At 48.3% G+C, this 71,278-nt stretch overlaps 1 protein-coding gene across 1 annotated transcript; it reads right to left on the bottom strand.

The window, feature by feature from the left end:
* Nucleotides 1–11,062: 11,062 nt before the first annotated feature.
* MUC4 (mucin 4, cell surface associated) lies at nucleotides 11,063–63,608 on the bottom strand (the record flags this gene model as incomplete). The annotated part of the gene is made up of 23 exons (XM_079766305.1): nucleotides 11,063–11,328; nucleotides 12,337–12,499; nucleotides 14,103–14,332; nucleotides 14,418–14,482; nucleotides 16,189–16,262; nucleotides 16,672–16,851; nucleotides 17,702–17,861; nucleotides 19,063–19,244; nucleotides 20,666–20,806; nucleotides 21,862–22,095; nucleotides 22,468–22,569; nucleotides 23,142–23,309; nucleotides 23,965–24,034; nucleotides 24,351–24,559; nucleotides 24,957–25,076; nucleotides 25,896–26,021; nucleotides 26,209–26,385; nucleotides 28,606–28,694; nucleotides 30,281–30,411; nucleotides 31,487–31,645; nucleotides 32,413–32,577; nucleotides 33,670–33,803; nucleotides 63,527–63,608. 23 exons carry the CDS (start codon nucleotides 63,606–63,608, stop codon nucleotides 11,136–11,138), a joined length of 3,354 nt encoding a protein of 1,117 aa, XP_079622431.1. The 3' UTR covers nucleotides 11,063–11,135.
* Nucleotides 63,609–71,278: the final 7,670 nt, after the last annotated feature.

Below are 71,278 nucleotides of genomic sequence, written 5' to 3'. Positions count from 1 at the left end.
ACCGTGGACTTCCTGAACACGTTTCTTCCCTTCAGCTCTTCCAGCCGCAGGTTTCCCCTCCTGCCCAGGGACAGAGGAGCCTGGGGGAGAGACAGCCCTGGGCTCTGATTGGGTGAGCCCCACTCATATTTCCAGAGCCTGAGCTCTCCCTTCCTTGCTAGGAAGAGTTTTTTTCAGGTGAGACTCAATGAGACGTGGCCTCTCTGCTTGGGATGCATCATCCTATGGGCGTCCTAGAGAGCCGCAACATGCGGATTTGTGGGCTCCTTGTTCTCTCTTGACTTAATGCTCATTCTCCTTCCAATGCTCAGATATCCTATCTCCTCTTCCTCCTGTCCCTGCTCTGTCATCCGTCTACCCCAGCCTGGGTCCCAGTTTATCCCCCAGTTCTGAGATGTTCCAGTCCCCACGTAGCTTCCTCTGTAGTGGAGTGTGCCCATCCTTCTCCCTCCCTGTGTCCTCCAAATACCTTCCCTGTGAAAGGCAATTCCCTGGCAGCAGCGTACCACCTGGGGAAACAGAGGGCTCCCTGCAATGCAAGTTAAATCCAGTGAGAAACACACATCCCCAGGACTGTCTACGGTGAAAAGGACCACTGATGCCAATTGTTGAGACTGTGGAGCGTCTGGAACTTTCATACTTTGCTGGTGTGGTATAAGCTGGCACAATCAGTTTGGAAAACTGTTTGATGCTGTATGTTAAAGGGAACACGTGTCCACCTACAGACCCAGCAATTCTACTCCTGGATATATGTGCTCAAGATGTGTACAAGAATGTTCATAGCAGCTTTATTTAGATTACTGAAACACTGGACACAGTCCAAATGTCCATCCGAAGGAAAATTCATAAATAAGTTGTGGCATATTTATTCAATGGAATCCTACACAACAACAAAAGAATGAAGTACTGCCCTACCCGTGGTCAGCAAACTGAGGCTCGTGAGCCACATGCGACTCTTTGGCCCCTTGAGTGTGGCTCTTCCACAAAATACCACGGCCTGGGCGAGTCTATTTTGAAGAAGTGGCGTTAAAAGAAGTTTAAGTTTAAAAAATTTGGCTCTCAAAAGAAATTTCAATCATTGTACTGTTGATATTTGGCTCTGTTGACTAATGAGTTTGCCGACCACTGCCCTAACCGATTTGGCTCAGTGGATAGAGCATCAGCTGCGGACTCAAGGGTCCAAGGTTCAATTCTGGTCAAGGTCATATACCTTGGTTGCGGGCACATACCCAGTAGGGAGTGTGCAGGAGGCAGCTGATCAATGTTTCTCTCTCATTGATGTTTCTAACTCTCTATCCCTCTCCCTTCCTCTCTGTAAAAAATCAATAAAATATATTTTAAAAAGAAATTAAGTACTGTTACACACAACAACATGGGTGAGTCTTGCAGACATAGTGTGAAGAGAAAGAACCCAGACACAAAAGAATATAAATGCATAATTCTATTTATATGAAGTTCAAAAATAGGTTAGCTAATCTACGGTGATATAGGTAAGAATGGTGTTTTTTTGGGGGGGTGGGGGAAGATGACTGGAAGGAAACGCAGGGAAGCCTGTTGAGGCACTGAAAATGTCTTATTATTGTGATTTGAGTGTTGGATACATCCTGGGTGTATACATTAGTAAAAATTCATCAGGCTATATACCACTTAAGGTTGGTATAGTTTACTGGATGCAGGTTACACCTGAGTAAAAGAAATGAATGGACAAAGGAACAGAGGGCTCGCTGGAGTTTCCTGTGCTACCACCCAAGGAAACGGGTTGGGGGCCCACTCTCAGGGCCTTGCACTCTTAGATGATTCTCACCACTTCTCCTGTGTCTCACCTACACAGTCTGTGCACACTCAACGTTTTGAGCCTGTGGAGACCTCCTCATACCCCCAGAGGTGGTATAAAGGTTATTTTAAAGTGGAAACATTAAAGAAGATACAGAAAGCAATGTTATCTCAACTTCCTTTATCTGACGAAAGCAGCACCTTCCAAAAATGCAGCTGCCATTATTCCCCTTCAGAGGGATTTTCCAGCCAATCCACCTCTCAAGGAGACAGACAGACAGCCAACAGAACCTCCCAAACTTCCCCATGGAAGCCGCAGAGCCCCCGCCTCCCCACTCCCCTCCCCTTGTTAAATTTGGTAAATACACCTTTATTTAGTGAGTGAGTTACTGAGCAACTTCCTGGTGTACATGTAAATAAACTGTCTTTGTTCTTGTTAATCTGTTCTCAGTTGCTTTGCAGGTCTCCAACCACTGGACCCAAGTTTTTTTTGTGTGTTTTTTTCCATAGTATTCTTCCCTATATAATTCACTTATTTATTGTGTTTATTGTTTGCCATTTCCTCCTAGGAAATTAGTTCCATGTGGCAGGGATCTGTCTTACTAAGCGATATATTCCAAGTGCCTAGAACAAAGTGTGGCATACAGTAGGTGTTCCAAATATGTTTGTAAAGTTAATGAAATAGCCTCCTATGTTGAGTCTGGGTGAGAACTGAGTTTGGCTGCAAAGGGGGTCTAGGAACTGTCTGATTATTATGGCCCTGAAGCTAAGAGTCATGTGCCCAGGCTTGGAAATTCCCCCAGAAACAGAGGAAGATGGACCAGACAAATTCAGCAAACCCAGGGAAGCATTCATCCAGCTTCGCTCCTGGAGGATTCCTCACCTCCTTACCTGCCATGGCTGAGCCGGGCTGTGGATCATTGATATGATGAAGAAGAAGAATTGTTGAGTGAAGGTGTGTGGTGGGGGTGAAAAGGCACTGGAATTCCTCTGTTTGTAGATTAAGCCACTGGCTGCTGGAATGAGGAAGTCCCTTTCCTGGCTGGGGTGGGACAGAGGCAGCCCAGCAGGGAAGGGAGGTGGCAGAAAGGAGTTGCATTCTTGCTGGATTTCTCTTGTCTTTGCTAAGAGGAAATCTCACACTAGATCACACACTACTGGGCAGGGTCCAGCTGAATTCAGTCACTACTGTGGCCCTGGGCCCCTTCTTCTCACCTGAAACCCGAGAAGGGGAAATGGACCCTCCCATTTTATAAAGCCATGCACTGGGGTTGAATAAGAGGCTTAGCCTGCCAGGAGTAGTCTACAGATTAATGGTGTAGTTGGACCTGGGTCTAAGATCCTTGACCCCAAGTGCTGGGTTGTACCCCAGATGGAGCCCCTCAGCTTCTCCCAATACAGTATCCCCTCACCACATGCCCTGGAGCAGTGGTCGGCAAACTCATTAGTCAACAGAGCCAAATATCAACAGTACAACGATTGAAATTTCTTTTGAGAGCCAAATTTTTTAAACTTAAACTTCTTCTAACGCCACTTCTTCAAAATAGACTCGCCCAGGCTGTGGTATTTTGTGGCAGAGCCACACTCAAGGGGCCAAAGAGCCTCATGTGGCTCGCGAGCCGCAGTTTGCCGACCACTGTCCTGGAGTGACTCTCCAGCAGCAGAGCCCTTTATCCAGGGCAGGGTTAGGTTCTGGAAGACAGTCACAGACCCAGTGCAGAACCTCAGACCGCATGGCCAAGAGGATTGCGGAGCTGTTGTGGACCAGAGCCCAGAGAAGACAAATAACTGGTCCAAGATCACACAGCTCCTGGGCCACCGTGAAGGAAGAAGCAGAAAATAGAACCCAGACCTTTAGATCCACTTTAAAGTTCCTTCTAGTCCTGAGAGCTTGTGATTTCTTGTTGCTGATCCAACATTTTTCCTCCTTTCTAGAGCTGCTTTCATCATAAAACCCTTGTCCTGAAAGCTCCAAGGTACCTTGTTCGACCAGCTCATTGGCCCATGTGGGGATAGGGTCATCTCCAGGCACTTGGATATATGTTCAGCAGCTTCATTCCCTTCTTTGTGGCCAAATCCCCCAAGTTTCCCTAAGTCATCACCCTCACATCTCCCTCCTCCCAGACCCTGTGACTGCGACTAGACACGTACCCTTTCCCTTCTCCCAGCTAGTGCCTTCTCCACCCTGAACCTCCAGGCTGGCAGCAGGACGTGGTCCTGGCTCTGGCTGGGATGCGGAGTCACAGGATGTGACAACGGAATGTTAGAATCAAGAGTCCTGCCTGCCGCACACTGGAGAGCTGTCTCCTCCAGACCTCAGGGGCTGCACCTTCTCTCTACTGCTTGAGGGTCAGGGCAGACATCAGGGCTCTCGCTCATTTATTGGGCACCCGAGAGACATGTTTGTGGTGAGCACCACGTGTGTGGCAGCAGGCACTGTACAAGAGTTTACTCTCTTATGTAACCTCACACAACAGTGCAGCGAGGTAGCAATTATTCCCATTTAACAGCCAGAAAGTTGAGGTTCAGAAAATTTCTCAAAAAATAAAATTTCTCTAATTTTCCCTAGATGACTAGTATACTAATGAAGTCTAGGATTAGGAATGAGATCCAAATCTAAGTAAAAACCCAAGCCCAAGGCATAAGGAGTGGGGGAGGGGTGAAGGGGAGGAGACAGAGGGAAAGGTGTGTGAAGCACCATCTTCCATGACCTCCTGGGCTGCAGGACCCAAGGCTGAGTATCACTGTGAAAATGATTCCATGTTTTCAAATGAAAGTCCAGAGAGGAGAGGTCGCTGGGCAAGGGGGCAGGAGCGTTATCTTGCCCGTGCTCAGGCTGTGCATGGATGATCAGCTGGCCGCAGCCTGGAAACTACCAGGTCACACCTAGGCAGGTGGCCGGCCCCTCCTCTCTGGGTAGAGGAAGCAGGAACAGGTGGCTGAGAGGCAGTGGGAAGACCTGCTGAGCAGCGGTGGCTGGAGTCCCAGCTAGGATGGGCTCTCTGTGGGCCCTGGCTCTGCCCCTTCTCTTGTGCTGCTGGGAGGCTGGGGCCCCTGGGAGCTCTGCAGGTAAGAGGGCAGGAGGGTCCTGTGGGCTTCTCTCCTGGCAGCGCTCTGGGTGTGCGTTTCTGTCCCGGCAGCCTTTGTGGGTGAGGGTAGCTCTCTTGGGCTAATTAAAATTAGCCATAAAGCTAAATGTGAGGTATTACTTTTGTTATAGAAAGACTTGACCACCCAGTGCTAGCCGAGCCAAACACTAGAATCTCAGTGCAGAAAGATATTATTGATGAATGGCGCCATCCAGGGGAACTGGAAGCTATGCTCCAAGTCCGAACTCTCTGATGGCAAGTAGGTTACAGAATATATGGGGCAAAATCTCAAGACTTCGTGGGTTAGGGGGCTCAGGGCATGCTGCTAGCTGATTGGTCAGAGGTGAGGGTAATAAATTATTTCTTCAGGTCTTGAGGACAGCTCTGCAGTCTGTTCTGTTGTCCCTCTGTCTGGTCTCATGGGAAAACAGCCAGGGGGTGGTTCCTTCTTAGGGCTCAGGAACTGAGACATAACTTAGACCAAGATGTTATCTTTAGGAGAAACCAAGATGGTGGCATAGGTATACACCTGAACTTGTCGCCTCGCACAACAACTTCAAAACTACAACTAAAAGACAAAACGGACATCATCCAGAACCACAGGAAGGCTGGCTGTGTGGAAATTCTACAACTAGAAGGAAAGAGAAAAGCACACTGAGAGTCAGAGGAGGTGCGGAAGTAAAGGCTGAGGTACAGAGGTGCACGTGGAGAGGGCTGGCAACGGAGTACGCGGCTGGCTTTTTCAAGCTGGAGGGAGACACAAGCTCCCGAATGCTCTGAACTCCAGTTCCAAGTGAGACTCTGGGGACCCAGACTCATACGGGGAGAAACTGGACTGTCTGGAAGCGAACGGAACTTAAAGGCAGCTTTCTCTCAGAGGTGCTTGCAGCGATTACTATGGGACACTGAGACCCGGGGGCATCTTAGGGCAGGGCTGACAGGAAGCCATTGCTGTTTGCTGTGCCCTGAGACTCCGCCCCATCCAAGCTGTGCACAGAGGCTTTTGCATATGAATGGCCTGGTCCTTTGAAATCTAAACTTACCTATCAAACTACAGCTGAGTCAGAGAGACCCAGAACATCCAAAAGAAGGCCCAAGGCCCCACAGCATCTTGCATTGTTTCACAGCTGGGCCTCATCTGGGCACCTCCAAAACCCAAACAAAGAAGAGGAATCTGCAGATCTCTCCATAGCTCCTGCTGGGTGGCCTCAGGCAGAGGCTAAATTAGCACCTCCTTGGAGATCCAAGAGCCAGTGTACCCAGGGTTCAGAGTGGGACAATCCAGATTACAACTCTTCAGATCCATAAGGGACACACTCAGGGGGCAGACTCAGTGAGTACCAAAGCCCCACTGAAGCAAGTCTTGCCTCATAAGGGTGTCTCCAGCACAGAAGGTCTCCCATCGTAGACACAGCTGATCCTCACAGCCAATTGGCCTGGAGGTCATGGAGTGATCTCAATTTGCACATTCCCTCCTTATTGGCCATTGGTGTTGTCATCTTTATTTCGGAGTGACAGTCAATTTGCATATTCCCTCTTTATTAGCTAGGATATTTTAAATGGACTTTATTTTTTGGAGCAGTTTTAGATCCACAGCAAAACTGAGCAGAAAGTACAGAGATTCCCCCATTCCCCATCCCCAAACACACACACAGTGTCTGCCACTAGCCACATCCTGCAACACTGTGGTCCCTGTGTTATAAGCAATAAGCCTCCGTTGACACATCCTTATCATGCATTATCTTTTTTTTCCAGCTTAAGTAATAAAAAATAGAGCGTCAGCCTGCAGGCTGAAGGGTCCCAGGTTCGACTCCAGTCAGGGGCACAATTCTGAGTTGCAGGCTCCATCCCCAGTAGGGGACGTGCAGGAGGCAGCCGATTTATGATTCTCTGTCATCATTGATGTTTCTAGCTCTCTCCCACATCCTTCCTCTCTGCAATCAATAAAAGCATATTTAAAAAGAATAATTCCTTGTTTATCTGACATTTAAATTCAAATTTAACTGAGCATCCTGTATTTTTATTTGCTACCTCTGGCAACCCTCCCCAGGAGGCTCCTTGGTCCACCAACAGAGAGCCCTTCCCCTTTGACAGACAGGAGAGGCCCCTTTGTCAGCCTATGAAAGAGCCTGCTGTAGCCCCTCCTGGGCAATGAGCACCTGCTGGCCCTCCACTCACACAACTTCAGAGGGCTGGTCAAGTGAACAGAGACATTGTGCCCTGTGGAGAAACGCTGGAAGCATCTCTATACAAACTGAAATTTTGCCTCAGCTGGCTCCCTGTTACCTGTAAAAAAAACCCCAAAAAAACCTGGTACATCATTTCTGGAGTTCTGGGGTTCCATCCCCATCATCTCAGGTCCATGTTAAGGAGAGGTTTGAGCGGGGATGGGAAGCTGGCCCCTTTATCCTTGCTAGAGCCCCAAGGACTCTGCCTGCTCCCCTCCCCTTTGCAGTAGCCAATACCCACATTGTCTCTGGAGGTTCCTCTCTCCTAATCCCCCCAACCACCTCTAAACACAAAACCACAGATGCTTCTTATATTTGATGTGTTTTTACTTCCATGGGGAAACATTTACGGAATGAGAAGAGTATTGATGGGAAAGTGACAAGGATTATTTTAGAAACTTTTGAGAGTTGTGGTCCCTGCTCTGCAGTTCTTGGCTCACATGGACTTCTGCCTTCTTGCTCCTCCTTGAGGCTGGATTCTGTCCCTACATATTCCCTCTGAAGTCTTCAGACCAATAATCAACTAGATTCTGGGGCTGGCTTGCCTCAAGTGGCCATCAGAGGACATCAGTTAGGGCCATCCCAGTTTTGTGGCTGCCACACGGGACTGGTCTTCCCATTACTATCTCCTTCTTCCTTGTAGATGTAGATGACAAATGGGGTAAAAGCACCTTCCCCTCTCATGCTCCTCCAAGCAGTGCCCAGGGCATAAGCGTGAGAGCTCCTTCGAAGTCAGTCCACTTGGACTCATGGCTCACAAAGTTGTCTTACCCAACACAGGCTCCAGCACCCATGGACCAAGCCCTTTGGTGACAATGAATCACACCGAAGTGTGTGGGGGTGGGGATTGAACCTCCAACCCAGTTGGGTGCCTGTGACCGAATCAAACCAAGGACCCTTCCGTGCATGGGCCAATGCTCTAACCACTTGGCATACTGGCCAGGGCTATTATTTTAAAAGTAAAATTAGATGATCATGTCATCTGTGAAAAAATGGCAGTTTTATTTCTCCCTTCCCAATATGCCAATCTGTATTTTTAATTTCCTTTTTGTTTTTGTTTTTGTATTTGCATTAGCTAGGACTTCCAGTATGATGTTGGAAAGCAGTGGTGAGTGGGGACATCCTTGCTTTGTTCCTGATCTTAGCTGAAAAGCTTTAAGTTTCTCTCCACTCAATATGATAATAGCTGTACGTTTTTGTAGATTAAAACATTTCAAAAAATGTTCAATTACAGTTGACATACAATATATTAGCTTCAGGTGTACAACATAATAATTAGACATTTATATGACTTACCAAGTGATCACCCCATCAGTCTGGGACCCATCTGACACCATACAGATTTTTTCTTTATCAACCTGAGGAAGATCCTTTTGATTCCTAATTTTCTGAGAGTTTTGATCACAAATGGGTATTTGATTTTGTTAAATGATTTTTTTGTTTGTTTTTTCTTTTGTTAATCCTCACATGAGGATATTTTTTTCATTGATATTTAGGGAGAGTGGAAGAGAGAGGGAAAAACAGAGCGAGACATTGATGTGAGAGAAAGACATCAATTGGTTGCCTCCTGGATGATTCCTGACCAGGGCCTGGGCCGGGGAGGAGCCTGCAACCAAGCTATGTGCCCTTGACCAGAATCGAACCCAGAACCCTTTGGTCCACAGGCCGATGCTCTAGCCACTGAGCCAAACCGGCTAGGGCTGTTAAATGCTATTTTTGCATCTACTGAAATGATCATGTGATTTTTCTTCTTTAGACTGTTGATTTGATAGATTGCATTAGTTGATTTTGCATGTTGAACCAGGCTTGCATACCTGTGTCAGGAGCCAAGAGTCAATCACAAATTAATTCTAACATTGTTTCAGTGAGCTAATGAAGCAGAATCTCACGGAAACTTGGTCCTCACCATAGGCTTACTTCCTCATGCCTGAGGACAAAGCATTCTTTGCATAGCTGCCCTTCAACCGCCACACCCTTTATCTATAGTCAGCACCCTTTACGACTTTAGCCGATTATCTAAGTCCACATGACCCGCTCAGCCCCCACCCCTCCTAGGCATCTCCCCTTCTAGAAACCACATATAAGGAACACTGTAAGAATAAAATTTCGAGGCTTGATCAGAAACCCATTTGTCTTGCCTCCATTCTTTGCGCCCCTTGTCTGTCTCTCATTCTCTTAGGTGCGCTGCCTCGGTACCCCCGTTAGAAGACCCCGCTGGCCGGGGCGTACCTGGGATAAATACTACTTGGTTGCGATGTATAATTCTTTCTATTCATTGTTGGATTCGATTTGCCAATATTTTGTTGAGGATTTTTTGCACCTATCTTCATGAGAGCTATTGGTGAATAGTTTCCTTTTCTTATGGTGTCTTATTCTGGTTTAGTATTAGGGTAATGTTGGCTTTATAAAATGAGTTAGGAAATATTCCCTCTGCTTCAATCTTATAAAAGAGATTATAGAGAATTCTTAGAATTGATTCCTGAAATGTTTGATAGAACTCACCAGGGAACCCATTTGGACTACGTGCTTAATTTTTCTTTTAATCCTCACCCGAGGATATTTTTACATTGATTTTTAGAGAAAGCGGAAGAGAGAGGGAAAGACATAGAGAAATATCAATGTGAAAGAAACACATTGATTGGTTGCCTCCTGCATGAGCCTGGACCAGGGCCTTGGCCAGGGAGGAGCCTGCAACCAAGGTACGTGCCCTTGACTGGAATCAAACCCGGGACCCTTCAGTCTGCAGGCCAATGCTCTATCCACTGAACAAAACTGAGTAGGGCTGTGCTTAATTCTTGATAAATGAACACTGGAATGAAATGAATATGGCTTTAGATGGATACATGATTACATTTTGGGGTATTTGGGGTATTTGAGTGTACACATGAGAAGGTCTTCACCTGCTGGGAGATGTTTCTCTATGTAAAGCAGACAGTTCGGAATCTCTGCTCAGATGAAAGTTCATGTTTCCATGGGAACGTCCTCTAACACCACTACTCACTCACTCACAATGAGCCTGAGCCCCAGGTTTGTATCATGTGAACTCCTTTCCTACCCTGCAGCCACACTTGATTGGACCAGAGATGAACAACGACCAATCGTATTATCTTTTTAGGGCTTTGGCATTTAGGACCAAGAAGCCGTTACCCAGTTTCTGCAGAGAGCTGGAATTGAGGTGCCCAGGACACAGGAGTTGTGGACCAGTTGTGGCAGCTGTTACACGAGAGAGGCGCAACGTTCTGCCTCCTGAGAGAGAAGGATAAGGTGGAAACTGGTCTGGTTGCTGGGAACAAGTAGAGAGAGTGGGGCTGAAGAACGGTAGGCTGGAGACGCTCAGAAGACACTGCCTGGGACCCAGGAAAGGACAGAGAAAGTGTGGGAGGTAGCTCTACCCTTCTCCTAAGAGGGCCAGGCCTTGGCTTATGTTGGGGTGAGGGCGAGAAAGTGAAGTGGAGGCAGAAGCAAGGATCCAAGTCTGAGCTGGAGCAGCTGAGCTTCCCAACATGGAGTCCTGAGGGCTGAAACAGGACTGTGGCTAACGCACCTCTGCTCCTCCACCCCGTGCCTAGCCCTTTAGCCAACAGAGAAAAATAGCAAATGGAACCCACGGCTTTGCAAACACACCAAGTCAGAGAGATTTTATCTAAATAGACTTTAATTAGAAGTAAACTGGAGAGTTTTACGTACAAATGCATTTTGGTTTTTAAGTTAGAACCATCATCCCACTATTAAATCTGGTGTGTGTGTGTGTGTGTGTGTGTGTGTACATGTGGGTGTCCTCCTTGTGGGTGCGTCTGTGTGGGAATCCATCCTTTTCCGTAGTAGATCTTTAAGGTCTCTTCCAGTACCTCTGTGTAAACGGATAAGCTGTGCTCTTATCTTGATCATTATTCATTCCTGTTAGTCATTCTCCTTGAAGAATCCCAAGTCACTGTCAGCCCTCTTCCTTTTCCCAATCTCCCCAAAGGCGCCTGGACGGAAGTGGGTGTGTGGGGGGTGGGTCTTGAGGTATCTTAGGCCACAGCTCCCGCCTGGGGTGGAGGCTTCAGCTTTCTGAGTCCAGGGGGTAGGAGTACCGTGTCCTGGTGCACCAGAAGCGATGGACCACAAACACCGCGGCCCCGAGCAGCAAGAGGGCGCCCAGGGCCCCAAAGAGAATCCCGAAGAAGGCGCCGAGTTTCATGCTCAGATGCTCACAGTGCTCGCCCCAGGGCGTGTAGATGGAGAAGGGCTTACAGCTGGGGACAAAGAGGGGGAACGCGTCAGTAGAGGGGAGGCGGGGTGGGGGTAGTGGAGGCCGGCGCTCAGCCTCTCCATTCTCCATCCCCTCCAGCGCCGGGGCCAGAGGACGTTTTCTTCAGACAGGTGGGGCTTCCCTTTAGGGAACGAGGTCGAGTCAGCCCTGTGGGGATGCTGGAGGGAGGCCACGTGTGTGAGAGGTCAGCTTCCCCGGAGCAGCGGGGGGTGGGGTTGGGGGTGGGAAAGGCGGGGCTGGCCTCAGGTGAGCCTGCGCACTCACAACCCAACCCCTTGCCCGGAGCTGGGCCCCGCCCTCAGCTCCACCCACCTCGTCCTCGGCCCTGGCAAGGGAGGGCTAGGCGGGTCTGGAGCTGCTTGGGGGAGGAGGGTGGTCGGAGGGCACTGAGGGGCCCAGGGGGCCCAGAGGGCGCGGCCCTTCTCCTCCTTGGCAGGCACGCAGCCTTAGTGCACTCCCCGCCCGGAGCCCCTCGGACTGTTGATGAACCAAGGGGACATAAGGTGCCAGTTTGAGAGGGCCTCCCCTGCCTGGTGCTCTTAAGAAGGGGCAAGGGCCGGCCTAGACTCGAGACAAAGGGCTCCTGTTTTCCACAGTGAGACAGCAGGGTGTCCACCCGAGAAGCAAAAGCAGGTGCAAGAGTTTGACTTTGGAACCCAGATCCTACTCCTTAACGTGCTGGGTACCTTGGGCAGGGTCCTTATCATCTCTGAGCTGCAGTTTTCTCATCTTAAGAAAAAAAAAATAAAATACCTATCTAGTAGTTAGTTTGAGGTAATATAGCACCTTTATTCTCCACACGGAGTGGGCACTCACACGTTTTATTTTCCATTATCCATTTTTTTTCTCTGATCCCAGTTCTCTCAATTACACAGGGAACCGTCGCTAATTTGCAGACATCCATTCTGGACCCCCTTGCAGTATCTTTTCCCAGCTTGGATTTCCCAGCACCGCCCTCCGCCTCCTGCCGCCTGTCCCCTATCCCACTCACCTGCAGCGGGGCCCATCCGGCCAGTGCTGACACTGGCCTCCGTGCTCACAGTAGCCCTCACTGCAAGGGGACACACAAGTGAAGCCGCCCTGCGGGCTGTAGGCCAGTTTGTAGCCCTTGTAGCCATTGCATTTTAAGTGAGTCTGCAGCGTGTCCACGTTGACTGTAAGGCAGGAGAGAGATGAACAGCAAGAACAATTGATTAACACCAAAATCTATTCCTTTTCGATCAAGAATTCAATGTTAGGCATTTATCCTTAGAAATAATTGGAAGAGTGTACAAATACACATGTTCGTGGAAGTCCAGAGCAGCATGGTTTAAATAGTAACAATGTTTAACAGAAGTTTTATTAAGTAAGGAATATTGTGCAACCAGTAAGCACAATGGTATGGAAAATGCATTGAGTAAGAGAATGTGCTTTGAGGTCAGCCAGACCTGTGTTGAAATTCAAACTCTACTGCTAACTAGTTGTGTGATTTGGGGAAACTTCTTAATTCTTCCAGCCTCAGTTTTTTTTATCTTTAAAAGAAAATGATAATAGCACCTACCTTGCGATGAAGTTTAAATGAGATAACACATATGAGTATTCAGTATAGAGCCTAACACAGTAAGCACTAAATTAACGGTCACTGTTAGTATAACGTTCTATTTGAAATATATTATACCACACTATATTAAACTATATTACAAAATAATATGTAAAATGGGACTATGCACACAATATATAAGGTAATGTGTTCACAATTTATTAAGGCGATCAAACATTAGGTATAAACTGACCCCTTTATTGTAAAAAAATTGATATGTGTGAAGGTGCCCCTGCATAAAAGAAAAATCAGAAGGATGTGTGCAAAATGGATTTGTCTCTAGAGATTGGAATTGCAGATGATTTTTTCTCTTCTTTTTGTTAATTTTTGTTTCCTAGAGTTTATACAATAAACATATTATACTTGTATAATAAAAACTATGCGTTTTTTTAAAAAATATGTTTTTGTGTGGTGTTTTTTTTTAAAAACAGAAGGCATGGTCTGGTCTAGGGTACTTGTTCCCTTATCTCTGCCCCTACCCCCTGCCACACATACACAGTAGATTGGAGGATTTCCCATTGGTTGCCCCCAGGAGGGAAGTGGGTTAGCCTGCATTCTAGAAGAAGCTCTTGCTTGGTTCTGGACCCAAGTAGCACAACAGCTTCTAATGGGCTTGGCGTGGTCACTGCCCTGTTCTCTATCTCACTCCCCAAATAGGGCAGGCTGTTCCTTTCCTTCTCTGACAGGCTCGTCAACCTATCTCATCCCCGTTCCAGGAGAGTCAGGGGCTGTCAGAGCTGAAGGGGACCTCAGAAATCCCATCTCATTTTCTAGATGGAGGTGTTGGGGCCTGGGCTGGAAATGGCTTTTGCAGAGGATCACACCCTTTTGGGGAGAGGATATCTCTGCCCCCGCACTGAGTCTTCAGCCTTTAACATAAGGTCCTCCAGCTGGAGGGCAAAGGCAAAGGATGTCTGTGTTTATGTATATCGAGCACAATGGTATTCTAACAAAGTCAATAACAATTTTATGAAAAGAAAGTAAACTATTAGCAGCAGTGGTTAAGGAAGCAGAAGTTAGGAGACTTGTTCTATGAAACTGAACAATGGACTTATCATGTTGGATCTGTTCTTGGATCCAGAAAGCTGGGTTTGTGTGGGTACATTTCTGCAACAGGCTCCCTCCATTTGCCTCCTCCCTCAGCTCTCCCTGGCACTGTCCCCAAGAGAGTGACTCACAAGCTGCCAAAGTGTGCACGTCTCTCCTGGAGATAGGGCGGAAGACCACGTCGTTCCTGGGCTCCTCACTTTTCTTCCATCTCCCCTGCGGGGCCTGCAGTAAAAATGCCTCCACCACTGCGTCCAGCAGCCGGGTGTTCAGGAAGTGGATGATGGGACCCCGAGGGCGGTACTGGAACTCCGAGATGATGCTCCATTGTTGCAGGGAGCTTCTTCCTGCTGGACCGCTGCTGTGTGGGAGGGGAAGAGTGAGGGGCTGAGGGCTGAGGGGTAAGAGGGAGGATTTGGGGACCAGACAGGAACAATCCCACTTACATTTTTTGCACTCTGCTATTCCTGAGAAAGGCCCGCACATCCAGGTTCTCCAGCCTGTAGGCCACCTAGGGCAGATGGTTGGGGATAATCGGGGTGGGGGTGAGACCCAGTCCAGAGAGGAGATCCTTCCACTTTAATGCATTTATTCATCTTTGTCTGTTACCATCTTAGAATGTGAACCCCAGGACCCCATCTCATCCATTTCTGCATCCCCACACCCCAGCCTAGTGAAGTATGGTAGCAACCATACTTAGGTAAAAACTGCTGTTTGAATTTTAACCCTGCTATTCTGGCTTCTGTACACACTTGCTTGCTTGGACAATAGGGTGGTTACCTCAGCTTCCAGACTGAGACCTGGAGACTCACAGAGGTAATGTTCCTGTGCCTGTGGACCAGGACTACAGGAGATTGATTCCCACTGACTCAGTAGCTCCAGGAGTAGAAACTGTAGATAACCTTTAGAGATTACTGACTCCGCTTGGGTCTGCTTCTGTAAAAACCTGCTTTCCCAAGATAGGGCCACATTCCAATAATGTCCAGCACGGGCTGGGAACCCCCCTGCAGGCTGTTCCCAGACTTTAGAATTTAGAATTTAGAACAAAGGAAAATTCTTGTGGTTTGGACCTTTAAAAGGACTGCCTTCACCTGGGACAGCGCGGTCGTGAGGGTGGCCACCTGCGTGTGGTGCCCTCGCAGCCGTCCTGGCCAGTTCAATAAATCCTTGCCTGCTTTTTTAAATCAATCAGCAGCCTCCGGTGGTCTTATTTTTGACTCCAGGGTTCGACCCCACAACACCTAGCCCCATGACTGGCATGATTCCCTGCTTAGTAAAAGTTTGTTGGTGAGTGAAGGACTTTACATATCTCCCCCCACCCCTGCCTCCTATTACAAGAGGAGAACCTGAAATGAATGGCCCCCACTTTGCCTCTGATCCCTGACGCACCCACTCATTCTCTCCCCACATGTATACTGAATATGGATCACGTTTAGGCAGACCTAGGGGATGTCAACATGATTTAGAACAGTCCATATTCAAAGGCCCATAGTCTGGTGTGTTAGACAAATGCCCACAGATTTTACCAGAGTGTAGAGTGCTGTGGTGGTGGTGGTAGTAGTAAGTAATAGTAATTATTATTCTGATTTTGAACACATGTTTCAGGTACCATGTTAAGTACTTTACATACATTATTATTTAGACCTTGACACAACCCATTGATATAGGTATGATTATTCTATTTTTATAGATGAGACATCAAATAATTTGTCTAATTATTATACTGGGTCTAATGGGTGGTAGAGCCTGGATTTGAATCCAGGTATGTAGGATTCTAGAGCTTCAATAACTCAACGACTGTGTTACTTTGCCTGTAATTGAGGAATGGACAGGGGATGGGAGCCAAAAAGAGGGAGCCCGCAGGTCCCTGTGGGAAGTCAGAGAAGGCTGCCTGGAGGTGAAACACCTTCTTGTGTTTCTTCCATTTAATACCCAAGTGCAGGTCTCAAAGGACTCTCAGATGGACAGGCAGGGGTGACTCCGTCACCCTAGACTCTGTTCATGTCAACTTGGCCATTTCAACCCCTCAGAGAGCTCTGTCCTGCAGCATCCTGCCTTCCTCACCCCGGGCCTTTTCTGAGGCAGAAGGCTCCCGTCTCCCCTGGCAACTGAATCTAGATGGATGATGAAGATGCAGAACGCACAAGTGATGGCTAAGACCCTGCCCTGAACCTGCCAGGATCCTCCTTCCCACTCAGAGCCACCTGCAGTACTAACCGAAGCGTTGACCTCTGCTTCAGTGGCGTTTTCTTCTTCACTGAGAATGAGCTGGATTGTTCTTAAAGGGAACGCTGGAGATGGGAGAAGCAGATTTATAGTCACTTCCTGGGTTTACCCAGACTTACCCACAGAGACCATTGGGCCAGTCTAGGGAGACTGCCCGATTTACAGTGATAGAGCAGGAGAAGTGGCTGAGTCTGCTGACCCTCACCTTAGAGCTCATTTGACTATGATCAGGGGTCCCCTGACTCTCTTCTAACTGAGCCATAAGGCCACCTTTAGTCTTTTATCATAAGACCACTCAAGCCCGGTTTTCATGCTGCCCCCACCAGCTCTCCTAGCCTACAACTTACCACCACCCAAAAGAAATTTGAAGTTCTGTCCTGTGAGTTTAAGAAACTTTCCCCTGGCCCCCAGAGGTCCCCTTCTTCCCCCAAGAGAGAGAATGGTGGTGAGGGTGCTGGGGGCATCTGGTGAGACCTCGATTGATAGTTGGAGTGAAGTTGTTCCCAGCCAGGAAGCAACGGTTGTCTGTGAAGGCTGGGGGGCAAGTGCAGGTGGGCTGGCAGCCCAGAGTCTGGGAGATGTAGCAGTGGCCGTGGTTGTAGCAGTAATTCACAGGGCAAGACTTGTTCTGACAGTGTTCAGAGTCCTCCAGACCTGCAGAGAGAGCAGAGGTCAGCAACACCAGGCCCGACAGCAGTGGGGAGCCCCCAGCCCATGGAGAGCTGCTTCCGGGACAGCCTGGTTTCTTTCCCCCAAAGCCCACTCAATCTAGGTTCTGCTTGTGGGCCACGCTGAACCCCAAACTATCCGTCTCCCTTTTCCAGGCACTTCTCTGCTGAAAAACCTTTTTCCTCGGCCAGGTAGATATTCGCCCACTTCTGCTGAGGGAAGAGGTGTGTATCAGGAAAGGGCCCAGCAGGCTTTCCCCACGTCTATCCCCTTTGCTGCCTTTATAAGGCTGCGGTTCGACCCACTCTGGCCTCTGCGCAGATTTCGTTTGAGCTTGGTGGAGGCCTCACTGTGATTCCTTTCCCTCATCATGACTCCAATCGCTTAGAAGTCAAGGAACAGATAGCGGCAGCAGGACTCAAAGGGAAAACGAGGCACACCTGCCCCCAGATGCCCATGACAGCCCCTCCAAATGTCCTGACGGGGGATGTGAAGACTTACATCTCTACAAACCCCAGTTTGCCTTTGGTTCCCTGTCTCTGCCAGAAGGCCCCTCTCTTCTCCAGGCCACCGTCAATCTTTTGCCCTGGGTTTTCCCAATCAGTGTCTCAGGCCTGCTCCGCCCTGGCCTCTCCCCCATGCCTCGATAATCTCTTCTCCTTCAGCCTCACACCCCGCCATGCAAACCTCACCTCCTTACTGCACCCACTCTGTTGAACATTCTAAATACTTGCTAGAAAAGGGAGAGACATGGTTTGCTCATGGCTGTCCTAGACCCCCTAGGTATCACCTGTCCCCAGAACCTTTTCCTACCTAGGCCCCGTTCCCAGCTTACCTGTACAGTGACGCCCATCCCCAACTAGGTTCGGGGGGCAAGGATCGCAGCCCTGCCCAGGAATGCACTTCACATTCGGGAAGCACTGCTCGTCACAGGGGTCCTTGGAACGCTCGCAGTACTGGCCGAAGGTGGTGTTGTCACACTTGCAGCTGGCCACCTGGAATGGGTTGTGATCACTGGGCATCCAGGAGGCTGAACCATTAAGGGCATCTAGGTGTTTCAGCACTGACCCCTCCAGTCTGCGAACCCATGGGACCTGAGACCTTGTCTTATTTCTGCCAGTATTTATTGAGCATCTTCTTGACCAGGCCCTGGGCCTGCATGGCCCTGCCCAGAGGCACTTGGTCTCTACCCCACTCGCCTCCCTGAGTCCTTCTTTCCCCACCCCTCTGTCTGCCTGGCTTCTACCCCAGATGCTCTGCCTCTTCCTTCTTACACCATGTCTCTTTGCCCGAAATCCTTTTTAGAGTAAGACGGAGCTAAATAAATATTCTACCATCCCTTGAAAATGGGACCCCCTGAAAGCTGCAGTTTCCTGCTCATCATCCCCTTGCTGACTCCCAAACCAAGAAGACAGAGCCTCACTGCACAGCACCGTGAGAACACAGTAAGCAGCACAATGGCACAGGGAAGGTCGAGGTTCAGGAACCTCATTAAGCTCCCTGGTCTCTCTTTTCTGACCCATTTACTGAGAGGACTCTGGAAATCTCCCTGAAATGCGACTCCCCAGCACTTTTACTTCTAAGACTGGAACTGCTGGGACCTCTAGAATAATACATTGACTTTAACCTCTGTTTTCCCACTCTCTGTTTTCCCCCTTTTCTAGCCCCTGGGTTCCACACCTCTCTTCCCAGCACCATGGTGATGAGACCCCAGAGGGAAATGGATGTGTGGGACAGTAAGCCACCTTATTAAAGGCTGCCTATGTCTGAGCAAGGCACAGAGCCCCAGAGCACTTCCTGTGTCTGAAGAGGGGAGGGTCTGGAGCTTGGGATCAGTGCAGACTCATGCCCAGGGACCACACTCTCCCACCCCACACCTCAGTGCCTAGTTTCAGAAACATGGAACTGGGGGCCAGGAGGGACGCTAGGAAAGCCTGAGGTGGAAGTTCCCTGCCAGCCTGGCAGAATGGGAGCCGGGAGATAAAAATTCAATTGAGCTATAAGCAGCAAAGAAAATTCTATTTCTCACACCAGTAAGTTTGTGGCCTGAGATTGGTATCTGCTCTACTCACCTACCTCAGTTCCACCCACCTCCCAACACACATTACCACAGAGGGGCTTTGATATCCCTTCAAATTCTACTTCCTTCCCCCTCCAAAATGGAAAGCTCCTTCTCACCCTCCTCCCAGCACTCACCTCCAGGGAGGAATTGCCCACCCATCTGGTCTGGTTGTATAAACACTGTTCCTCTCCCTTGCAAGCACAGACCACGGTCTTTGGCTGGAGTAGAGATGATAAGTTGTCCTTGACATTTCTTGCTAGAATCTCCAGAGTGAATGGTTCCAGCGAGTTTGGTGTCCAGAGTAGTGTCCCATTCTCTGCCCCAAGGAAGATGAGGTCATTGAGAGGTGGAAGCCTTGATTTCTCTGCCATCTGACACGTCTTGGCATCTAATACCCTAAGAGCTGAGGCTGGAATCCCCCACTTCCCTCAGACCACCCCTCAAATCCCACCAGGCATTTCCTCAGGCGAAGCTGGTTTCCTGGGGTGGTCACGCTCCAAGCTGGAGCCCAGCTAACTGAGTGTAGGGTGGAACTCCAAAAGGGGGAAGGCAGTTGATCCTGAAGAAACCCCCAAAGAGCAACCTGCCTAGGCCTGCACCAGGATGGGGCATCCAGGGGGGTATGGAGGGTGAAGGCCAGATCCTCCCGACACATCCCCACGCTACACTGCATACTGGCCTCACCTTCACAGCAGCCCCATCCCTTGCCCTGATTTCTTGCCCACCCTCTCACTTCCTGGACCTTTGACCAGCCACCCTTCAGACACCAGACTGCAGTGAAACAGTGCTACATACTATAGGACTCCTCCGATCAAACCAGTCTTAGGTTACTGAAGAAAACAGGAAAATCTCCTGAAAACAGCAGGTTAAGAGGAGCTGATAATAGGAAGAGACAAGAGTAACTTCCAGGCCATCACTATTCAGGAGAAGATTCAGTGGAGGAGAAAATCTCCTGATGCCATTGTTTAGGCCCTGGCAGGATGCCACATGGAGCAAAGGGTACAGACAAAAGCAGTCCCTCCTGGTGCACAGAGAAAGAAAATTAGGCAGAGAGGTGCTCAGAGCTCAGAATAAGGTCCCTGGAGGCTTTGGTTTGGCAAAAAGCAGTCATCAGCATAATCAGTGCTGGCAACAAAAGGCAAGCTGCATCCTGTAGGCTTTGGCTCTTTGACCCAGACCACGTTGCAGGCCTAGGGGACTCCACAGCATCACTGAGAAAGAGCGATGATGCTTTGCTTTGTCCCAGCACAGAACAGCAGACAAGGAGAGACAAAGTTAGATAAACATGGTTGACAAACATAAAAGTAGTGACAAACGTTCCAAACAAAGGTATTTGTGTTTCTTTAAATCTTGTTCTACGTTATGTCCTTTTATAAAGTAGATATGAAAATGTTTTAAATTAGGATTTCTTTGTTATACTTTATTCTAATAATTTGGTGGTTACACGAAGATGGTTAAAGGTGATTATATATTATTAGATTGAGATAAAATGATCTTTGAATCAGTTGTACATGCCCAGAGTCAGTCTAGCTAGCTGGCCAAATCTCCATAAGCCCCCATCACTATTCACCATGGGGGTGGGCACCTGTTTGAATGATAGGGATTATTCCTAAGAAATGCTGGTCTTGGATATTCCAATAGAAAAGTGACATGAAGTTGCACAGGGTATAATAAGGAAAAATTACCCAAAGCTTGTCTCTGAACTCATCCCCCATGTCCCCAGCCAGGCATTCTTACCAAAAAGCTTGAATTCCTTAGTGGAGTTGTTTCTGAGTGTGAATGTGACGTCCTCAGAGCTGCCTTTGTATTGAATCAGCGTGGTCTTCCCCTTGTAGGCTTGCACCCTTTGGGGACCGTCTATAGAAGGTGGGTACTGATCTGGAACACAAAGAGGGGATTTGGAGCCTGAGGCAGGACACTCTCTTGCCTTGTGGGCCTCCTCTCTGCTTCTCCATCTCCTGGCTTGCGTGAGGCATTCACAGGACTGTGACCCACCTCTGGAAGTATCTGCTCTCGGACCTATGCAGAGCAGGCTGGCATTGTACTGCCCACCTGGCCAAATCTTTATTCTCTCTTTATCTTTTCCCCAAATGGGATTCATTTCAAGTTTTTTCCTGCTAAGCTGAGCTTGGTACGAAGTGAATCTGAAAACAGATTGTTTAGACCGTCACAGAGTTTTACCTTTGGAAAAGGGCTGAAAACCATGAGAGTAATATCTAAGTGGGCATTGCATTTTTCAGGAAATAGGGAGTTAAACCTTTTCACTGGCCTCTGTTTTTTGGAGCCTTGCTATTTCCATTTCATTTCTTCATTCATTCATTCATTCATTCAATCAGTCACCTAAGTATTTATTGAGCACCTACTGTATGGCTGGCACTATTCTAGGTAGTGAGGACACAGTAGTGAACAAAAAATACAAAAGATACCCAATGAAAATTAGAAAATATGTTTGATAGTTATAAATGCTAAGGAGAAAATAATAAAGCAGGGAAAGTGAGTAGGGAGTGTGGGTGAATGTGAGATTTTAGACAAGAAAGGTGGCATTTAATTAGAGACTTGAAGGAGGCGAGGGGCAAGCCTGTGGCTGTCTAGGGGAAGGGCACTCCAGGCAAAGAGAACAGCCTGTGTGGAGTCTCAGAGTTGAGAGTGAGCCTGGCGTGTCTGAAGGACACAAAGAAGCCAGTTGTGCTGGAGTGGAGGGAGCAAAGTGGGAGTGCTAGGAGATTTCAAGAGGCAAATTGAATAAGGCTTTGAAGGTCATCATAAGAACAGAGTGGGCTGGGGAATCATGGGAGGGTTTGAGCAGTGGAATAACATGAGTCGAAGAACCTGGTAAATGTAAAAAACGTGTAGCTTAAAGGGGTGTTATGGAAGGGGGCTCATCATCTGCCCCCTAACTCTGAAAATGCCTCCCTGGGCCTCATGCCACTTACTGAGGGTGCCGTTCATCTGCTGGTATCTTCTGAAGATCGTACTAGTGTCCAGTCCAGTCTTTGTGTTTCCTGTGGCCAGGGTGTCATAGATGCATTGTCTATCTCCATTACACTTGGAGGTTGAATTTTTATCCAAGGAGTTGTTTTGCCACAGTTGGGAAAAGAAGACAGGGGTGAAGTTGGAAGGCAGAAGGTCATCCCTCTTGCCAAGGAGGCTTGTTCCGTTGATTTTCCCTATAACACATGAGGTTCAATGGTGGTGGTATCAGGGGTGGGACTCCGGCTATATTTCTTCAGTGTCCACCCCTTACTCTCACTTTATGTGGCTTGAGGTAGGTGGTGTATAAAAGGCCAGGTTGACTTCTGGCTTCTGAGTCTGAAAATCCCTGCCGTGGTGACTGAGGGCCACCTCCTTCCCTCATCCTCTCTTCCAAGTAGAGAGACATGGGTAGGAGTGGGGTGGAGGGACAAGTCTGGGGTGGCACCAGAATCCTCCTAAATTTCCACCCCTCCCTCACAAAGGACAGAGGTCTAGTTCCCACAGGCCTGAGGGAGACATCCCAGCCCTGTCCCATCTACCCCCAGCACTCTGAAGTCCAGACTCACAGGTCATTCCATAGTGGAAAAGCATCTCTTCATTGCTCTGTTGGGGTATGGTGGTGCCATTGGGCATCTTGAAGTCATCTTCTGGATTATTGTTCCAGACCCCTGAGGGACAGAGTAGGAGGTTGGCCACCCTGGGACTGTGGTTCTCCCCACTCCCTGGGAAGCATCCAACGGGGCACACTCAAGATGTGAGGAGGAGCAGGGGGCCCAGGAAGCCTCTCTCTGTTGCATCTGTTCTTGGTTCAGGCCTCTAGGAGGAGGGTAAAGGATGGACCATAACCTCAGAGCCCACCTTTCTGCTGCAGGGAGGGAGGAGGGAGGAGGAAGAGGAGGGAATCGAGGTGATGGAGGAAGAGATGGGAAAGTGTGAGGTGTGGGAGGAGAAGGTGGCTGCTGACCCCACCCTCCTCAGAGTCCATCCTGGATGCTCCCTTGGCTGCCCTGGAAGTGGAGCTTTAGGAGGACAGGAAGTGAGACTCAAAGGTAGCTGAAAAGGTCCCTGTCCTTCCCTGCCCCTCTGTGGCCCCAGGGTTCTGTTCCGCGGAGGCTGAGAAAGGGAAATGCAGCCTGGGATGTCCATAGGCTAATGGGCAGGTAACCACCTGGGGTGGGGGTAGGATCTGAGCTCCTGTTGTGGCCACTTCCTCAGAGTCAGGGTCTTGCCTGTTTCTTACCCAGGAGGCCCTCTGTGTGGTCTCGGTACTCCTCTGGGAGGCTGCAGGAAGCATGGAGGATGTTGGAGAGAGCTGTCACTGAGACGATCACTGTGCCATCTAAGCTGGCTGACACCAGGGAGCCATTGCGGGTCATTACGACTCCAGTGGTGTTGAAGGTTTCCTGGTCTAGAATGTTGGGAGACAGATGAAGAAGAAACCAGCGTTGGTCCAAGCCTTGGCGGTAATGAATGTTCAAGAAGCAGAGGGACACTGGAAGCAGCTCTGGGATATCCTGCAGGTGCCTTCTCCAGTGGCCCCCAAACCAAACTCACAGGATACCCCTCAAGGCCACAACACCCACTTCTACCTGGGGCCTGAAGACAGGGGCTGCCACAGGGCTGCCTCACAGCACTGGAGGAAGGAGGGAAGTGAGGAGGGGACATTTTTAAAAAAAATATATTTTATTGATTTTCCACAGAGAGGAAGGGAGAGGGATAGAGAGCCAGAAACATCGATGAGAGAGAAACATCGACCAGCTGCCTCCTGCACACCCCCCACCGGGGATGTGCCCGCAACCAATGTACATGCCCTTGACCGGAATCGAACCTGGGACCTTTCAGTCCGCAGACCGACGCTCTATCCACTGAGCCAAACTGGTTTCGGCAGGAGGGGACATTTAATGCCCGGCTCCTGTGTGAAGGAGCTGCTGGGCACAGATGCTGAAGGGACAGCAGGGGTGGCCACCAACTCTCCTCTGCCCCAGTGCTGCCGCCACCATACCCCACCCCACTGCTCCCAATCGCAGGGCACCCTCTGAACCCTCATGGCTTCCCCAGCCTACCTTTAAATGCCACAGTCTGGTTATTGAGCCGCACGTGGATTGTGTCATTGGGCTCAAGGAACCACTGAACCTGGAAGAAAATTGGAGGAGGACTAAGTCTGACCTGCAGGTGGGCCCGGGGGCCGAGAAAGGAGGCTGCAAAGAGCTTAGAACCTGAGCCCTGGACAAAGATGAAGGTGATGGAGAGTGTGACGGTGAGGTTTTTCTACCTAACACCTATGGAGTGCTTAGCATGAGCCAGGCTCTCAAACCACACTGGCAGGAGGCATTCTCCCTCCTTCCTGCCCCCTTCCCTTCCTCCTTCTCATTCTCCTCCTGGGCCTTGATTTCCAGCTGAAGGTCCCTGAGAGGGGAGCAGGGATGTCTAGCGCCCCTGCTTCACTCACGATGATGGGGTCCAGTCTGCTGGAGTTGTATTGAGCGGCAAACGCAATGAAGTTGGTGGCTTGGGCAGAGCCGGTCTGGGCAGTGCGGCCCTGCAGCAGGAAGGAGGAGTTTCCATCTCTGGCCCTGACCAGCAGGAAGTCTCCCAGCCCATTGAAGGTGTAACTGGCATCATCTAAGGTGGTGATGTGGGGGTCCCCGAACATCCAGGCTGGAAAAAGGAGATGATACCACATTGGCATGGCAGAGGAGGGAAAGGTCTGAGATTCCCCACGGCCCACACATGGGCATTTATTCAGGTAGACGCAAGCCTGGGAGTTGTTCATGGCTTGTAGCATCCTCCCTGGAAATCCTCTTGCATTTTTGTGCCCCCACCACACCCATGTCTGCTCATTATCTCCCATCCCCCAGTCCTACCCCTTCCCCAATACCATGTACAAAGCTCCTCTGTTTGCCATCCACTGAACGCCAGAATCATCGCCACCTTCCCGTAGGCCACAGTCCCGCCCAGGAATCTAGTGCTGCCCTTGTCCAGGCCCCAAGAGGCTGCCCCCGCTCCCAGATCCTTTGCTTTGGGTCTGCTCCAGGGCAGGCCCCAGCAGCCTCACCAGGCCTTGGGGGCTGGTACCCAGCACAGCTGATGTGGGGCCGCCTTTGTTGGTACAGGGTGCAGAAGGAGGGCTGGTCGTTCCAGCGGCAGCACCAGTCCTGTGACTCCAGTTCTTGCTCTGAGGAGAAGAGCAGCGCTTGAGGGGTGTGTGTGGGGAGTGGGACATGGAAGACCTGCAGAACCCAGCTGGAAGGTTCGTGGGGCAGGATGATATGTGTGGCAAGGGCATGGTTTGGGAAACAGGCATACCTCAGTTCAGATCCCACCCTGCCCAATGACCTTAAGCCAGGGACGAGTTGTTGTCTCCCTTGCAAGCTTATTGCAGCTGGGCTCCCAGATGGGTCAGTACAAGGTCAAACATAAAGAACCTCCTTTCTTGAAAGGTGGGATGCTGAGTCCCACTATTCTCAAAATGCTGGGAGTGGGAGGGCGTGGCTGATGGTCTGGGACTATGGAGGCTGCTTGGATTACAGGGAAGAGGGAGAGGACACATGTTACCTGTCTCCCCCTCAACCCCCCCCCCCACCACACCTGGGCTCTCTAGTTCCTTTGAAGAGTGATGGAGATGATGCCATGCCTTTCCCGAGACAGCCTGCTAATATGGGTCCAGAGGAAGAGGGTTAGACTAGGACTTCTCCCCTTCCCTAGACAGATGTCTCCACTCTGGGCTGGGGCTATGGAGCCAAGTGGAGATGATCAAGAGGCACTCAATCATAAACCCCTCAGATGTCAGCTGGAAGTGATGTTGGGAGCTGCCTAAGGTTACAAGATCAGGAAATTGAGGGCCGGAGAGGGGAAGGAACTGGAAGGGAATGGGGACAAAAGCCTTCGATCCATGGGTCCCACTGCTTGGTACGGAGCCCAGGGCTGGTCTCTGATGGGGAAGAGCAGAGAGCTCCAGAGGAAGTGGGGTTGAGATCTCTCTGGACACACATACCAAACTGCCAAGGGCTCTGCACTCTCCAGCCTCGCAGAAGCTCTCCCCATGGCCCGTAGCTGCAACACACGCCTCCGCGCCAGGAAGTGAAGCTGCACAGATGCCTGCTGCCGAGGCCCCACCAGCCTGCAACAAGTCCAGGAACACTGAGGCCTGAGGCCTGTGGTGGGGGCAGGATTGGGGTGCGGTGTTTCTGGGGGGCGGGGAGGGGCTGAGGATGCCTTGAAAGGGACAGGTTAGGGGGAACCGTAGAGATGGTGGGTGGGCTTGTGGGACAATGGAGATACCCCAAGAGACAAGAAGGAGGAGTCACCTATGTGGATGGGCTGGAATCGTAAGTCCCATACTCCCTGCTGCCAGGAGCAAGGGCAGGAGATGTGGTTCCAGTCCCAGCTGGGCCACTGAGACTGTCTCAACCACTGCAGGCACCTGAGACGGTAGTTGGGTCTTTCTTCTTTGTGCAGCTGATAGACCTGCAGACCCCTGAGGCCTGGAGGAGCAAAGAAGAAGGGGTTATCTGAGGGCCTGGGGCCACAGGTTCTGCTTTACTAGTAGCTTTAGGGAACATCAAGACTCAGAAATGTACCCTCTGTATGCCACTTGTCCCCTCTGGACAGCTCTTCCATGAATGAGACCCAACTCAGATTGGCAGCAATTCCATCCCCCAAAGACCCCTTTGATGTGACCTCCAAAAGCTCTCAAAGCTTGGATCTTAGTGTGAAACCTTGGGACAAAGGCTAGGGAAGAAGGCCTCGCCTACACCCAACTCAGAGCCAAACCCTGGCCCCGAGCTTCCGTTCACTCTACCCTTTTGTCTGTCACTCTAAGCTCCAGCACCTTCCAGTCTCCTCAAACCCCAAATCAGTTCCTCCACATCCACCCTATATCTAAGTGCATGATGCTACCACCAACTAGCCACCTACTCAGACACTTGCTTTCATCCTTGACCCCGGCTCTCCCACCAGACATGACAGTGGCCCAAGCAGCCAGGGCAGAGGCCTATGCTCAGAGGCCAGCTGGGAAGCCACAGAGAAGTTGGCATGTAACGCTGGGACCTGCTCCATTACCACAAGGCTGAGGAAGCATCCTCAGTGCCCAGACACCATCCTAGGAATGTTGAAGTGGGAGTAGAGACCCTGATGGGGGTTTGAACTTTAAATAGACCTTCAATTAATTGTAAGTTACATACTGCCCACCCCAGCTGCCAGGAGTGAGAAGGGGTGCTCCAGAGTCCAATCCTATATAATAAAAGGCTAATATGCAAATCAACCAAACGGTGGAACAACTGGTCGCTATGATGTGCACTGATCACCAGGGGGCAGACGCTCAATGCAGGAGCTGCCCCCTGGTGGTCAGTGCACTCCTATAGGGGGAGTGCTGCTCAGGCAGAAGCCGGGCTCATGGCTGGCAAGCACAGCGGTGGTGGTGGGAGCCTCTCCTGCCTCTGTGGCAGCACTAAGGATGTCTGACTGCCAGCTGAGGCCCGCTCCCTGGGGTGAGTGGGCCTAAGCTGGCATTCAGACATCCCCCGAGGGCTCCTGGACTGTGAGAGTGTGCAGGCCAGGCTGAGGGACATCTCCCCATGTATGAATTTCATGCACCAGGCCTCTAGTGAGATATAATAGGACATTCGATTTGACCCTGTTCCCCCACAAAAGAAGTAATTGTCAAAAAAACTACAATTTGTTAAGGTTTTGAGAAGGATAATCATTATTTATGATTATCTGTTTGTGTATCTTCTCCACAACGACCTGGTATCAAGGGAAACATATCAAGTACTCTCCCTCCAAATACTATCTATCTATCTATCTATCTATCTATCTATCTATCTATCTATCTCTTTCTATCGTATTGTACCCCCTAGGTCCAAGTCGAAGCATCTTGACAGAAGATCCTAATGACTGGGCAGCATTCTCCACAAGGTGGCACCCATGATTTGACTTAGCTTCTGTTTACCAAAAGTTCTCACCACAGAACAAAGAGAACTGAATTTATGTTTCACAATTCACATGGCTGATTTCAAATGCTAAAATGTCCTTTTTTCGATCACATTTTGGAAAAGATCATTTTTTTCCCTTTTGGGCTCCCCAACAGTACACTGAGTCATGGAGGAGGCCCCATAGGCTTCTTCCTGACACTAGTGTACCCGCCTTCTTGCCAGAGTGACAGCTCGTTGAGAGCAAACTTAGTCAGGCTTTTCTCTTTTATTTCACATTCCTGGTTCTTAGCACAGTGTCCAGCATGTAGCAGGTGCTCAATGAATAATGACCAAATGAATGCCAGACCTCTGGAACGCCTCTTGGTAGATTCCTTTAAGGGATCTTATCTGGATTCACATTCCCTTTCAGGAACAGGACACTTGGAGTATTGCCCTAACTACCCATTCATATTCCTATACCCAGCTACACCCCTGTTCTCACTTCCAGGATCTGGGCCCCCACTGAGAGAGCTCTTTGGTTTGGCTCATCCCAGGAGGAGACAGAGCCCCAAGGAAGACCGCACTGTGTGAGAGCACAGAAGGTACCGGCTGCTCCCTGGGCAGTGTCAAGTCCCTATTGCATCTGTGGGAGGTCAGTTTGTGCTGGGACTTCCTTCAGGATGATGGAGATAGATGCTGGAGAGCTGTCCCTCTAGTACTGTCATGGCCCACAAAGTGGAGGGCAAAAGAGGATTTAAGTCCAGCCCAAGTGTGATTAGGCGACGCTTTTACCTGAGTTGGAATCCAGGAATTGGTCCGGACGATACTTCTGCCACACTGGCTGAGATGTTAGCGGACTGTTTTCATAATGCCCATCTCCACTGCGTGCAAAGGAAAGAATGGAAGGCCTCTGTCACACTCAGGGTCTTGCCTCTCAGCCAGCAAGTTATTCATCCAGCCAGTCAGTCACTCAGTCCAGTTAGTCTTTACTTACTAGTTGGTCAGCCAGCCAGCCAGAATCACTGACTCCCACCACTAAGACCACTAAGCAGGAAACAGGGAGAGGTGGGTGGGGAGACTAATCTATCCCACATCTGATCGATAAGGGCCAGACACTGGTCATGAGGCTGGTGTGAAGTCAACAGAGTCCAGGACTCCTTCTGGTATGTTTCCCTGCAGCTAGGCATTGGTGGGGACAGTATGTTGGGATGGTTAAGAGCCAGTCTCTGAAGTTAGACAGGCATGAATCCAGCTCCTGACTCCAGCACTTAGCAGCTTGGTAACCATGGGCAAGTTGCTTAACTTTTTTTATTCTGTTTTCACATCCGAGTAAAAGAGATTACATAGCATCTATCTCATAGCATTGTGAGGATGAAATGTGGTAAACATTTGTAAAGCTCTCAGAACTGAGTGAGGACCTGATGTGATGGGTGCACCCAGCCCCACCCCCGTGATGGGGTTCAAAGCCCTGCTCCAGGAAGGAGAAAAACCCTGGGCCAGCGCCTGCAGCCTCTCTGGGTGCATGCCTCAGAGCAGTGGCTCCTGATGTCTCCTCCTCTGACACAGGATGGGTGACACACACAGGTGTGACACCTGGGGAAGGGGTGGGCAGGCAAACTCCGGATGGTGTGAAATTCCTAGGTAGTTAGATAATTCAAATCCTTTCTCCTTCACCGCAAGTGAAAGCAGTGTAATGATAGGGGCATCCTATAAGAGAAAAATCATTTGCAGGAATTTCCAGTAACAAATGACAAGTGACCTTCGTCATGATGACACACACCAGCACCAGGAAATACCAGGGTCGAGAACTGTTGTTCAAAGACTGAGCCACCTTCACACATAGGAACCAGTGTCATCCTCTACAGCCCCATCCCTCTGCTCTCCCACAAGCTGCTGGTGGCCCTGGGTGAGGGGTGAGGTCCCAACCCAGGAGCACCAGAAGTCGGGAAGGCAGATTTCAGCCTCAGATGTCTGAGTTCAAATTCCTGCTTTGCCACTTCCCAGCTCTGTGACTTTGGGCAATTACTTATCTATTTGTACCTCAATTTCCTTATCTGTAGAATGGGAAATAAATAGTATCTCTTTCACGGGTTTGTTGTAATAATTAAATGAAATAATGCATATTAAGTAGTTAGTATAGTAAATATTGGCCATTATGATGATGCTATTTGAGAAGTCAAGAGGGGTCAGCTAATGTGAGTGGAAATCAGAGAAGTCAAAGCTCTGGGAATGATTACATTGCACAGGTTCTGGGGGAGAAAAGAGAATGGCAATGAATAGGGATCTTTGAATGTGAGTCAGGAAGAAATAGCATCTTGTAATGGGAACTGGCACCAGTGTGAGTCAGAAGCATCGGCAAGGAGGACTCAGCCTGGTCCTGGGGTGGGGGAGTGTGTGTGCAGTGAAAACACCGCTCTGCACCACTTCCTATCACCTGCTCAGAGCTGACAGCCCCTCCCCGTCCTACCTGGAGAAGCCCATGAGGACCCAGTTGCCTGGGTGCTGGGTCACATCCCACTGCATCCCACCATTTTGGTAGAGAAACAGGGCGAAGGATCTGCTCCCATCTGTGGAGAGGATGGCCTGGTAGGTGTTGGTCTGGGGGTTGGATGGAGACAAACATGGAGATGCCTGTGAGAAATCTGGAGTGTCCTCCCTGACGTCCCATCATTCATCCCACACCCCTGCCTTGATGCACACAATCTCTTTTCCTGGCCTACCTGGAGAAAAGGCATGGGTTTAACATGCTGACAAGTTAGACAGTGTATAGGGCACCTTTCACCCATGGTGTCAAGCACCTAGCATGGTAGATTTGCCTTCTTTCTGATTTCTTTCCAGGGAGGGTGATAAAAGGCCCTGGGTTAGGAACCCGTTGGAAGACAGTTTGTATAAGAAAGAATCAGAAACCCGAGAGATTAGCCAAGACACCAGAGAGCTGGGAGAGGCCTATGTAGGTTCCTCGGGGATATTTAAGGACATTGTCCAAATGTCTCCTAAACCTGAACAGTGGGGAGGACCACAGCAGGTGAGACGGGAGGTTCTCTAAAGGCGAATGCCAAGCACTATGCTTGTACAAAGTAGGTAATCAATGAACTTGTTGAACCAATGAAGAGACACGTGACTTTAGAACAGCCACAAGGGAGGACTTCTGACTGTAGGAGCTGTGAGTCCCCAGAGGGAAGACCAGGGAGACTGTGGTGTGCCCGTTTCCACTGGAAGGCATTGCAGTTGAGAGCCAGCATTGGAAGTTAGGAAAACCTCAGTTCCAGGCCTGAAATTGTCATTTGCTAGCGAGGTGACCATGAGCAAGTGGCTTAACCTCTCTAACCATCATCTTTCTCATCTCTAAAATGTGGATAATATTATCAGGTTGAACCATATAAAATTGCCAATAGCCAGCCATTTGACTTACAAAAATTCTGTTTCCTAAACTTCAACCTCCTAATACCCAGTGCTCTGGGCTGCTGAGGTCGTGAACGTAAGGGGTTGGGGCAGCCTGGTGCATGGTGAGTGCTCAGCATCGGGGTGGGGGCAGGAGTGCTATAATCAGCAATCTGGCCTGGAGATTGGGTTTTAGAGGTCAGAGAGGGTTTTAGAAGGTTGGCCCCTGCCTAGGATTCTAGGAAGTCTGACTTCCAGGTGGTTCGCAGAGAGCTGTCCATGGGTCACTCACCCCGGAGGTCCGCTGGGCAGGATAGGCAGGGGCATTGACCCATGTGACCTTTAGGGTCCACCTGGCTTTGTAGTTCCATGTTTTTGTAAAGTTTTCAATCCAAGACTCCACCTGCTGGACTACAAGTGGTTTGTTGTCATCGTAGAGAGTCTCATATTCCTAGGAAAGGAAGGCAGTTAAGGACAAGGAAATGAGGGTCCCTGCTCAACACCCCTGAGGGACCCCACTTTCTGCATGGTAATCCTGATCACATTAGTCTACCCACGTCTGACATCCTTCCCTCTCCCAGACCTACATTTTCAGTCTGTTCCTTGGATCTCAAGATTAATTCAAATTCAGTAGCAGGGAGGCCTACGGTGTGTGGAGTGGAGAGTCAAGGCCCAGAAACCCAAGTTTTCTGGCCTTGAACTCATGCATCTCTTAGCACAAAATGGCTTGGACAGCATAGTCACCTCTGCCCATTTGAACTTCCCCATGTCCCACCAGGACTCCTTGAGGACAGGCATGTGTTTCTTCATCTTTCGACCTTCTATAGTACCTTGTCTGTGGCAGGGGCACAGTCCACATCTTTCATTATGCGCTCCCACTGACTGGAATCATTAACCCAATCCAGGAGCACACGCAGAGGTCCAGCTTGACTCGGGCTTATTAGGAAAGACCCCCTACAACCTTATCCTAAACTAAAACTCTGGATTGCCACCCCCTATCCCTGTCACCTGCAAGTCTTCTCATGGTTGTGTCAGGGTATTCCTGAGTTTATGTAATAGTCCTAATCTGCTTCCTCCCACCCTCATATTTAAGCACCAATCCCTGTCCACACTGAGCCTGGCTCTGGCAGCAGTAACACAGGCACCTCCCTGCACTGCCCTTTGTCTCCCCTTGTTGGTTTCTGGAGGATCCTGAATGCCAGACTTTGAAAGGCCCACCTGGTAAAATATGGTCCCCTGGCGGCTGGAGAAATCAGCATCATCCCAGAATGGAGCCACCACAGCCAGACGGTCCCTGCCTGTGAAGCCTCCAGGAGGAGGGTGGGGGTGGGAGAAAATCTGGTTCTCTGACTCCGGGAAAATGATCTGACCATTATCTGTGAACTGAGCACAAAGGTTCTTTCGGTTAACATTCAGAGCAGCCTTGGGACAGCTCCTCAGAAGTGTGACCCCCAAAGGCCTCTCTGGGTAGAGCTTTAGAGGTGTCAACAACCTCTGGAAGGTCATGTCGTCCATCTCCCTGCCTAGCCGGGAGAGCCCCTTTACTTAATTCTCACACAAATAGTCTACCCGCAGGACATTCTTCTAGTCCTAAGTCCTTCCTAAGGTGGTAAATTTTGTCCTGCTTAGCATCAGGCCCTGTCTATGGGCTAGCCTGTCACAGAGCAGACCCCTCTGGGTAAATCCCTGAGGTTCCATCCTGAAGCGGGTGCCACATCAGATGGGGCTAAAAGGACCGAAACCCTCACCCCATCACTGAGTCGCACGCTGTGTCCTGACTCAGTCCCCCTCACTGAGAGCCACAGGGGCCATGACTGTCTTTCCAACTCTCCTCCAGGACTCATGGGTACCTGGACCAGGGAACCGGGAAATAATTACAGAAAATGTAAAATGCCTCAGTTGTTTCCCAAGTAGAGCTTCCTGTTCATGTAAAAACAGAAGAAAGCTTACTGGGTCCCCGGGATCTCTTTACTGAGATAGACACTTTTGTTTATGTGGGAAGGCAAGCCTTGCCTAGATTCATGTCTACCTTGGCTAACACTCTGATAGTAAAGATTGTGAATGCATGCCCCAACAGGTTTGGCTCAGTGGATAGAGCGTCAGCCTGCGGACTCAAGGGTCCCAGGTTCGATTCCGGTCAAGGGCATGTACCTTGGTTGCAGGCACATCCCCAGTGGGGAGTGTGCAGGAGGCAGCTGATCGATGTTTCTCTCTCATCAATGTTTCTAACTCTCTATCCCTCTCCCTTCATCTCTGTAAAAAATCAATAAAATATATTTAAAAAGATTGTGAATGCAAACTAAGCCAGAGGCAGGAATACAGTAGGAGCCTAACAGTGTTGCTTTCATTCTTCTTTCTTTTCCATCAGGATCACAGTCACAGTCACTGGGCCATCTCGGAGCCCTGGAGAGGGAAGCAGGGCCTTGGGAACACAGGTCACAGATCCTGCCATTTGGGCTGCAGCCTGGGACTCACGTAGAGGAAATTTCGGAGAGTGGAGCCAAAAGGGAAGCCAATCTGGGGCTTGAAGAGCGGCGAGGTGAAGTCCACCATCCTCCTCACAAACTCCTGGTCTTGAACATGTGGCCCATAGGGGAAGAGGGAAACACCTGGGCCAGAACAAAGAAGAGCAGGAAGTTCTCATGGACTGACTGGGACCCCCAGAGAATTCCCCCAGCTGATCCTCTACCCTGTTCTTGGTTCCCTAACTGCGAGTCATCAAATCCTCCCCTCTCCCCCTTTGCACTTGCGTTTAACCCATCTCCTCATTTTACCACTTTAACTCATACTGTCATCCTTCCCCAGTTTGGAAAAATCAGGTCCTGCTGTCAGCATACCAGCACATTATTTTGCATTTGTTATGGCACTTATAGTTCTTTTAAGGGTGAAAAGACAAAACTCCTCCAAGGCAGTGAAGAGGAGTAATTGAAAGACCATTTCATAGAATAAGACTTGTTTCCTAAGATGGTATTTCTCTAGATAAACTTGAAGACCCCCTAGAATTTGTCCTAGAACTCCACTCCTTAGAGGTTCTTGGATAGTTTGAGAAACTTTGTCCTAAACATTTCTCAAATGGGTCTCCTTCTTTCCATACTCACTCAGTCTTGCTTGGAATGCACAACAGTCTCTACACTGCTCTCCTGGCCTCCTGCGAATTCATCCTCCATCCCAGCCAACATCCATAAATGCAAATCTAGCCACCTCCTCCCTGGTTCCTGTTATATACAAGCTTCCCTTACATCACAGCCTCACTTCTCAACACTCTTCACCTTACTTCCAGCAATCCCAAATGTTTTGGGGATCTCCTCCCCTTGCTATATTGAGACTACTTCTCATGTCTACATCTTTATTCCAACATCTTCCTGCTGGCTTGGAGTGTTTCTTCTTCCCCAGTTCCTATTAATTCTTTCTAGAAACCTCCTCTTCACCTTGAAACGCCCCCTTGACTCCATCCCCCCTCCCCTGACACATACACATTCCTTAGGGGCCTTTCATTGCGTGTGCCTAATACCCTGGGATTATTCCTCAATTGTACCTACTGAGGCAGCATATTTGTCTCTTGCTGAACAGCACCTTGATCATTTTTGTCTTCACTACCTACCACAGTGCCATGTACAAAGCCAACCCTCGGCACCCAACTCTGATGCTGTCTCATTGTCCCTCATGAGGCCCTTCTGACATGAAAGAGCAGTCTGCGAGCAAGCAGGCTGAGACTAAGCATTCAGTTACATCACCCTTTAAAGGAGATATGGGGAGTAGTTCGACTTCCCATGGCCCAGAAGGGGCAGTGGAGATGTCCACAGAAATAACCGCAAGGGCCCTAATTGGTAGATCCAGTCCATCTGCCACAACTACAAGCTCCACATCTAGCTCAGTCCTCTCCATCCCAGGGTGGAAAGGTCCCAGATCTATGGCATAACTCACCTTTCTCAGGCTTCATAGGGACTGGGGTAGTTGTTGGGCGTGTGCTGGGAGTTGAGGTTGTAAGGCTCTGGATAGTTGTTGAGAGTAGTGATGTTGCTGTGCTTTTCTGACTGTCTGTCATCAGTGAAGTTGTGATTGTTCCTGGCATGCAGGAAGAGAAGACTGGAGTGGGTCTTACAGTCAGACAGTAGCAGAGTCAAAAAAAAGTCACAGACTTTAGGAGCTGGAAGAGACAACTAGAAACCATCTTGTCTCTCTTCTGGTGATACCCAAACCACTCTCTGCAGATAAGCAGTTGTCTGCCAGGGCAGAGGGGACTGTCACCCACCACACCCCCATTCACTTTACCCTCTTGTGGACCTGACCTCAATCCTAGACTGGTAATGTTAACTCACCATTCTCTCTCAAGTGCTCCTCTAGGCCACATTGAGCCAATGCAGCCACTGTAAGAGACCGAGACACTTTAGTCTCCACCTACCTGATGTCTCAGTCTTCACAGTGGGACTTGAGAATGCTGTGGATGGTGGGAAAGTACTGGTACCAGATGAAGGTGTGGGATGACCTGTGAATATGGTGGTGGAGCTCCAGGTGACTGCAGGGTCAGGAGCTGATTGAGAGAATGAAGAATTACCGGTTGAAGTATAGAAACTCAATATGGTCTGAATTTTGTACACATTACCAGAAGAAATAGAATCAGAGAAAGCAGAGCCTATCGATGGCTGTGGTATAGGCAATGTACTCGTAGAATACTTAGGTGCTGAAGAAGTATCAGGAGTGGTCTTGATTGAAGGGTAAGTTATATAGGTGGAGATGAAAAAATCAGTGTGGAAAAGAAAATGTCAGTGTGGATCCAGCTATGCTGTTACAACTATTTGCAGAACTCATATATGTTTGCCTTGTAGTAGGATTGGTAGTAGAGGCTACCCTTTAAACATTACAGGATGCTCAGGGGTGGGTGTGCTTGACTTGCTTACTGAGACTGTTGGGACTTGCATGATATTTCTCAGGGAGTTACTGACAGAAACTACAGTGGGAATGACCTATGTAGTCATGATTTCATGAATGACTGAGCTTGAGGGTGTTGCCAGAACTTCTCGACTTGTGGACGAGGTAGTGAAAGGAGAAAGAGAGGTGGCAGGAGTAGAAGTTGCAGTTATAGACAGTGACATCGGCTCTGATTTTCCTACAGTGGTTTCTGCTAAGGAAGGTATTGTCATAATTTCTGATATCAGAATAGTGTGGCTGACACAGGAAGAAACTGAAGTGATGTTTCACCTAAAGGAGATGCCTTCTCAAAAACAAATACCGCAGGGTTGTGCCCAATTGGTAAGAATAAGAAAAGTGATGAGTTAATTGCTATAATGAGGCAGGTTGATGAGAGTCTGGCAAACTCAGTGCTCTCTGTCTTGTGGTTCTGAAGAAGGTTGGAGTTTCCTGGGTAGAGGTGCTGGAATACAGTGCTGTTGGTTGTCTATTTAAGTTGTAACAAACACAAATGAGGTGAGTGAAATAGAAGCTGTAGTAATAGAGAGAAATGTCCTTCTTTCCAATACAGTGGAGTCTGCTGAGGTTGGTGCTGGCATCATTTTTTTTTAAAGTGAGAAATTGGGCATGACGATAGAATGAGATGAACCGGTTGTCTCACATGAATGGGATGTATTCTGAGGTAAAGGTGATGTAGGAATATTTCTACTTGGTGAAGGTGAAGGTGAAGGGGTTGATATTCTTATTTCTGTGAAGTTGCTACTTTGTGGTTGTTTGGCGGCCTCACTGATCGCAGAGGGGTAGGTCTGTGGAGATGCTGTTGTTTCCTGAGTTGAGGTGCTCAAAGAGGGAGCTGCTGTTTGTCCACAGACTTCAGTTGTCTGTGGGAATTCTGAGGAGACTTCAGTAGAAGTTGTATTTACAGATACTGCCATGTCTTTAGTTGTTCCCACTGTGGTGTCTGGCAAACTTGCTGCTGGCACAGTTCCTGAGGTTGTCAGAGGTGTGCTGCTGATACTAGAATGGAATGAAACTATTGTCTCACCTGAGTGCGATGTTGCCTGAGGAACACCTGAAGTAAAAATATTGCCACTTGCAGAAGATGAAGCAGTTGATGTGCTCATTTCTGTGATGGTGCTGGCTGGTGGCTGTTTGGTGGTGTCAGTGCTCTGAGTGTTGTCGCTCCGTGGAGATGCTGATGTTTCCTGAGTTGAAGTGCTCAAAGAGGGAGTTGTTGCTGGTTCACCTACTTCAGTTGTCTGTGGAGATTGTGAGGTGACTTCAGTAGGAGTTGTTATTACAGAGGTTACCACATCCTTCGTTGTTCCCACAGTTGTGTCTGGCGAGCTTGGTGCTGGCACAGTTCCTGAGGTTGCCAGTGGTGTGCTGCTGACACTAGAATCGAATGAAGTTGTTGTCTCACCTGAGTGCGATGTTGTCTGAGGAACCCCTGAAGTCAAAATATTGCCACTTGGAGAAGATGAAGGAGTCGATGGGCTCATTTCTGTGATGGTGCTGGCTGGTGGTTGTTTGGTGGTGTCAGTGCTCTGAGTGTTGTCGCTCTGTGGAGATGCTGATGTTTCCTGAGTTGAGGTGCTCAAAGAGGGTGCTGCTGTTTGTCCAGCTACTTCAGTTGTCTGTGGAGATTCTGAGGTGACTTCAGTAGGAGTTGTAGTTCCAGAGGCTGCCACATCCTTCGTTGTTCCCACAGTTGTGTCTGGCGAGCTTGGTGCTGGCACAGTTCCTGAGGTTGTCAGAGGTGTGCTGCTGATATTAGAATGGGATAAAGTTGTCTCACCTGAGTGCGATGTTGTCTGAGGAACCCCTGAAGTCAAAATATTGCCACTTGGAGAAGATGAAGGAGTCAATGTGCTCATTTCTGTGATGGTGCTGGCTTGCTGGTGTTTGGTGCTGGCCGTGCTCTCAGTGTGGTCGCTCTGTGGAGATGCTGATGTTTCCTGAGTTGAAGTGCTCAAAGAGGGAGTTGTTGCTGGTTCACCTACTTCAGTTGTCTGTGGAGATTGTGAGGTGACTTCAGTGGGAGTTGTAGTTCCAGAGGCTTCCCCATCCTTCGTTGTTCCCACAGTTGTGTCTGGCGAGCTTGGTGCTGGCACAGTTCCAGAGGTTGTCAGAGGTGTGCTGTTGACACTAGAATGGGATGAAGTTGTTGTCTCACCTGAGTGCGATGTTGTCTGAGGAACCCCTGAAGTCAAAATGTTGCCACTTGGAGTAGATGAAGGAGTCGATGTGCTCATTTCTGTGATGGTGCTGGCTGGTGGTTGTTTGGTGGTGGCCGTGCTCTCGGTGTGGTCGCTCTGTGGAGATGCTGATGTTTCCTGAGTTGAGGTGCTCAAAGAGGGCGCTGCTGTTTGTCCACCTACTTCAGTTGTCTGTGGAGATTGTGAGGTGACGTCAGTAGGAGTTGTTGTTACAGAGGTTGCCACATCCTTCGTTGTTCCCACAGTTGTGTCTGGCGAGCTTGGTGCTGGCACAGTTCCTGAGGTTGCCAGTGGTGTGCTGCTGACACTAGAATCGAATGAAGTTGTTGTCTCACCTGAGTGCGATGTTCTCTGAGGAACCCCTGAAGTCAAAATATTGCCACTTGGAGAAGATGAAGGAGTCGATGTGCTCATTTCTGTGATGGTGCTGGCTGGTGGTTGTTTGGTGGTGTCAGTGCTCTGAGTGTTGTCGCTCTGTGGAGATGCTGATGTTTCCTGAGTTGAGGTGCTCAAAGAGGGTGCTGCTGTTTGTCCAGCTACTTCAGTTGTCTGTGGAGATGCTGAGGTGACTTCAGTAGGAGTTGTAGTTCCAGAGGCTTCCACATCCTTCGTTGTTCCCACAGTTGTGTCTGGCGAGCTTGGTGCTGGCACAGTTCCTGAGGTTGTCAGAGGTGTGCTGCTGATATAAGAATGGGATGAAGTTGTTGTCTCACCTGAGTGCGATGTTGTCTGAGGAACCCCTGAAGTCAAAATATTGCCACTTGGAGAAGATGAAGGAGTCAATGTACTCATTTCTGTGATGGTGCTGGCTTGCTGTTGTTTGGTGGTGGCTGTGCTCTCAGTGTGGTCGCTCTGTGGAGAGGCTGATGTTTCCTGAGTTGAGGTGCTCAAAGAGGGTGCTGCTGTTTGTCCAGCTACTTCAGTTGTCTGTGGAGATTCTGAGGTGACTTCAGTAAGAGTTGTAGTTTCAGAGGTTGCCACGTTCTTCGTTGTTCCCACTGTGGTGTCTGACGAACTTGGTGCTGGCACAGTTCCTGAGGTTGTCAGAGGTGTGCTGCTGATATTAGAATGGGATGAAGTTGTTGTCTCACCTGAGTGCGATGTTGTCTGAGGAACCCCTGAAGTCAAAATATTGCCACTTGGAGAAGATGAAGGAGTCGATGTGCTCATTTCTGTGATGGTGCTGGCTGGTGGTTGTTTGGTGGTGGCCGTGCTCTGAGTGTTGTTGCTCTGTGGAGATGCTGATGTTTCCTGAGTTGAGGTGCTCAAAGAGGGTGCTGCTGTTTGTCCAGCTACTTCAGTTGTCTGTGGAGATTCTGAGGTGACTTCAGTAGGAGTTGTAGTTTCAGAGGTTGCCACGTTCTTCGTTGTTCCCACTGTGGTGTCTGACGAACTTGGTGCTGGCACAGTTCCTGAGGTTGTCAGAGGTGTGCTGCTGATATTAGAATGGGATGAAGTTGTTGTCTCACCTGAGTGCGATGTTGTCTGAGGAACCCCTGAAGTCAAAATATTGCCACTTGGAGAAGATGAAGGAGTCAATGTGCTCATTTCTGTGATGGTGCTGGCTTGCTGGTGTTTGGTGCTGGCCGTGCTCTCAGTGTGGTCGCTCTGTGGAGATGCTGATTTTTCCTGAGTTGAAGTGCTCAAAGAGGGAGTTGTTGCTGGTTCACCTACTTCAGTTGTCTGTGGAGATTGTGAGGTGACTTCAGTAGGAGTTGTAGTTCCAGAGACTTCCACATCCTTCGTTGTTCCCACAGTTGTGTCTGGCGAGCTTGGTGCTGGCACAGTTCCAGAGGTTGTCAGAGGTGTGCTGTTGACACTAGAATGGGATGAAGTTGTTGTCTCACCTGAGTGCGATGTTGTCTGAGGAACCCCTGAAGTAAAAATGTTGCCACTTGGAGTAGATGAAGGAGTCGATGTGCTCATTTCTGTGATGGTGCTGGCTGGTGGTTGTTTGGTGGTGTCAGTGCTCTGAGTGTTGTTGCTCTGTGGAGATGCTGATGTTTCCTGAGTTGAGGTGCTCAAAGAGGGTGCTGCTGTTTGTCCAGCTACTTCAGTTGTCTGTGGAGATTCTGAGGTGACTTCAGTAGGAGTTGTAGTTTCAGAGGTTGCCACGTTCTTCGTTGTTCCCACTGTGGTGTCTGACGAACTTGGTGCTGGCACAGTTCCTGAGGTTGTCAGAGGTGTGCTGCTGATATTAGAATGGGATGAAGTTGTTGTCTCACCTGAGTGCGATGTTGTCTGAGGAACCCCTGAAGTCAAAATATTGCCACTTGGAGAAGATGAAGGAGTCAATGTGCTCATTTCTGTGATGGTGCTGGCTTGCTGGTGTTTGGTGCTGGCCGTGCTCTCAGTGTGGTCGCTCTGTGGAGATGGTGATGTTACCTGAGTTGTAGTGCTCAAAGAGGGAGTTGTTGCTGGTTCACCTACTTCAGTTGTCTGTGGAGATTGTGAGGTGACTTCAGTAGGAGTTGTAGTTCCAGAGGCTTCCCCATCCTTCATTGTTCCCACAGTTGTGTCTGGCGAGCTTGGTGCTGGCACAGTTCCTGAGGTTGTCAGAGGTGTGCTGTTGACACTAGATTGGGATGAAGTTGTTGTCTCACCTGAGTGCGATGTTGTCTGAGGAACCCCTGAAGTCAAAATATTGCCACTTGGAGAAGATGAAGGAGTCGATGTGCTCATTTCTGTGATGGTGCTGGCTGGTGGTTGTTTGGTGGTGGCCGTGCTCTCGGTGTGGTTGCTCCGTGGAGATGCTGATGTTTCCTGAGTTGAGGTGCTCAAAGAGGGCGCTGCTGTTTGTCCACCTACTTCAGTTGTCTGTGGAGATTGTGAGGTGACTTCAGTAGGAGTTGTTATTACAGAGGTTGCCACATCCTTCGTTGTTCCCACAGTTGTGTCTGGCGAGCTTGGTGCTGGCACAGTTCCTGAGGTTGCCAGTGGTGTGCTGCTGACACTAGAATCGAATGAAGTTGTTGTCTCACCTGAGTGCGATGTTGTCTGAGGAACCCCTGAAGTCAAAATATTGCCACTTGGAGAAGATGAAGGAGTCGATGGGCTCATTTCTGTGATGGTGCTGGCTGGTGGTTGTTTGGTGGTGTCAGTGCTCTGAGTGTTGTCGCTCTGTGGAGATGCTGATGTTTCCTGAGTTGAGGTGCTCAAAGAGGGTGCTGCTGTTTGTCCAACTACTTCAGTTGTCTGTGGAGATTCTGAGGTGACTTCAGTAGGAGTTGTAGTTCCAGAGGCTTCCACATCCTTCGTTGTTCCCACAGTTGTGTCTGGCGAGCTTGGTGCTGGCACAGTTCCTGAGGTTGTCAGAGGTGTGCTGCTGATATTAGAATGGGATGAAGTTGTCTCACCTGAGTGCGAGGTTGTCTGAGGAACCCCTGAAGTCAAAATATTGCCACTTGGAGAAGATGAAGGAGTCAATGTGCTCATTTCTGTGATGGTGCTGGCTTGCTGTTGTTTGGTGGTGGCTGTGCTCTCAGTGTGGTCGCTCTGTGGAGAGGCTGATGTTTCCTGAGTTGAAGTGCTCAAAGAGGGATTTGTTGCTGGTTCACCTACTTCAGTTGTCTGTGGAGATTGTGAGGTGACTTCAGTAGGAGTTGTAGTTCCAGAGGCTTCCACATCCTTCGTTGTTCCCACAGTTGTGTCTGGCGAGCTTGGTGCTGGCACAGTTTCAGAGATTGTCAGAGGTGTGCTGTTGACACTAGAATGGGATGAAGTTGTTGTCTCACCTGAGTGCGATGTTGTCTGAGGAACCCCTGAAGTCAAAATATTGCCACTTGGAGTAGATGAGGGAGTCGATGTGCTCATTTCTGTGATGGTGCTGGCTGTTGGTTGTTTGGTGGTGTCAGTGCTCTGAGTGTTGTTGCTCTGTGGAGATGCTGATGTTTCCTGAGTTGAGGTGCTCAAAGAGGGTGCTGCTGTTTTTCCAGCTACTTCAGTTGTCTGTGGAGATTCTGAGGTGACTTCAGTAGGAGTTGTAGTTCCAGAGGCTGCCACGTTCTTCGTTGTTCCCACTGTGGTGTCTGACGAACTTGGTGCTGGCACAGTTCCTGAGGTTGTCAGAGGTGTGCTGCTGATATTAGAATGGGATGAAGTTGTTGTCTCACCTGAGTGCGATGTTGTCTGAGGAACCCCTGAAGTCAAAATATTGCCACTTGGAGAAGATGAAGGAGTCAATGTGCTCATTTCTGTGATGGTGCTGGCTTGCTGGTGTTTGGTGCTGGCCGTGCTCTCAGTGTGGTCGCTCTGTGGAGATGCTGATGTTTCCTGAGTTGAAGTGCTCAAAGAGGGAGTTGTTGCTGGTTCACCTACTTCAGTTGTCTGTGGAGGTGCTGAGGTGACTTCAGTAGGAGTTGTAGTTCCAGAGGCTTCCACATCCTTCGTTGTTCCCACAGTTGTGTCTGGCGAGCTTGGTGCTGGCACAGTTCCTGAGGTTGTCAGAGGTGTGCTGTTGACAATAGAATGGGATGAAGTTGTTGTCTCACCTGAGTGCGATGTTGTCTGAGGAACCCCTGAAGTCAAAATATTGCCACTTGGAGAAGATGAAGGAGTCAATGCGCTCATTTCTGTGATGGTGTTGGCTGGTGGTTGTTTGGTGGTGGCCGTGCTCTCGGTTTGGTCACTCTGTGGAGATGCTGATGTTTCCTGAGTTGAGGTGCTCAAAGAGGGGGCTGTTGCTGTTGTCTGTGGAGATTGTGAGGTGACTTCAGTAGAAGTTGTAGTTACAGAGTCTGCCTTGTCCTTTGTTTTTCCCACCGTTGTCTCTGGCGAGCTTGGTGCTGGCATGGTTCCTGATGTTGGTAGCCTATCAGGTCCTTCTCCTGCGAGAGAGGAAAACAGTTATGAACTGTATATTTGAATGCTCACCATGCCTACATACATTCACTATTGACAGTACATTTATAGTACTTGCCTTGTCTTAAATAAGTTTGATTTTAATATAAAGCATTTGGGAGTTCATCCAGCAGTACAAGAGAATTTATCAGGACTGAAGTTTAAAGTGTCTCAGTTTTCTATGGAACAATGTGGAGCGGGACCACGGTGAGATGGTCCCTGCCTAATATTAAAATATAGAGTCATTTTAATTTCATTTTACTTTCCCCAAGGATCTCTTTATGGATGGTCCCTTTACCTACAATTCAGATCATGCTCTTCCTATTTCACTTTTTCCTGAGAGTAGAGTAAATTCTTTTTAAATCATGTGAGGTCCTGATCTCAGGAAAAACTCATGTTTATAAACCTCAGCCAGCCTACAAATTTTCAAGGCACCACCACCTTATGATCACCAGAAAGGCCATGGACAGGTGAAATGCAGAGCCCATAGAGCCCACGGCCCAAGCTGCTTTTAGCATCCCACAAACTGTCCTCATGTGAATTTTTCATAGAATCAGAAGACAAATAATCATCCTCCTATATATTAAGGAAGTAATATGCAAACTGACCATCACTCCAACACACAAGATGGCCACCCCATGTGAACACAAGATGGCTGCCACAAGATGGCTGGAAGGAGATGGCAGTTGTGGGCAATCAGGCCAGCAGGGGAGGACAGTTGGGAGGGACCAGGCCTGCAAGGGAGGGCAGTTGGGGGGGACCAGGCGTGCAGGGGAAGGCAGTTGGGGGCGATCAGGCCTGCAGGGGAGGACAGTTAGGGGTGACCAGGCCGGCAGAGGAGCAGTTAGGTGGCGATCAGGATGGCAGGGGAGTGGTTAGGGGGTGATCAGGCTGGCAGGCAGAAGCTGTTAGGGGCAATCAGGCAGGCAGGCAGGCAGGCGAGTGGCTGGGAGCCAGCAGTACTAGATTGTAAGAGGGATGTCCGACTGCCCGTTTAGGCCTGATCCCACCAGGAGGATCAGGCCTAAATGGGCAGTTGGACATCCCTCGAGGGGTCCCAGATTGGAGAGGGTGCAGCCTAGGCTGAGGCACACCCCCCCCCAATGCACAAATTTCATGCACCGGGTCTCTAGTGTAATAATAATGAACATGTAATAATGAATCCAGCCTTGATTGCATTAATCTTTAGTTCAAAAGTATCTTATAACATAGTTTACAAATGTTTCTTAATAGAGGAAGAGGCCCAGGAAAGCAAAAGTGCCTAGGTTCCATGAAAGTCATTGTGTGACCCTTTCGCCAGATGGCCTAAACAAACTTCTAGGCACATTAATAAAGATATAGGGATACAAACATCCCATCATTATACTGTGCACCCGAAACTAATATAACATTATATGTCAATTATATCTCAGTTTTTAAAAATATATATTTTTTATTGAGTTCAAAGAGGAAGGGAGAGGAAGAGAGAGACACATCAATTATGAGAAAGAATCACTGATTGGCTGCCTCCTACATGCTCCCTACTGAGGATAGAGACCTGATACCCAGGCATGTGCCTTGACCAGGAATTGAACCATTGACACTGAATCACCGAACCACACCAGTTTTAAAAAGAGATAGGCGTGTTCACCAATGACAATCTAATTTCATTTTATATTTACATTAGTTCATGTATTTTGTATTGATTTTCCCAAAAACTATCTTTAGCTTCAAAAAAAGTTTATTCCAAAAACCACAGAGCCAACCTCTTTGACTCAACCCTTATGTTGATGCTAAAATTTTCCCCCAGGCAGTTACTGAGATATTACAATGAATCCAGTTTTAACAAATGTGTAGTATTTGGTTCTTTATTGAAAACCTTTTTCCAATTATCAAGAGATGTTCTCTTAAGTAATATGAATTCTAGGCTAAGACACTGCTCCTTTTTAGAAGAGAGCTTTTTTCCCCAAAGGTTTCAAAATACTTAACCAGAAGAAGGTGATTTTTCATGATTAGTCAAATTCAAAAGTTTCAGAGCATTAATACGGTTAATATTGAGAAGAAAGTGCTTCTCTGGTGGTTAAGGTCTCTTATGGTTATATTCAAGACCTCAAAAGAAAATTTGTCAACTACATACATTAATTTTTTAATCCTATAATATAAATGTGTTGTTTTTTTCAAATGAAAAAAACATCATCTTTTTTTTTCCCCAGAAATGTAGAATAAAATAAAATTTTAATTTTTAAATTTGATTTAAAGTGCCCAGTCTTTCTTGCTAAATTACCAAATATTCCATCCCTTAAGACAGCCCTGTTAAATGCAAAGATAAAGATAAGTTTCTTCATTATGGAAATAAGTAGCACCCATGTAGAAGCAAAGCCTTCAGTCCCGTGGCATGATGTGCAGCCTGGGCAGCCAGGCAGCACCAGGGTTAAATGAGCCAGATGTTTGCATACCTATATCTTTATTAATGTGCCTGAACTTCTCTGGGTCGAAAGTTTAGACATGCCTGGAGGGAAGCTTAAAGAAAAAATTCTGCAATAAAGACTAAGGGGTGGAGAATTCAAAAAGATATATGCATCCCTATGTTCATTGAAGCATTATTTACAACTAGAGGCCCGATGCATGAAATTCAAGCAGGGGCTCGGCCCTCGCAGCCCCGGCTTCATCCGGAAAGTCTTCCGGAAGATCGTTTGGCTGTCCGGTCTAATTAGCATATTATGCTTTTACTAGAGGCCCGGTGCATGAAATTCAGCCCGACCTGTACCCTCTCCAATCCGAGAGACCTCAGGGCATGTCCTGCTGACGGCTTAGGCCCGCTCCCTGTGGTTCTCTGCTCTCTGCGGGGCTTGCCTGCTCCACACCATAGCAATGGGCAAGCAAGCCCTGCTGGGTGCTGCCTGCAGCTGCGCTTGTCTGCTCCTGGGTCGCCGCAGCAACAGCCAAACAGGCCCTGCTGGGTGCTGCCTGCAGGCCCACTTGCCTGTTGTGTGTTGCCGGCAGCTACTACCAAGCAGGCCCTGCTGTCTGCTGTCAAGCTGCACCGCTGGACCCATCCCCAGGCCCACCCTGAGGTTGCCTGTCCAGCCCTGCCTGGCTCCCTGGCCCCGCAGCAGCTGCGGCCGCTGGGGTCTGGCCCTGCCTCCCTCTTTGGCCCTTGAAGCAGCCTCGGCGGCTGCTGACCATGCCCTCCCCCAGTGCAGGTGCATGGAGGCAGGTCCAGGCACTGCTGCCACCCCCACGCCGCTGCCGCCACCCCCCCCCGCCCCGCCTGGAGAGACCCCTCAGCGTTCACAGGTCAGAGCGGTGGGGGCGGTGGCGACGGTGGTGGCGGCGGCACCCGGACCCACCCCCATCAGCGTTCGCAGGTCCAGGGGCACCACCACTGCCGCCACTGCTCTGACCTGCGAACACTGAGGGGTCTCGCCGGGGGCGGTGGCGGCAGCGGCGGCAGGGGGCAGGGTCTCTCTGGGGGGCGGCGGGGGCGGGGTCTCTCCAGGGGCGGCGGCGGCAGCGGCGGCACCCGGACCCGCCCCCATCAGCGTTTGAGGGTCCCGGGGTGCCACCACCGCCGCCACCGCTCTGACCGGCGAACAATGAGGGGTCTCCCCTCAGCGGCGATGGATCGGGCCATTGAGAGGCGCAGGGGGCGGGACTCGCGAGAGCCCCCTGCACCTATCAATGGCTGGATAGGCCCCCCTGAGTCCCGCCCCCCAGCCTCCCGCTGCCCAATCGTGGGTGTAGCGGAGTGATGGTTATTTGCATATTACTCTATTATTAGATAGGATTATTATACTTGTAGATAGCCAAGATATGGAAACAACCTAAGTGTCCATCAACAGATGATTGGATAAAAAAAAATGGTACATATATACAATGGAATATTACTTGGTCATAAAAAGAATAAAATCTTACTATTTGTGATAACATGGATAGACTAAAGGGTATTATGTTAAATGAAGTAAGTCAGGCAAAGACAAATACCGTATAATTTCACATATATATGGAATCTAAGAAACAAAATAAATGAACAAACAAAACAAAAACAGACTCATAGATACAGAGAACAAACTGATGGTTGTCAGGTGGAGGGGGTTGGGAGGATGTGTGAAAAAGTAAAGGGATTAAGAAATACAAATTGGCCCAGCTGGCGTGGCTCAGTGGTTGAGCCACCTATGAACCAGGAGGTCATGGTTCAATTCATGGTTGGGGTGCATGCTCAGGTTGTGGGCTCGATCCCTAGTGTGGGGCATGCGAGAAGCAGTGATCAATGATTCTCTCTCACCATTTGTGCTTCAATCTCTCTCTCCCTCTCCCTTCCTCTCTGAAATCAATAAAAATATATTTTTTAAAGTAAAATACAAATTGGCAGTTACAAAATAGTCACAGTGATGTCAAGTACAGCATAGGGAATCCTATATAATAAAAGCCTAATATACAAATTGTTTGACTGGTAGTTCGACTGGGAGTTCGACCGCTCGCTATGATGTGCACTGACCACCGGGGGCAGCACGGAACATGGTGTGTGTTGGCGATGCAGCACTGGCAGCGGGTGGCAATGGAGGTGCTGCCGGTCCTGATGGGCCCCGAGAACAAGACCATGGCAGAATGGTGGAGCAGGTGAGTGGGTGGTGCCAGGCCAAGGCGGGTGCGAGCAGGGGCCCAATTGCCCTGCTGATAGCCCTGCAGATGGTGACCAGTGGCAGTGACAGAGGGCAGGGCCACTACCTGGCTCCCAGGTGCTGAGGGAGCCAAGCGGGGGGGCCCCCTGCCACCGGCCTTACCAATCGCCCCGTAGATGACAACCAGCAGCCGGCAGGCCCTGATTGCCCAATCAGGGCTGTGCCCCCAGGCTGGGACGGAGAACTGGGTGGCTGCAACCAACCTCCTGTGGTGCCTGGGCTGGGGGCTGCAACCTCTCGCCGGCTACCTGGGGGCGGGGGTGACAGGGACGGAGGTGTGGTGAGAATGCAGGGTGTCCGCTGAGCTCGCTCTCACTCCCCCTGCTACCCTCCCCTGGGACTCCAGAGCTTGCTCTCTGGGGAAGCCCCTGCGCTCAGGTGCCGGGTGCCTGTGAGGAGCCCGCCCTGCAGGCACCTGCATGGCCTCTTTCGGGTGAGCCAGGAGAAAGAGGGGCTGGTAGGGCTCCCCATGGATTTGTGCAGGAGCTGGTCTGTGAGGCTGGCCGGGAGAGAGCATGCTGCCCGCCCGGCTTCCGTGCAGCACCACTGGGCAGCCCAGAGGCCCACGCTGCACCCCAGCCTGCGGCGTCCAGCCGCGCTCACCACATCTCTGTGTGTGGACTCAGCGCCATGACTCAGGCTGAAGAGGGCACACAAGAGCCCTGGTCAGCTGGGACCCAGAGGTCAGCTGGGACCTGCCCTTCCATATGAGATGCTCGCGCTTTGATCACCAGCCAGGCCTAGGGACTGTACCCATGCACGAATTTTGTGCACCGGGCCTCTAGTATTGTCAATAATATTGTAATAACTGTATGATGTCAGGTAGGTACTAGAATTATTGGGGGAAGGGGGGAGGGATCACTTATGTAAGTTATATAAATGTCTAAAACCACTATGCTGTACACTTGAAACTAATATAATATTGAATATCAACTGTCATTGATTTAAAAATTTTTAAAATACTATGGGGTGGAGGTTCAGAATTCTCATAGAGTAAGGCACTTGATTAGGCACTTGCTTCAAGTAAAAAAAATAAAAAACACCTCAGGAATTTAACAAGTCACGCTGTCTTGCTTATGAGGAAGAAGGCAACGTTAGACTACAAGGGTAATCAGACCATTTAAAACTCCATGGCTGGAGAGAGTGTTAACTCTTTCAATGTGAATTATAGCAATTTTTAAAAAGCAAATTAAGTTTCTACACCTTTTTTTTTCTTTTTCTTAATCCTCTCCCAAGGATATTTTTCCATTGATTTTTAGAGAGAGTGGAAGAGAGAGGGAAAGACAGAGAGAAATATTGACATGAGAGAAACACATCCATTGGTTGTCTCCTGCATGTGCCTGACCAGGGCCCAGGAGCCTGCAACTGAGGTACGTGCCATTGACTGGAATCGAACCTGAGACCCTTCAGTCTGCAGGCTGATGCTCTGTGAGCCAAACTGGGTAGAGCTCCTTTTTTTCATTTTTAACATTTGTCCCAATCTAGCAAAAACTTAAGTAAGTGCACATACCCTAGCCCTGGTCACATCATAGCATGATGTTAATTTAATTGATCATGTCCAGTGTTGTTTTCAATTTATTTGCTATGCATAGTATTTAAATACAAAGCTGTTTTGTTTAAAATATTTTATTGCATTCACACTAGCTACAGACAAAACCTCAGCCAGCTCTAATTTATTAAAAATAAGTGGCTCACTTGCAAACGTCTATATTTAAATAGTTACTAATTACAGGTGATACACTTCTCAGCTCATGTGCACGAATGCATGGATTGAGCTTCAGAATGTGGTAGGAGAAACTTGGGCCCTTACTTAATTAGAAATGACTGTGCTTCAACTTTAACCTTTTGCACTCGGATGTCGAGTGTGACTCGACACGGTTAGCGTTAGAATAAAGGAATCGAGAAAAAAGCAAGCGAGTGTAAAGGGTTAAAAGGCACTTCCTTTATTTGAAATTATGAGTAGATTTGTTTACAGGACAGCAAAACTTGTGCCTACTCTCTCCTCAATAAAGTCCCAAAACTTGGTTTCTCCAGATAAAGTTTGGATTGGAAAACATTCATTCTGCAATTGTCATTAACCTTATTTCATCTTCCTCAAACATAAACAAGAGCATTCATTCTTCATCTGTCTTTCAGTCACCAGACAGAAGCTATTGACAAGCAAAAACTTACTAAACTTATTACAGATTCTTGGAGGATAGCATCTTTCAGAGCCTGTATCATCTCTGTAAAAATCAACATCAGCAGCAAAAGTTTCTTGAGAGCCCAGTCCAATTTTGTAAGATTTTGTTTGTTTGTTTATAAAAGTAATATAGCTCCATTTCCAGCAATGTGGCAGAAGAGATAAGCTTTAACTACAAAACCTGCAAATGCCAGATAATGTGCAATACATGTTTTCTAAATGCAAAGCTGAGATCAGAAGAAGGGAAGGGAAACACTTTGGGCTGAAGGAGTTGAAAACTAGGATGGTAAGTTAGTGCACTTGTGGGCAGATTTCTGAGATCTAGTGTTTTAACCCTGCATGGGGAAAGGAGACAGTGATCTTAAATCAGGACACTGTAAGTTGAATATTTTCTGCATAAAGCTGGAGCCCTCAGTGAAAAGGTGAACTAGAAACATCAATGAAGAATCTATCTATCTATCTATTTATCTATCTATCTATCTATCTATCTATCTATGCCTAATATGCAAATTGTCCCCTCGGGAGTTTGACCGGGAGACCAGGAGTTCGATTGCTCGCTATGATGTGCGCTGACTGCCAGGGGGTGGCGCGGAATGAAGGGAGGCCCCGGCCAGCAGCCAGAAGGCCCTGATCGGCCCTGATTGCTGGCCAGGCCTAGGGACTCTACCCATGCATGAATTTCGTGCACCGGGCCTCCAGTATAATTAAGAAAAGGAAAGAATTTAATGATACAGAAACAACTGAAAATAAAGTCAAAAGTTGTTTTTTTAAAGATAAAATAGACAACCCCCTGACAAGGTTAATTAAGAAGAAAAAAAGAAGAAGAAGAAGAAAAGAAAGGAAAGAAAGGAAGGCCCTGGCCAGTGTGACTTGGTTGGAGTATAGTCTCATACACTGAAAGATCATGGGTTCCATTCCTGGTCAGGGCACATGCCTAGGTTACAGGTTCGATCACCGGTTGGGGTGCATAATGGGAAGCAACCAATCCATGTCTCTCTCGCATCAATGTCTCTCTCTCTCTCTCTCTCTCTCTCTCTCTCTCTCTCTCTCTCTCTTCTCTCTCTCTCTCTCTTCTCTCTCTCTCTCCTTACCCCTCTCTCTTAAAAAATATCAATAAATATCAATAAAACATATCCTCAGGTGAAGATTAAAAAAAGAAGAAGAAGGAAGGAAACATTAACAATTAACCTAACTTTACAACTTAAGGAACTAGAAAAAGAACAAACTAAACTTAAAGCAAGCAGAAGGAAGGAAATAATAAAGATTAGAGCAGAGATAATGAAATAGAGAATAGAAAAGCAATAGAGAAAATCCATGAAACCGAAAGTTATTTTTTAAAATATATTTTTATTGAGTTCAGAGAGGAAGGAAGAAGGAGAGAGAGAAACATCAATGATGAGAGAGAATCATTGATCAGCTGCCTCCTGCACGCCTTCCACTGGGGATTGAGCCCGAAACCCGGGCATGTACCCTTGACCAGAATCGAACCTGGGACCCTTCAGTTCCCAGGCCAACGCTCTATCCACTGAGCCAAACTGGCTAGCACTGTTTTTTTAAAAAAAAGATCAACAAAATTGACTAAATTTTAGCTAGATGAAATAAGAAAAAAAAAGATAGAGAGAGAGAGAAGACTCAAATTACTAAAATCAGAAATGAAAGGAGGCATACTAACAATTCTACAGAAATATAAAGGATTATAAGAGAGTACTCTGAACAATTTTACACCAGCAAATTGGGTAATCTAGATAAAATGGTCAGTGTTTGTTTTAGATACACAAAACCTATCAAGACTAAATCAAGAAGGAATAGAAAGTTTGAATAAACCTATAACTTGTAAAGAGTTTGAATCGGCAATCAAAATATTCCCAACAAAGAAAAGCCCTAAACCTAATGGATTCATTGGTGGATTCTACCAAACATTTGAAGAAGAGCTAACGCCATTCTTCTCATACTTTCCCAATAAATTGAAGAGGAAGGAACATCTCCCAACTCATTTTCTTAGGCCAGCATTATCCTAATATCAAATCCAGACAAAGACACTATTTAAAAAAGCACAAAACCACTATATCCACTATGACCAACATTCCTTATGAATTAATGCAAAAATCCTCAATAAAATAGCAACAAATCAGGTTCTGCAGCATATTAAAAGGATTATACTAGTAGGCCATGAAATGTATTAAGGAAGACATACTCATTAAATACAAATTGCAAAATAGATAATTGAGAGACCTAACCTGTAATCTCCCTACCCAGACAACTACATTGTTTTTATGTCTTTCTAGGATTTTTTTCTATGCTTTAAAAAATATATATCGTTTAACTTACCCAGTATTTATAACTTGATATCCTATTTTTAAATTTTACCTGATATCATGAGCATTTCTTCATGTTTTTACTTTTTGTAAACATAGCCTGAGGATAGACAAATCTTTTATGTCTTGGATGGTAGTTTTTTGTCTCTTCCCCTTTTTGGACAGTGGAGGAGCTGGCTCCTGGGGACTGGACCAGCTAAGCCCAGCAGCAAGATTTTGGGTGTTGCATGTAAATAACTCCCCTTGCTGAGTTCTGGAGGGCCCCTTTTCCAGCAAAGCCATGTCCTCAACCTGAATCCTTTCATTGTTGCCATTCCCATGCCCCCAGCAGCACAGGGTAGGTCTCTGTCCTGGAGCACTTCCCTGAGTGTGTCCAGCTGTAACCACCTCTCTGTGGCCTAATGAGAGCTTGGGGCTTGTGCAGTCTACTGCTTCTTTGCTTGTCTTTCTTTAATAAAATTTACTTTATGCTTGTTCTATTGTGTTGCTAGTATGTTTGTGATAGTGTGTGTGTATGTGTGCCCATTCCCCTTCTGGAACATTGGACATCGCCTTTATACATTAAACTAGAGGCCCGATGCACAAAATTTGTGCAAGGGGCTCAGCCCTTGCAGCTGTTGCGGCAGCCTTGGCCCTTGCAGCCCCAGCTTCATCCAGAAGGTCATCCAGAAGGTCGTTCGGCTATCTGGTCTAATTAGCATATTATGCTTTTATTATTATAGATAATAGTCATCATAAGAATAGCCCATAATTAACTATTTTCAATGTGTCTCTATTATATGAGAAGCTTTGATGGCTACCTCTGTGTATAATATTTTGTGTTTTTTTTAATTATTTCAGCTCATTTTCTTAACCTAAGTAGAATTACTGGTTAGTGCTGTTATAAAAGTTTGCATGTCATTAATACACATTGCTAAATTTCTTTGCAGAAATGTCATGCCAATCTACAGTCCCATTAGCAGTATATGAGAGTGTACCTGTTCCCAAAGATCCTCCCCCTTTGAAAAAAAATACTTGCTTGGTAATACAAATTTTAAATCTCATCAAACAGGACTGTGTCTGTCTTTTGAATCTTTACTTAAAGAACTCGCTAGTCCTGGGCTGAGTTGATTAGATGCTTCTCTAGGGAATAGCAAGGTGGGCCACTTCCTGTCTCTGACAGTTTTATTGTGTAAGGGGAGTAGGTGCAGTCTTAACAAGTCTCTAAATCTGTTGGGCTTGTTGCTAGAAGGAAGAGATTAGCATTAGTTACCGCAAAACTACAGTGTTGTATTTGTCTTTCATCGCCATTTAAATAATACCTCTCAAGCCACTCCTTCAACGGATTGTTCAGCTATTTATGGAAACAGTTTGCAGTTAACCCAATGTACTAAGCTTGACTAGGTTATTCTTAGGCTAGTAAACTATGGGGGGAGGGGGCGCTCCAGCGTTTCTAGAACGAACTGCCTTCCTCGTTTACCAGAATGCAAGCCAGGCTATCCAGTTTCCATCAGTGTTGGCCAACCGAAGCTTGTTGATCTCACCTTGGCCAAATACATAACATATTTGCAGAACAGAGAGCTAGGCTTTTGACTGTGAAGAATTGATATCTGAGAGAAACAGGTTCTCTTCTCTTCTCTCTCCTTGCTGTATGACACTTCAACTTCACCAAAAAGACCTAAGACACCTTACTTCTTCATCTCCTTTGATGTCCTAGAATCTTCTCCATCAGGAAATGTCTCTGCCTTCACCAGGCCCCCTATCCCACACCAAAAGAGAGGCTGAACACACACACACACACACACACACACACACACACACACACACACACACACACAGAGTCCTGTCTGCTTCCCTCCCCTGTCCTTGGATAGTGTAGTCCATCACTTCTCTCTGTCCATGAGTCTCTTTCTGCATTGTTCCTTCTCTTCTGCTGAAAATCACATTTAGGTCTCTCTTAACCTAAAATAAAACCCTTTTCATTTGTCTTGTGTCCTCTTTATCCCCATCTTTGTTTCACTCATGAGCATTCCCTTTTTCATCATCTACTTCTCAAAACTTACTGAAAACACTTGCCTCAAAAGTTACCAAAAAAAATTTCTTCCTAATTACCAAGAATAATTTTCTTCTCAGTTCCCATTAGTATCTCTGAAACTTGGCACCATCCATCCACTCATTCATTCAACAAATATTTATTGAGCAGCTACCTCAATATTCTCTCCTTGAACAGTGTCCCTTGATATTTGCACAGTCTTGCCTCCACTAAAGTTGGACGATTCTCCACCCAACACCTTCCCTTTTCCTTCTGTTCCTTTGCTACTTTTCTTTGCTTTTCATCCCACAGATGAAGTTAGTCTTCTCCAGTCCTATCTCTCTCCTTCTACACCTTTTTTTCTGGCTAAATTACAGCTACTTTCATGCCTTACAAATCTGTAATACTACCCTGACTTCGGACCCATTTTCCAGACTCACCTTTCCAGTGATTTCCTGGCTGGTAACATCAGTCCCCCAGGTATTAGGGCCAGAAACCCCTGAGTCATCATTGATTCCTTCCTCTTCCTTGTCCCCAACATCATAGTTTGGCAGCAACTATTATTCCTCCAAATTATTTCTCCCATCAGGGTCTCTTATATTAACCTCATTACTCTAACTTTTTGTTGACATGCTTATTGATTTGAGAGAGAAAGGAGGAAGGGGGAAAGGGGAGAGAGAGAGAGAGAGAGAGAGAGAGAGAGAGAGAGAGAGAGAGAGAGAGAGAGAGAAACATTGAATGGTTGCCTTCTGTACGCACCTTGACCGGGGATTGAACCCCAGGTGTGTGTCCTAACCAGGGACTGAACCCAAACCTTTCAGTATATGGGACAATGCTCCAACCTACTGAGCCACACTGGGCAGGGTTCATTACTCTATTGCCACAGCCTCTTAACTGCTCCTCCTGACTCCCCTGTTCTCTACCTTGACTCTTAGCTTCCATCACACCACTGCTGAATTGATCTTTAGCTATGGAACCAGGGAAAAGAGTTTCTTATATCACCTCCTTAGCAGAGATTGCTGTAGAAAATGCCTAATTGCCTGCCCTGGAACACAGAGGCTTGGATCCTTAGGGCGTGGGTCTAGTTGTCTTATTAGAGTCATAGAGAATGATGACTGCAACTGTTCTGTAATCCTCTGACAACTGTGATAAGAAAACCAGAGTCCTGAGGCATGTGTCCTCAGAGGGAGGCCATTTGGAGCTGGCTAACCTTCCTCTGGTTGTGGCTGAGAAGTGTTTAAGAGTCTCGTCAATAGGTCTGTTTGCACTGTAGAATGTTTCTGTAATGAGGAATGCTCATTACCAAGGCATTTCTACCCCGTAGGCAGTTTCTGTAGAAGACATAGTCTTCACTTTGAGTTCTTGTGTATCAATTGACTTGTGATTAATGATTCATACAGTTGAGAATACGGATTTTTTTGTACTTTTCTCACTAGGTACATAGAAATATTGACACCGCATATTTGTATAGTTTGTTATAGTTTCTCTTAGTTAATAGTACCCCCATTTAACAGGTGTGGAAAACTGAGATTTGAAGAGGTTAAGTGACTTGTCCAACATTGCATAGCTTGTAAATGACAGGGCTGGGGCTCAAAGGTAAGAGTAAAGACTTGGGCCGAAACCGGTTTGGCTCAGTGGATAGAGCGTCGGCCTGTGGACTCAAGGGTCCCAGGTTCGATTCCGGTCAAGGGCATGTACATTGGTTGCGGGCACATCCCCGGTGGGGAGTGTGCAGGAGGCGGCTGGTCGATGTTTCTCTCTCATCGATGTTTCTAGCTCTCTATCCCTCTCCCTTCCTCTCTGTAAAAAATCAATAAAATATATTTAAAAAAAAAAAGAGTAAAGACTTGGAAGTTGTGAGCTGTGGCTAAGCTGTGGGACTGTCATCGAGTGCATGGCCTCTCCACAGCTGGGCTCTTCTAACCCTACCTCAAAAGAGCTGACGTAAGAAATGGAGAAATGGTGACCGTCCTGCCCTGAGTTCTTGGCCTGCCACATGCACAGTGGTCTGAGTCTGGGGCCCCGTTTTCAGGAGCAAATGATGTGACATCAGGCTATTTCTGCCAATTTTCCTAGTGTCTCCTTTTCTGTGATGATGTCAGAGTGAGTTGTGATGGGTGTTGACCCCTTGGAGTGACAAGACTATTGTCAGAAGACATGTGTGGCATCCCCTAAGATGGGTAGTTTTTAAGAAGTTCTCTCAGGGACAGTGAGGGCCCTGGAGCTGGCTTTGAGATGTGGCATTCCTCACTCTGAGACCTGGGATCCTCCATGGATTTCTCTGCTACCACTGCAGCCACACAGCACCATTTCTTATCCCTTGAACTGTGTCTGGTGGGAGATGTCCAACAGTTGTCCTAATGCTCTCACGGCTGCAGGGATGACAAGGGTGATGGTGCCAATAGGCAGCATTTCTCCTGTGTGGCCCTCTGGTGACTCCACAGGTATGAGGAGGCAGTGGGTGTGCTGTTGACTCAGGGAAAGGAGTGGTGGCAGAGATGGTGATGATGGCGGGAGATAACATTGCCACAGAGTGGTGAAGTCACTCCCTGCCGAGAAAACAAAGCCCGTGTCATGCATGCATATGTTGTGGGCACAGGCTTGTTCTTAGGGCCTGGTCTGTTTGTCTTGAGCTATTCCTGCTACTGGGAGTCAGGAACCCATTAGCCACATCACCCACAAAGTTTCACTTTTCTGCTGTTATTTCCTGATTGGTGAGGCCAGGCTGTGCCTAGGGCGGTATAGAGCCAAGGAAAGCACCTAACTGCAAGGATATCTTTGAAGAGAACATGGACTCCCAGATGGGCAGCAGGTGTCCTGAAAGGGGTGATGGTGGAGGGGGGAGGCAGCACCACCAGCCTCGCTTCCCTGTGTAGAAACCCCAGAGCCATTTGTGTGTCTCAGTTTCGGGATTGGCACAGCCAATAACTCCCCACCCCCCCACCCCCATCATGTCGGGATGCAACCTCAGCCCCCTCACGGAGGAGGAAGCAGGTTGTGCAAATTGTTGCTCACACACAAATCTTCACTTCCCAGGATCAAGGATGAAGATTCTGTCATTCCCTCAGAAACTCTTGGTGTCCTAAGACTGAAATTTCTGAGAGGTTCCTGGGCTGTGGGTGGTTTCAGGAGTCTGCCCCTCTGTGGTCAGGGTTTGTGTTGCTATCTTAGAGGAAACAGAAACTGTGACCAGCGCTGTGACTGCTGGGTATTTTTCCTCCATTGTTCTGAGAACTCAAGAAGAGGAAAAATGCCACCTCGAAATGCCCTTAGGATAACTGATCTCATGATATCTCCAGCACCTGGAACGGTGGCTGGCACACAGGAATTACTTCACAGACATCTGTTGAATAAATGAAGTCTTGTGTCCCCATCTCCTGGTCATTGGTTCCTTCAGCTGAGATTGGAGAAAGGTTTGAGGTTACACCTATTTCTCCTTTGACTGTCACAGTGGTCCTGGAGCTAGGAGGAAACCAACATGATGGTTGTAGCCTGTGAGGTGTGACCAGCACTGCTGTAGAAGGTAGCCAAACTCCTGGGGGCAACTCTAGGCTAGGAGGGTGTGCCTGCCTTAGATGGAGCCAGGGAGAGATGAGCTCCAAAACCAAGATGGTGGAGGCTGGAGATGGAACTTTTGAGGAGAGGAAGGCATTGGGGGAAAAGAAAGTTGGACCTGTGCTGGTGAGCATATAATCAAAGCTGGGTTTTGATGTTGTTGGCTTGGTTCTGGAGCTTCTAGGATTATCACCAGGGGCAACCTTGGTGCTTGTCACACCAGATGCTGGGAGAAATTAGGTCAAATGACCTGTGGTGATAACAAAGGTGAAGAAATGTCTAGTCAGTAGGCATTGTTTGAGGTGTGACTGCAGTGGTATAGTTGGCAAAAAGAGATAAAGTTCTTGCCTTGGAGCCAACTGTGCAGGGTGGATTCTAAATTGTTTTCCTCGGTGTTATTGAGCTAAATTTTTTAAGGCAGCTCAAAGGAGATGGCTCCATTTACTAATAAGGAAAAGGAAGGAGATACGTGAGAAAGCTGTAATGATGTCATTGACTTTTCTGATACCCCAGTTTCCTCAGAACACAGGTCAGCTGGACTTTGACTTGGGGAGAAGAAAATGAAGCAGGAAAGTGATGTTGTAGTAACTGTTGTGGTTTGGTGATTCCCGACACACATGGTTTTTCTGATTCCCTCTAATGAGGCCCTTTCTGAGCTTGAGATGGACAATTAACAGACCATGGAATGGTTAAGAGCACGGGTTCTAGAGTCAAACTGACCAACATTTGCTGTGTGACTTGGGCCAGTTATGTGATCTCTCTGAGCTTGGGGTCTTTATCTATAAAAAGTGGGATGATGGTAGATAATGCCAATACCAATTGGGTAATGTATGCAAAGTGCTTAGCTAGGTACCTAAGCTCAATAAATGGTACTCTGTGCTGCCTATTATCTTGGTCTCTACAAATTTCTGGGAGCCTGGCAAAGGCAGCAATCCTTGTGACTGTGTCCTTATTAGGGCAGAATTTCCGTTTACTATTGTTTTCACACTTGTCCCTTCCCTTCCCAGATCCCCACTGCTTACCAACAGGCCAAACCACAGCATCTTCTGCCTGAATTCCTGCAGCCATCTCCTATCTGGTCTCCCATTTCACCCTTGCCCTCTTCCAATCTGTTTTCCCACACGGTATCCAAAGCGATTATGCCAAGGTTCAAATCCAATCAAGAGACTCCTTCACCTAAAGCTCATCACTGCCCATTTTAGATCCTTAAAATCCACAACCCATTCCATGGCTTACAAGGCCCTGCATGATCTAGCAGCTGCCTATTTCTTTCCAGTCTTCTAAAGGGTCAGCTTCATTTTTGACTCAGCCTCTCTTCCCCTGCCTGGCTCAGGCTTTCCCGCCCCCGATGCCCACCCCTCCATCTGGCTTACTACTCAGCCTTTAGGACTCAGCTCATATGTACCACACTTCCTCAGAGAGGCCTTCCTAGATGTACTAATCTAAACAAAGTCTCCTTCTTTTCCTCTCACCATAACATTTATCCAATACTTACAACACTATCGTAATACTTTTCACACTACATTTGTAGTTGGGAATTTTTCTGTAATTATTTTATGTCTCACTGTATGCTAGATCTTAGCTACAAGAGGCTGGGCCCTGTCCCATTCCTCACTGTGTACACACAGTGCTGCACTAGAACAATGTCAGCTACATGGTAGGCACTGCTTCAATAGTAGTTTAACAAATGCATGGATGAGTGAATGATGAATGAATATCTCAGCAGGGGTTGTGAATGCTTCTGTTCATTGATGGGCTGGGCTGCTGTGGAGGTGTGTTTGTCAAGGGTTGTGAGCTGCAGTGCAAACCCAGGGAATGAGGAATTAGAACACTGGGTTGTCGTCCCAGCTGCCCTTTTTATGGGCTGTGTGGCCTTAAACAAGCTTTGGAGGTAGGAACCATGACTTACTCATCTTTGTGTCCAAAACACTTGGCACAAGTAGAAGTTCAGCAAGTAAAATCACTCCAAACTCTTTCCTCTTCTGAATTCCTCCAAACCCACTATCAACAGGACTTTTAGAACTCAAATTGCAACTTGAGTTGGGGTATCTATAGAGAGAGCAGATGTCTGTGTAGACCTTAAAAATGCACACGTGAAGAAGTGAGCTGCCTGCAGCACAAGCCAGTGCCCTCTGTGCAGGCAAGGCCAAGGCTGCAGAGGCCACAGGCACAAACACAGATGCCCAGCTCCTGGGGCCTGGTTAGAGTCTCACAGAAAATCTTTAGTATTTCAACCTCTACGAAGAGCCAGTAACTTGATTTCACGTCAGATCAAGTCCTCAGCACTGTGCTAGGGGATGGGGGATACAACGATGACTAAGTATCTGCTTTCCATGAATCCAGCTTAGTAGGAAGGAAGATGAACAATAGAGGCAAAAGTCTGGAACTAGGAAGAGAGACAGCCTACAACATCTTCAGTCCTGGTCTTCGGAGAAGCGGCTCTAAGAGCTACATTATGTGCCTATCTGGAAGGTTTAGCAGTTCCACGAAACCAGAAGACACAGTGGCAAACCACTTGTTTGAGCACATAAAAGGCTAACTGCTCCTTGGCCTCTCAGGCAATGAAGATAGATATCGCTCGCCTGTAAAACACTGCCAGGACAGCGTCTGCCTCCGGGGCTGTGCCCAGAAACCAAGGGTGTGGAGGAGATTGCCAGTCAAGGAACCGTGAAGCACCGGTGTCAGCCAGAGCGGGGCCTCTGACTGATGGCAGAGCTGGCATTCAGTCCGTCCGTAAGATAAGCCACCTTCTGAATAAACCACGCTGGCCCGTGCAACCCCACGGGAAGGACAGGGTTTGTTTTCAGAGGTTCAAGGATTCCTGGATGAAAGGAAATGCCTCTGAGCCAACAGAGGTGCCCATTCGGTTCCTGGCTCCATCACCCTCCTCACCCCCAATCTCCCGACTCTAGAATGGAGTGGTTCCTGTCTCAAACAAGATTTCATGGCTCTTCCATTTTACACCAAATACTACCTCGTTTTATCCTCTCCACGGGCCAGTGAAACAGCCTCTTCCCATTTGACTCATCTTGCCAATGCAAACACTGGATTGAAGGGACTTTTCTCATGTTCCCTGGGCTGCTAAGTGGCAACCTGACATGGGGTCTTCTGATTTGAAAAACCTGCTCCTCACTATCCATTTTGCTGAACAATTGGCCTAAATTGGATTGGTTTTCTTGTCAGGACCTCTTGTTCAGAAACTCTCTCCTTTTGGGTGTCCCCAAGACCAGTGAGAGTTTTTGGAGGAGAGGGAGTAGGTGAAGGGGAAGATGGCCTGTGGAGGGTCTTGGTTCCCTTGGTGGCGAGTTGGGTAGGTCTCTCCCAGACCAACAAACAGATTGGAGGTCCTCTGAGAGAGGGAGAGCAGGAGACCCTTCCCTCTGGGGACCTCTTGATCATGGATGTCCCTGACCTGCACTTGCTACAGTCCCATAACGTCCCTGTGGCCCCACAGGGTGGTGGCCCCTTGGTTACAGGCCACTGATCGCCTGAGACTGAGGCTTATTTTGACCCAATTTTCTTACTGCAGGGCATGGAATCAGGGTTGCCAGGCTTCCTTCTGAGTCATTCCTGCCAGGAGCCAAGGAGTTCCTGTTGGCCCCCTGCCCAGCCCACCTTTTTCACCTCCTTTCTTCCTTCACATTCAAGAGCCAGGGCTTTTCCTTAAGGAAGCCCTTACCACTGTGACGCCTTTGTGGTTTCTCCCTCTGGCCTGTGCAGAGGCTCTGATGCCTGCTCCAGGGGCGACTTGACAAGGGTGTTGGCAGCAAGCAAGTGTAGAAATAGACCCTAGATTCAAATATGGGCAGGTCACCCATGAGCCTCCTCAGGCATCCAAGGGAATGGTACCAACCAGTGTCCACGCTCCCAGAAGCTCCCACGAGAAGATATGGGAGGCTAACTACCCATTCTGTGGAGACTACTTTCTCCTTCAAGGCCCTCCTGATGCTCAATCAGATGCTTGGGATGCCACCTCCCATCCCACGGCCACCACCTTTCCTGGCCCTTCTTCATTCTGTCCCCTGGATAAAGCACAGGACTCAGGGCTCCAGGGCATCCCTGCCCTTCTCCAGGGTTATCACAGGGACTCCCTTTCACCTTCATGGTCCTTCAATCCCTCACAGCCCATCACTCCCCACCTCGCTTTCCCTGTCCACTCCCACCCCAGTTCTTGCCCCTTTAGGCTCCTCTCCACAGACTTCCTGGCTCGTCCTGAGCTTGAGGACTCTAACTTAGGGCCACGTACGGAGCTGGTACCAAACACTTTTTGTATTGACTTTAAATGAGAGAAAATCAAAACTTAAGAGCTTTGGAATCTGGAGGCCATGCCATTCACCACCCCACTTTTTATACAGAGGAACTGAGACCTGGAGAGAGACACAATAGGACCTAGTCACAGGGACCAGATCAGTTAGTGGCAAAGCCAAGTCTGGGCCCCCAAATGCCTAACTCCAAGCCAACTTCTCCCCATTGCCCATGGTCAGGACTCCCACGGAAATGTCTTCTTCGCATCCCTCTATTTTATTCCCAGGTCAAGCCAAGTGGCCTGGCTCTAAAGGTTCCTTCCTGTGTGATGAGTCGGGGGAAGGGGGCCCTGGTGGGGGAGGGTTGGGGAGGTGGTGGTTGTTTCATTTGCTCTTCGCCAAGCCTTTAAACATTTCGAAGAAGGCAGACTATTCCCTTCACCAGCATTGTGTCTCTTATTATCTGTGAGAGAGCCTGTTCCTTCCAACCCACTACCCACGAAAGGAATCCTTGGTGAGAGCCTCCCAGGCTTGTTGAGCAGGGGAAGGAGCAGTGATCCTCTCTTTGGTTTGGGTTCCTGGCCCCTCACAATCTCCTAGGCCCCAGATCCTCTCAGAAGACTCAGACATCCAGAAATACAGAATAAAACCTGGTCCTAGGGCCAGGGGGGCAGCTTGGAAGGTGGTGAGGAGAGGTCAGGGGAACGTCATCAACAGGCATAGCTTCCACCCGACTCCAGCTCCATATACAGAGGGGCCGGGGGGGGAGGCCAAGGCCAGCACCCGGGCTAAAAGCCCTCCCCTAAGGACATTAGCCCAGAAGAGGCTTTTAAAGCCAAGGTCAGAGGCAAAAGGCTGACTGCCTTCATGTCAGCTGCCCTCTCGTTCCCGCTTATTTCTTTCCACCAGCCTGCCTCTGCCTTTTAGTTCTGCCTGTCTCCTCTGATTTTTCTCCCCTCTGTGTGTCTGTTTTGATTCATCTGTTTCTCATCTGTCTTTTCATCTATCTCTACATCATTATAGAAATGTTTCTTGATTCTGTCACCTAGCTCTCTCGTGGGTTTGTTTGTTTTTCTGTCAGTCTCTCTCTTCAACTCTCTCTTCATCTTTCTATAGTTCTGCCTACCTGTCTTTTTCTCTCCACAAAATAAGTGCCAGTTCTCCCAGTGGGTTTCCCCAAACCAGGGGACTCCTGACCCCCAGATATCTCTCTTCTCTCTGTGTCTATCTTTTCTTTTCTCTGTCTCTCTAGCCTCTTCTCTCTGTGCCTATCTTCTCTGTTCTCTGTCTCTCGATCATGTACACCTCTCTCTCTCTCTCTTCCCCACCCCATGACATGCCCCGGCCTCCCTGGTGATCTTTCCGTCCCCAGAATGCTGCCCCAGGTGCATCACTTACCCAGGACCACTGGCCAAAGGAGGCAGGAACATAAGCAGCTCAGGAATACCCAGGGGACCCTCCTCCGATGAGTCCCCCTCATGGCTCCAGAAAAAGTCCTTCAGGCTCCCCGGGGACTGAGCGTGGAGCAATGCTGTGAGAAGCAGAGGTGAACCTGTCCCCACTGGCTGCTGGCCTGAAACAGGTGTATTTCCCGGAGGGGCCAGAGTACCAGGGAAAGAGGACAAAAGAAGGTGGGGCCCCATGCCAATCATCCTTGCCCTGTCTTTTCTTTCCTCAATCTCCGCCCCCTTCCCCCACGAGGAAAAAAAAAACACCCTATACAGTCATTGCTGTGCTCCTCGTCAGCCTGAGCCAAGTAGGAGGAGGGATGGGAGGGGATGTGAGGGAATAGAAACCAGGGAACACTGGAAATGAATGGGCCACCCTCTGGCCCGAGATCCTGGGCCCTCTCCTGCCTCCCCAGGGGCTGCCTCTGTATTGCTGGAGCTGTGGACTGTTGCAGTGGAAAGCAGCTGGGTCATCCCAGGAGAAGGCAGGGGAGAATGAGAAAGAAAGGGACCAAGCAGGGGTGAGTTCAGGGCTGCATGAGTAAGAGAAAGAGTGAGATTTGAACAAAACAACAAGAAAGCCTGCTGCATGGGAGAACGTATTTGCCAATGTTATCTCCGATAAGGGTTTAATCTCCAACATTTACAGGGAACTCATACAACTTAACAAAAGGAAGATAAACAACCCAATCAAAAAATGGGCAACTGACCTAAATGATACTTTTCGAAAGAAGACAGAAGGAAGGCCAAGAGACATAAGAAAACATGCTCAAAGTCACTAATCATCCGAGAGATGCAAATCCAAACGACAATGAGGTACCATCTCACACCTGTCAGAATGGCTATCATCACCAAATCAACAAAGGACAAATGCTGGCGAGGATTCAGAGAAAAAGGAATCCTTGTGCACTGCTGGTGGGAATGCAGACTGGTGCAGCCACTGTGGAGAACAGTATGGAGTTTCCTCAAAAAACTAAAAATGGAACTCCCATTTGACCCAGTGATCCCACTTCTAGGAATATATCCCAAGAAACTAGAAACACCAATTAGAAAGGACATATGCACTCCTATGTTCATAGCAGCACAATTTACAATAGCTAAGATTTGGAAACAGCCTAAGTGCCCATCAGCAGATGAGTGGATTAAAAAACTGTGGCACATATACACAATGGAATACTATGCTGCAGTAAAAAAGAAGGAGTTCTTACCATTTGCAACAGCATGGATGGAACTGGAGAGCATTATGCTAAGCGAAATAAGCCAGGCAGAGAAAGATAAATATCACATGATCTCACTCATTTATGGAATATAATGAATAACATAAACTGATGTACAAAAATAGATCCAGAGACAGAGAAACATCAATCAGGCCATTAAACCTCAGAGGGAAGGTAGGGGAGGGGAGGGGTAAGGGGGAGAGATCAACCAAAGGACTTATATGCATGCATATATGCCTAACCGGTGGACACAGACAACAGGGGGGTGAGGGCAGGAGGGAGGGTATGGGGGGTAGTGGGGGAATAAGGACACATATGTAACACCGTAATCAATAAAGAAATTAAAAATAAAAAAATAAAATAAATAAAAATAAAAAGAGTGAGATTTGAGGAGACCCTAAGGAGCATGGGGAGTGGGGGAACAATGTGAGGTGAGAGGTGGGAATCAGAAATACCCTGTATGAGACTTTGGGGAAGGAGCGTTGGGCTTAGAATGTCTGCTCAGTGCCAGGCACATGGTAGACCCTGGCCAGATGGTGGATTTGTTGAGATAACAAGAGTCAGGGTCAGGAGAGCCCGTGGCAACCTGGGAAAGTAGCTTGAGGCATCTGGGATGGGTAGTGGGGTGGAGGGTAGAACTGGGGAGAAGGAATTGTGACCCCATGAGGAAGTGAGGGTGCTAATGGAGATGTTGAAGCTCAGGTCACCTCATTTTGACCTTTTGGGATTCACAGGCACCCAGAAGGGATAGGAACCCCAGACAGGGTGTGCCGAACAGAGAAAACAACGGAAGCCTTCCCCCACCCTTTGCCCAGTGAGAAGCTTCTGGTTCCTCCAGACTTGATTCTGAGTGTGGGGTCTGTAAGTGAGTGGTCCCAGAGCAGGGAGCTCAGGGTCTCAGACACCACACAGACCAGGAAGAGGAATTGACGTTTCCACATTCCCCGGCAACACTGGCCTTGCCCAAGGAGAGGGAGATGCCTGACACAGGGTGCCATCTCAGAGGACCCATGAAGGCCCCACCCTGTTGGCTCCTTGCTTTCTGAAGCCAGAATTCCAATTATAGCCGAGGCCCAAAGGCGGGACCTTCCAGCTATAGCGCAGATACTACAGAGAAGGAGCATGGTCCCCCCAGCAGTCCCTCCACCTCTGCATGGACGAGTTGATCTTTTCTTTCCTGGGAGCAGGAAACTCACAAAGTTAAGAGGGATTTTAGGCATCTGGACAACATAGGAGGATATCACTGAATAGAACTTTCGGACACGCCAAGGCCCAACTTGGCCTTCTTAATCTTTTTTTTTTTTTTTTGTCAGTTCTTGCTCATGAGTTCTCCCTATTAAGTTGCTGTGTGTTTTGTTTGGTGGCACTCTCTGGACTAGAGTTTCCCGTCTACAGGAGAGGAGGAAGAAGGCATTTCAGGGTAGACCAAAGTAAGAGTTGGACATCTTGCTGACTCAGCATAGATAACCTCCCACTTTTCAATACTAGGAAGGCCAGAGGGCCAGAGCGTTCTCCAGAGGCTATTGTGGTGGCCAAGACTCCAACCCAGGATACGTGGGCTCCATCACCCAAGGCAAGTCACAACCTCTTCTTTTAAAATGTATTTTTATTGATTTCAGAGAGGAAGGGAGAGGGAGCAAGAGCTAGAAACATCAATGATGAGTGAGAATCATTGGTTGACTGCCTCCTGCACACCCCACACCGGGGATTGAGCCCACAACTCAGGCATGTTCCCCGACCAGGAATTGAACCATGACCTCCTGGTTTACAGGTCAACACTCAACCACTGAGCCACATACCAGCCGGGCAAGTCACAGCCTTTTTGAGCCTTGTTTTCCTCATTTATAAAATAGGGGTAATATATCAAAGAAAAGCCAGCGCTGGACAGTAGTCGATGTGGTAAAAACTATTCAGGACTACTATTATGGGGAAATTATATTCAGGACTACTGCAGTAGGAGAAAAGGGACCTCAGTATAGAACTGGGCTCTACCCCGAATACAGCATGGGCAAGCAGGAATTTACAGCCAAGGAGCACGGTAGGGGCCAGTGAATAAAAATTACTAAGAGGAAACATCAGGGGGAGGGGGATTCTGGCTAAACCAACCTAACAGGATTTTTTTGCTGATGACAGGTCAGAGCGATCAGACATCGTCTGGGGGATGGGGGAGGATGAGGAACCTGATCAGACATCGTGGGTGATCAGATATTGAGGAGAGGACACTCCTGCTAAACTGACTTGGCAGGGTTCCTGCTGAAACTGGATTTTACAAATAAGTGCACAGATGGGCCTCAGAGAAGGTGCTGGAGCCTGTCTAAAGTGTGGTCAAGCAAAGAGTCTGTGTCAAATAGCACCTACCCAAAAGGTTGTGAGACTGGAAAGAGCTCATAGACGTTAAGTGCTAAGTGGTAAAACGTTAAGACACATGTAGAGGGCACGTGGCTCCTCATTTCTTCCTGACAGGTAGAAACCAACGAGGGAAGCCAGGAAGCAGAAGGAGGTGGAGTCTGGAAAAGAATGTCCTGACCCATCTGCATACCACGGTCTTTCCTGTGTCCCCTTAGGGTTTTATAACATTGGCATGTACAAATCTAATTCAGCTTCTCCTACCCCCACCCCCCACCCCTTTCTTTTTAACCGAATGTAACATAGCAGTGTTTTAAATATATTTTTATTGATTTCCGAGAGGAAGGGAGGAGAGAGAGAGAAAAACATCAATGATAAGAGAGAATCATTGATTGGCTGTCTCCTGCACACTCCCTACTGGGGATCGATCCCGAAACCTAGGCATGTGCCCTTGACCAGAATCGAACCTGGAACCTTTCAGTCCACAAGCCAACGCTCTAGCCATTGAGCCAAAGCAGCTAGGGCCTTAGTTTCCCTTTGAGCCCAGCTTAGTCTCAACTGGCAAATTTTCTAGAATTCAGATGCTTTTAGGTCTCTGTGATAAATGCCTCTCTCTTTATCTGTTTGTTCTTCCTTTTCCCCTCCCAAGGCATCTGAAGGAGACAGAGAAGGGTGAGGAAGAGGGAAGGAAACAGGAGAGTCTCTGAGTTCCATCTGGGGGAGACCTCCTAGGCCTGCAGGTGACTTGGTTCACCCAGGTTCAAAATGATATTCCATAGGTGGGGGCAAGAGAACTCAGTCTAGACTTGGGGTATAAATAAATTGGAGCAAGGATGAGATTGTAACTTTTTTACATAGAAGGAAGACAGAGGCTTGGCTTGAACAGACACAGTCAAGATCTTAAAGGGAGATTTCTTTCCTAAGCTAACCAAAGTGGAAGGCCCTCATTTTGGGAGGACCCCCTAAAATTGCTTACCTCCATATAATATATGTCCTGGTGACCCTCATGATGCTAATGAAGTTTCTTCTGTCACACTTAAGCACTCAGACTGAGATGGGGCAGGAAGTCAGACGTTCGTTTGGTCTGATTTATTAAGTCTTGAATAGAAAGACTTGTAACTAGAGTATCAGGCCCTGTGTTTGTCCCCACGACCCTGTGAGGAAACTGAAGTTCAGGGAGATGAACATGTACTCTCGTCATCACTGAGTCATGGTCCAGGTTGGGTGACCAAATGAAACTGGAGGATGCTCACTTCCTTGATCACACTTGCCCAGCTCACACAGTAAGTCACAAAGCTAGAATTCGAGACTAGTTCTGTTGGGCTCGTAAGCAAAAGAAGGAACTTAACATGTACTAAGTGCTTACTCTACCCAGAACTGTGTTATTTCCCGAAGGCAAACACGGAGATGCACCTTTAAGAAAGGATTCAGCATCCAGTTGCAAGGAGAGTGGTTAGTTGACAGCCTCTAGCTCTTAGCTCCTTCCGAGTGGCCTCAGCTATCAAGCCAACACATACCAGCTATCAAGGGTCAACTCTTCTCGGGGTGACCCTTGGCCAATGACTGAGCAAGGCAGTGGTGCAGGGTGCTGGCTATTTCCACCCTCACGGGGCTCCTCTAACGGGCAGTCTTCACTCCAGAGCACCCCCTAAGGCTGGCAGAGACATTGTGACTTTGTCAGCTCCCTCCCCCCACCCCCCATGCCCATCCCGGCCTCCTCCCTTTTCCTTTCATAAGTATTACTCCGCAGTAAGCCTCTTCATTTCACTCCATCTCGGCGTCTGCTTCCAGAAGGACCCAACCAGAAACACTCACTTAAAAGAGGATGCCCACTGGGGTGTGGTGCGGAGAGCCCTTCGTCCTGGGAAACGGGGTGCGGCTGGAAGGGGGGTCGCCCCCTAGTCCTTTACCTGGTGCTAAACCATTGGTAGACAACCTGCTTCTGGGTCGGGGTTTCTTACATAGCAGAGCAGCTCCCTCACTGCGATCTATTGAAAGTCCTCGACACAAGGGTTTGAAGAAGAGAAAAATATATATATATTTTAATTTTAAAATGTTTAATTTTCTTTGAAAAATTTTTTTAAAATAAAAATAAATAAAAGAAGATGCCCATTTTACAGATACAGAAACTGACCCTCTGAGCTGGGATTCCAACGTAGATCTGCACACCTCTTTTCAATGCCCCATTCTCAACTTTTGGGCAAGAGGCTGTGCGAGGTCCTGGCAGGCCTGGTGGGACTGATGCCTGCTACACACAGTCCCGGTCCTTGAGAAGTATGTGATCTGCTTGGCAAGACAAGCTTCTCACACTGCAAAAGATGAAGACCAATGGGATTGATGCCAGGCTGGCGACTTGACCCCGATCAGGAGGGTGCTGTGTGCTGTGGCAGTGCTACTGCAGACGAGGACACCAGGATGGTAAAAGGGAAGTCCGGCTCCTGAGGGCTTGGCTCCCAGGCCATGGTGAAAGCAAGGGCCATGGCGTTTGGGCCACACAAAGGCCCCCATCATTCTCCCTGGATTGTGTTTCTTAAAAGTACAGAGCATTTTCACACCAATTAGCTCATTCCCCTTCTCATTTTACCTCTGAGGCAGACGGAGGTATAATGCCTACCCAAGCCATGTCTTCTGAGCATGGGGTCCTCCTGAAGGAGGGGCCATCCTGAGTGCACAGGCAGGGGTCAAGGGGCAGTACTGACTTGAGGCCAGGAATCCAAATGTGTCCATTCACTCAACTTTAAGAAGAAGAAAACTAAGGCCAAAAAGTGAACAACAGTGTTAAGTCAAAAACCCAGAATCCTGATGCCCAGATTTGCTGTCTGTGTTACACGGTTAGGCTTCCCTCTTTAAATTCTGAAAGAAAAAAGGAATCTCAACATACTTTTAGAACAGGAAGAGACCTTGGCAATCAAGTAGTGCACACTCTTCTTTCTACCAAGGTAGTGTTCAAGTTCACGCAGTTGGTAAGTGGCAGCTGCGGGCCTCGAACCATGTTTCCAGTGCTTTTCCTGCTTTGCTGCTCTGCCTCCCACGCTTATTAAGTTGCCTTTGAGTACTGCTGGCACCCCAGCAGAACCACTGCCCCTAGGCTAAACCTCTCTCCAGGCAACACCCCGTAAATGTTGTCATGATGGGGCCTGAACTATGATAGACTATCCTCTCAGACATAGCAGCGGCAGAGATCTCCAACACAGGGTTCTGACAGAGAGCCCAGCCCAGGCCTAAAATAGTCTTTTACAATAAAGTTTACTAGTTGTTGTTTTCCCTATTATGAAAGCAATACATGCTCATTTTAGCAGGTATAGAGAATACTTAAAAGTAGAGAGGCCTGGCCGGCGTGGCTCAGTGGTTGAGTGTGACCTATGAACCAGGAGGTCACGGTTCGATTCCCAGTCGGGGCACATGCCCGGTTGCAGGCTCGATCCCCAGTAGTGGCTGTGCAGGAGGCAGCCAATCAATGATTCTCTCTCATCATTGATGTTTCTATCTCTCTTTCTCTCTGAAATCAATAAAAATTATAATAATTTTTTAAGAAAGTAGAGAGAGCCCTAACTGGTTTGGCTCAGTGGATAGAGCATCGGCCTGCGGACTCAAGGGTCCCAGGTTCGATTCTGGTCAAGGGCATGTACCTTGGTTGCGGGCACATCCCCAGTAGGGGGTGTGCAGGAGGCAGCTGATCGATGTTTCTCTCTCATCGATGTTTCTAACACTCTATCCCTCTCCCTTCCTCTCTGTAAAAAATCAATAAATATATATATAAAAAAAGAAAGTAGAGAGAAGAAAAACATCATCAATGTTTTTGATAGATTTCTAGTCTGTTCCCCATAAATAGCTCATGCACATAGTTTTAATCTATCATATCATAGATAAAATTTGAATTCCTACTTTATTATGCAACTTTGAACCTATACATTTCCTTCTGTTGGTACAAACACCTTATTCACATATTTTTAAAGACTGCATAATATTCCTTTGGGTGGCCTGCCACCATAACTTATTTAATTACATTGGTCACTGGGTTATTTACAGCTGTCCCTATTATAAGTAACTCAGAGGTGAAAGTCCTTGTGCCTGAAGCTGCCTGTGTGTTTAGGCTTATTTCCTGAAGCTAGAATCAGGCCTGGTGTGGTTTGTCAGAC

Source organism: Cnephaeus nilssonii (assembly GCF_951640355.1).
Source record: "Cnephaeus nilssonii genome assembly, chromosome: 3".
Taxonomy (NCBI): Eukaryota; Metazoa; Chordata; class Mammalia; order Chiroptera; family Vespertilionidae; genus Cnephaeus; species Cnephaeus nilssonii.
Note: the sequence above shows the minus strand (reverse complement) of the source record. Positions and strands in the feature narration are given on the sequence as shown.